General features: G+C 36.2%; 1 long non-coding RNA gene across 1 annotated transcript; it reads right to left on the minus strand.

Moving 5' to 3' along the window:
- Positions 1 to 2,321: 2,321 nt before the first annotated feature.
- On the minus strand, positions 2,322 to 29,520 carry LOC124094107 (uncharacterized). Its single transcript, XR_006852136.2, has 3 exons — positions 29,425 to 29,520; positions 6,445 to 6,537; positions 2,322 to 6,173 (listed from the first exon to the last, which is right to left on the minus strand). It is a non-coding gene; the product is annotated as an uncharacterized LOC124094107 (long non-coding RNA).
- Between the last annotated feature and the right edge of the window lie 42,569 nt (positions 29,521 to 72,089).

The raw sequence follows: 72,089 nt of genomic DNA on the forward strand, positions 1-72,089 counted from the left end.
TTTATTTGAGGGCTCATGATTTCAGAAGTCTTAGTCCATAGAAGGCTGGCTCCATTTCTCTGGGCTTGAGGTGAGGCTGAACATCATGGCAGAGTGTGTGGCAGAGGGAAGCAGCTCACATCAAGGTGATCAAGAAGCACAGACTCCACTTCCATGTACAAATATATAAACCAAGGCCACACCCTAATTCCCCGCCTCCTTTAGCCTCACCCTACCACTTCAGTTACCACTCAGTTAATCCCTATCAGCAGATTAAATCACTGATTGGGTGAAGAGTCTCACAACCCAATCATTTCTCCTTTGAGCCTTCTTGCACTGTCTCACACAAGAGCTTTTGGCGAACACCTCACATCCAAATCATAACAATCATTATTAGTTAATAATGCATCAATATAGGTTGATAAGTTGTAACAACTTTCCAGTAATGCAAGATATTAATAATAAGATAAAATAAGGAAGGTGATGAAGTATCTGGGAACTCTCCTCTCTTCTATTCAATTTTTCTATAAATCCAAAACTACTCTAAAACATTAAGAACATAAAAACTGACAAGCTAACAAACCAGATGAAGGTATTTGCAGCATATGATATTGATAAGGATTAATAGACAGAATATATTAAATATTCTACAGATTAATAGGAAAAAGACAACACCATAGAAAAAATATTTACACAATAAAGACAAAAACAGGGAGTTTAAAGAAGAGGAAATATAAATGGCCTGTTAATATATGAAAGGGGGTTTAGTCTCGTTAATAACAATCATCCAAATGCAAGTTAAGATACAATAAAAAATTGTTACTTACCTACAAAATTGGCAAGATAAAAAGTCACATAACGAAGAGTGATAAAATGAATGTGGAACAACTGAAACTTGTGTGCCCTGCTGGTGACAAAGTGCACTGGTGCCAATGCTTTGGAAAACAGTTTGGCATTACCTGGTAAAGTCAAGCATTCACATATTCATTACCTAGCAAGTCCCTGCCTAGATAAATACCCAGAAATGGCTACCCATTTGCACTAGCAGACATGCACAAGAACGTTCATGGCAGAATTATTTTTAATAATAGAAACACAAGAAGAAACAGAATGTCCAATGACTGATGAGATAAGCATGCTCAAGCAATAGGGCAGAACAGTTAAACTGATAATCAGGTTCCCAAGAACAAAGGTGATATTTATTCACAATATCTGAGATTCAAAGCACAGGTAATGATCCATCTCAATAGAGCCCTGGACAATCCAAGGACAGCCACATGCAGTGGCAGGTAGGCTAGTGTAGGACTGAGCATGAAAATCACATAGCAGAACACTTAACAGTATGATTCCTGTATATAAAAAATGAGAACATGCAAAATTAACCAACATATACTGTGCAAGGCTTGGAAATATACACAGGAAAGCAACGGAATAATCGCTGTAAAATTCAAGATAGAGGTTAGCTCAGAGGGATCAGGATGAGATTCAATGGGGAAGAACACTCAGGGGACTTCTTCAACTCCATGTTGGGCACACACAAGGGTGTCCATGGTATTATTATTCTTTATAACTTACATATATCTCTTAAATGTCCTTTTATATATATTAATAATGAGAAGCAATTTTTTAAAAGCATTCATGAATTACAAAAGAAAACCTGAATCCTGATTTCAGGTTTTATTACCAGGATGACTTTGAGATCTTGCTTTTCTCTGTAAAACGGGGGTGATAACTACCTCAAGATTTTTGAAAGGAGCAAATATACAAAACTAAACCCATATGGGTAGGGTGGGGATTTTCTTCTAGTATCTCCTTAAACACCCGTGTTGGACAGATACTCCATTTTTCACGGACTCTAGAGTGAAAAGTAGCTTTTTTTTCTGATTCATTTTATCAGTCAGAAACTCCCTCCTAAGCCGCTCACTTAAGCATCCTTTCCACAATAAGAAATGCAATCTCCAATATTTGTTCTCTTCTCTCTCCAAATTAGAGCAGCAATGGGAATGCAAAACAAAGAAACTGGTACTTACCGCGTAGATCTCAGGAGGAAAAGTGGGACCCGGAGAGAATGGAAAAAAATTGCATAATTGTGCTCCTTCAAGGCTCCAAATCCATTCCAAATTACATTACATAATAGTATATGCCTAACTTTCATTGAGATGCCAACTCTAGATTGGTTGTAAGTGGTTATAGTTTAAATGGTTTGATGATTTAGTTTATGAGCATTACAAGTTCTTCTAGTCTGAATCTTTCATTTGCAATGAAAGGTGAATTCATTACCATAGATAATAGTGTGCTAGTGTGCCCCCTCCCCCCCCCCCCAAAAAAAAAGACCTAAACATGTCTGGCAACTGGAATGTGTTCTTCAGTTTTGAGTGTAATTTCCATTCTTTCCTTAGTAATGCCAAATGGTTGGACTGGGTTTCTTTGTTTCATTTTGGTTCTGCTTTTTATAAAAGGACTGCTGATAAGAGACAGAAATGAGACAGAGGGAAGGACCCTCAGATACCTTCTTCTACTGTGTGAGACTCAGTTAGGAGCCTGTCTCATAAAAAAACCCCGTTCTGTTAAATGGAGAGAGAAGGAAAAGTGAAAGCATATTCTAAAATCTGCCAGCCAGAGAGTTCATGTTCTCTTACCTCATTAATACCACTGCAGTCGGGGAATATAAGACTAATTATTCCAGTTTCACAAATGATCAGGGACTTAATGACCTAATCGAGATCTCACAGCTAGAATTAAAATGAACATCTGTCCACACATGATAGAAAATAACTAACAAATGTCTATAATCCCTAGAAATTCTGATTTCAGTAGTCTTTAAAACTTGATTGGGAGATTCTAAATATATAACCAAGGTGGAAAAAAAACACTGTCAATTGCAACCCTAACCACAAAGGAAAATGAGAGCTAGTCATTACCATTCTCAACATTTTCACCAAAATATCTGGCCTTCCTACGAAGAATCTCAATTTTAAGCCCCATAATAATTTGTTAACCTGTTTTCTTTTTGACTGTATCTCCAACACCTAAAACAGTGTCTGAAACAAGTTGACACTAAGTATTTAAAGGGGCAAATAAATAAACACTCCTGGGTTTTATTCCACAAGGACACTTCAAGTGCTAGTCTGTGCCAGTACTATCCTAGTTATGGGGATTCAGTACTGATCCAGTCTAAGGATACGGAATGTCCCTTTTACAGCATGTGTTCCACCATAAATATAATGCAGGCTACCTAACACAACTTTTCTAATAGCCACGTTAAAAAGTAAAAAGAGACAGGTGCAATTAACAATATATTTTACTTAACATATTCAGGATACTAGTTTAATATGAATTGATCCAAAATTATTTTTACAAATTCCTTAAGGTATTAATTGATATGTTATAAAATTCACCCAATTCTTAAATAACATTTAATAAGTTATTTTACACTCATCCAAGTCTTCAAGATCTGCTGTATATTTCACATTCACAGAACATCTCCATCTGGACCCGCCACACACCAAGGGCTCCATAGCCTCATATGGCCAGTGGCTACCATGTTGGGCAGTCCTATTGTGGAGGGTGAGACAAGCAATAAACATGTAACTGAAAAGGGTAGGAAAGGAAAGCCTGTGTAAAGAAGTGAAGACAGCAATTGAATGATTTAAAGGATTTAAGAAAAATAAGAAATAAAGTAGGTACTTTAGTAGGTACCTGCACTCACAATGCAGAAAAGAGAAATTGTGTCTTTAGCACATTTCTGGATGTACTTTGTCACACCTATTTAATTGTCAGGGATGCTGAAGAGTCATATCCTAAATTAACAGCACTCTCTTCCCCATGGCCTTCTCCCAGGTTCTCCTCCTGGCATGACCCAACCTGATATTTGGAGTCCTGACAGCTCCTCAAATCCCAGAAATCAGCTGCAAGCCAATGTTGTTTTCTTTGAAGAGAGAAGCAGGAAAATCAGTGTCCTCCAGCTTACTAGCTGAGAGGCCCGAGGTCCAGAGGGAGTATCTGCTGCTTCTCCCAGAAGTTAGGATAAACTATAACACAGAGCATATCCTAAAGTGCATTGAGGACCACTGTGAGAGTTCTTTGATCCTTATCAGCTAAGCAGAAAAGATGGAGAATCTCTACCAGCGTTGAAGCCAAAGGGAAGACGGCTCTCTAGTGGTCATGTTACACATTTCAGTCAAACGAATGGGGGCACTGTGAAACGAATCCCTTATAACTAGGATGGAGGACTGCACCATTGTCTTCAGGACAAATGAAATCAATTTTTTTAAAATCCCTTGGCTAAATTATTACCAAGTTACATATTTAAAATATTTTAATCTGGGATGTAGCTCAGTGTACAATACTCACCCAGAACAAGGTCCTGGGTTCAACCCCTAGCATAGCAAAAAATAATAATAATTAAATATTTGATTAATAATATGATTTTTGTTTATAATATATACTATTAAGTACTGAAAATGGAAATTATGGTTAATGTGCTTAAATATTCAAAATGCTTTTTTAACACGTGGTTGAGGCAACTGATATGCTAAGATTCACAGCCCTTCATTTCCAGTGTTATCATAAGTGAAGGGATTATAATTCATATGATTCACTTTTATCCACCAATTAATGTCATATGTGTCCACTGAAACTTAGAATTTCACATGCAGAGGACAGTTATTGATGTGTTTGTACTTCCTTACTCAATCCTATTAAATTCAAAGGGATAACAAATCCGTTGGGGAATGCCAATTGATGGTGAAACGATGATTATTTAAATCCCACCAGAATATTTAGCAATGTAAAGACCATAGTTACAAGTTTAAATACTAGTTAAAAATGATACTGGGAGCTGGGCATGGTGGCATATGCCTGTAATCCCAGTGGTTTAGGAGGCTGGGGCAGGAGGATCACAAGTTAAAAGCCAGCCTCAGCAATTTATTTAGTGAGGCCCTAAGCAATTTAGTGAGAACTTGTCTCATAAACAAATAAAGGGCTGGGGGTGTGGTTCAGTGGTTGAGCCCTCCTGGGTTCAATCCTTAGTACCAAAAAGGAAAAAAAAAAAAAAAAGATACTATGAACTTGCTGATAGTTATTGTAAAATACAACATAAATGAGTTGATGTGCATGTGGTATTTTTATTTTTTATTCCTGTCATTATAGCTACAGAAAATTTGCTTTCCTTAAAATTAACTTAAATGCATAAAGAACTTTTTAGAACAACATTTAGCAGAGTTGGTACTACTAATCAGAGGCACAGAATAGAGTGGGTACATATATGGATTTGAATTCTGTCCTCCAGACTTAGTGATCTAGTTAACCTTGCTCAGTTTCCCCACCTGGAAAATTAGAATAAAAGCACCTGTCTCTAAGGGTTCATGCAAGAGTCATTTGACCACTCAATAAATGAGTTCAAGCAGATTTTAAGACAAAAGAAGAAGAAAATGAAAAACAGAAAAACTGCAAGTTGCAAAACTCATGAAGATTTTGCTAAACTAAAATTATGACTTATTCATTCTGAGGTTGTAAAACTCTAAAATTTAATAGAATGTTGTATTTATTATATTATCATGTTTTGCTTTAGATTTACTGTGTCAAATATTTTAAGGTAATTTTCATCAAAAGAAATATGTTTTAGATACTAATAATATTTGTACCTACAAATTGCAAAATAAACTCTTGCTATTGCATGTGGTAAAGGCAGAGGCGGGGTGTAGAATGATGGATGGGCTTGGTGGTCCATTCTTGGGAGTTGTAATTCTGAGGCACAGAAAGCTATGACTAAATCAGGAACACTACCTGGAGAAAGTGACCTGGGGTTATAATTTCAAGGAGATGGTCTGTGATCTGTGAGAGGATCTAGGGAAGGCCCCAGTAGGCAGCTGAAGGCTGACTGTCCCAGTTAGTAATGCAGGCTGGATGCTTTGGGCTAAAGTTTGCTGCAAAACATTCTGAACAAAGATCCTAGTCAAAAGGAGCTTTTTAATACCCTGAGGAATTCAGACTGAGTGAGATTAAAAAATACATATAATATAGACGTTGATCTCATAGACCGTAATCACACTCATTACATCATAGGGTCTTACCTTCAGTGCTCTGCCTTCAGTTAGTTGAGGCAGAGTAAAAAGAGATGGTCTCTGTGTTAGGGGAAACACATTTTCTGGAAATGTTCTTGAATACTTGTTCAGAATTATTGCAGGACATTGCTGGTATGGTTGCAGGTATGAGGAAGAGAATAAAAGGTACTGTGGATAAGTCACTAATCCAGAGGCTCCCAAATGCAAGCTGCCTATTAGATGAAATCTTCCCTGTCTGGCTGCTTTTCCCTCCAAGCCCACCCAGACCTCCACCAATCAGCTGGGGCCTTCATATCTTCCCCTTATACTATCCTCAAAGGTGCTTGGGCATAACAACTGCCAGGTCCCAAGATTTCACAATGATATCTCTTGTCACTAGTTGAAATTCATGAATCCTTACCTTCACAGAGGTGAAATTTTGCTTCTTTTTTGCTTTCAAAATTGGGAAGGAAGTCAAACTCGGTTTCCTTGGCTTTTTATCGTCCATCTGAGTCTTCCAGGAAGGAGAGCAGAAAAAATTAATTGGCAGTAGGAGTAAAATATAAGTAATGGTCCACACACTCCATAGAGAAGAAAGAAGGGTGGGCATGAAGGAAAGAAGGGGGCAGACACAAAAGCAAGGGAGGACTGGACTCTCTGCTTTTTCTCTTGCCTCCCTTCTAGTGGTCTGATAGGGTTTGGAGGGCAGAGGGAGAGGCAGGAGCCAGGGAAGGAGGAGGAGTAAAGCACGAGGTTAGCAGTTTAAGACCCCCAGCAAACACCATTTCCCCTAGTTAACTGCAAAAGAAACCCCATTCTATTGCCACAAATACAATATTCCCCCCTACAATATGCATACACTAGTGGGCTACTGGGTTAGATTAATGCCTACAGAAAAAGAAAGGAGGAAGTTTGGTAGAAATTTTTTCTCTGGATCTTATTCATCCATTTTGTACCTTCTTCATGCAGAGCACAATTCTATGACTAATTAACTGACTGCAAGATGGAGAGACTTGCAGATGGGGGCAGGATGAGGAAAGTGCTAGGGGAGTGATATTGGCCAAATTATAGAGTTATATTGTGTGCATGTATAAACATGTGCAACAGATCCCATCATTATGTAAAACTATAAAGCACCAATAAAAATGTCACAGAAAGAAACAGATAGAAAGATTTGTATAATACCATGGAATCTAATTAGAGTAGTGATTCATATAACTGGATGGTGAGCCTTCGAAGTTTCCTGGGACACTTATACATTAGCAAAACATTGTGGAATCTCCACTTTGTGTCCCTTGGAAATCCCTTTACAGTCTCTAACTCTATCAAGAGCTAAGGGAATAAAATACACAAGAAATAGGGGCAGAACAGGGACCAAAGCAAACGTCATCCCGGCTTCTGCACATCACTCACTCCACACTGGTAAGCTCTTGCAGACACTATAATCAACATGGTGGTGTCACCATGTTGAAACTATTCAAAGACTAAAGACAAATCAGGATACTTATTGCAGCATAAATATTTAAAAAATTAGAACTTACTTATCTCTAAATGATGGGAAATTTAAAATATGGCACACATATATTTTATGGGATGTGATGCAATCATTTTTTTTTTAATGAGGTAGATCAAATAAGCCAGCCCCCAAAAACCAAAGCAGAATGTTCTCACTGATAAGTGATGCTAACACACAATAAGGAGGAAGGGAAGTGAAGAATAGACAAAGGGAAATGAATGGAAGGGCAGTGGATGGGAATAGGAAAGACAGTAGAATGAATCAGATTTAACTTTCCTCTGTTCATATATGAACACATGACCAGTGAAACTCCACATCATGTTCAACCACAAGAATGGGAAGTTACACTCCATGTACGTATGATATGTCGAAAAAAATCCTACTGTCATTAAAATTAAAAAACAAATACAAAAGACTTTTTAAAAATAAAAATAGAAGAATCACTTTATAGCTATCTTAAAGTAAACATTAATCAAAATGATATGGTATAGGCTTAAGGAAAAGTAAGACTCAAGGAATATGATAAGTTTATTTGATATTGTTTATTTAATCTATAACCAGTTAGTAATCAATAGCTACTCAATGTCAGGGAAAGGAATCACCCCTAAGGAATAGGGGTGAATATTACTATAGAAATTCTGAATTCATATCTTGCCTTTTATATCTATATATACCTAGGATTGAATATTTTAAAAAATAAGAAAGAAACCTGAAAAAAAATTAAATGGCTATGATTGGATCTCAAAAAAAAGTGGTTGATCTTTATGTATGCTCGTAACATATTGAGCAAAACCAGTAAAAGAACGCATATAATATGATTCTATATTTATTTTTTAAAAGATGTTTGCATACTTTTTTATACAGGTGTAATGAAGGATTTGGAAGAAAGGAACTATAAAAAAAATTACTTCTGAGGAGTAGGACTGGGGAAGGTAAGATCATCAAGTTGTTTTGTTTTTTTAAGATATAGGATCTTGTCAAGTTGCCCAGGCTGGCCTTGAACTTCTAGGCCCAAGTGGTCCTCCCACTTCAGTCTCCCAAGTAGCTGGAACTACAGGCTGGTGTCACCATACCTGGCTAGGGGAACATTTATTTTCACACACACACACACACGAAAAAAAATCTTTGAAAAGTAAACAAAAAAGTGTTAGTCTCTTCTCTACTGATGCAGTTTGACTTCTTCCTTCCCTTCCTTCCTTCTTCCTTCCTTCCTCTCTTTCTGCAAACGTTTGTTGAGTCAATTCCACCAGATACAGTCTGTGCTCTAAAGGAGAATTTGCTCTCCAGGAGAGGAGACCATGGAAGCAGACCATTACAGAGCATGTGATCCACACACTAACAGACATATCTAAAGAGAGCATGGAGCACACTTTGAGATTCTGGCTGACCCTACTGGGAGAGTTGTGTTAACCCTCACACCTGAGAAAAGCAGCCTGTTCTTGAAGGATGAGCAGGATGGGCACAGAGCCAAGGTAAGATGGATGAGACTGCACAGAGAATAAAATGTGGATTTTCTAGAAACTGCAATCACAGGAATCAGATATCACTGGCAGAGGGTCAGAAAAGAGGGTTAGATTGTCATATAGTGTCATACGCATCATATAGTCCAAGTTAAAATCTTGAGGGCTATGTGATTGTGCTAAATCTGAGCTGACAAGATCAGATTTGTGTTTTGGAAACATCTCTCTGGCAATAGCACGGAGCATGATTCTGAGGAGCTCAGTTAGCCATTTGGGGTGCATAGGTGAGAAATAATGAGGGCCTCAGCCAAAGCAGTGATGGAGAAGACAGAGAGCAAGTATGATCTTGGGGATAATTTGGGAGACTGAACAGGTCAATTTTCACCTTCAACTGGACATAGGATTCGCAAAGTCCCAACACTGGAGAAAAACGAATACAATACTTTTTTATTCTAAGGCTCTTCATCAGTCTTCCCTTCATCTACTTCCCAGGGGAATGGAGACTGTGGAAGTAAATGTTCATCTTTCCAAACAACTGAAGCTCTTTTCTCTGTCCAGCTGTGGCAGCTCTGTACATAAAGAGAAGAAATCCCTGAAGACAACGTGGGGACTTGGAGTCTAGCCTTGATGCTGCCATGATTCTGAATGAGCCCTATGTCTTCTCCAGATTTTCACTTTCCTTGTCTATAAAACAAGATGACCAGATGAACCAGATGACCTCCTAAAATTCTAATTCTATAAAAACACTGTCAGATTCTCTCTCTCTCTCTCTCTCTCTCACACACACACACACACACACACACACACACATACACACACACACAATTAGGATGGCCTTAGTCCTAAGCTTAAGCAACTGCATTTTAAAAACTCCAGTTTGAAACCTGCTGTCTCATTAGGCACACCCACAGAGCCCTCCATTATGGTCACAAACAAGTTCCTTCCCCTCACCCTGATAAACAGAGTGAAGCCCCTGGCAGGCTGTCCTCGCCTGATAAAAGGGAAAGGTGAGAAGATCAGGGTGGAGACCATCAGACCAGATATTTCTGACCCCAGGGTAAATTATGTCACTGAGAAATCCGGTGGTAGCTGATAAGGATTGAAAGGGGGATCAAGAGCCCCAAAATTTAGTATAAATGATAGAGCAAATGAACAGGGATTCAGCCAGCAGAAACAAGGATGCACTCGAGCTGGAGAGCCTGATGAGGACCGGACATCCCATCACTCGTCATTGTTTCCTGATCCTCTGTGTGATCCTCACTGCTCTCAAACTCTACCACCTCCTCTGGACCTTGGTGAGAGCCACAACTTCTCCCTTCTCCCCAGTCCTCAACTAGTCGTCCACTCCACACCAGGAAAAGCCTTCCTGGGTTCCGGACCTGGTCACTGCGGTCTGAGTGAGTGTGCATCTGCTGGACATAAAGCCTAAGGCTTAAGACTTTTGAACTTAGCATGCAGAGGGAATGTCTGTCATTAGCCTATCATGATTAAGTGTGTTTTGCGGAGCTTAGAATTAATCTAGAATTGTGTGCTGTGAATCAATCAATCTAGAATCGTTTGCTGTGAATTGATTATGTCTATTGCAGAGCCTAGCATTAAGGATTATCGTTTTCTTGATTAAGAACCTATAGAGTGGGCTGGGGATGTGGCTCAAGTGGTAACGCGCTCGTCTGGCATGCGTGCGGCCCGGGGTTCGATCCTCAGCACCACATACAAAAAACAAAGATGTTATGTCTGCCGAAAACTAAACAATAAATATTAAAAAATTCTCTTTCTTTCTCTCTCTTTTAAAAAAAAAAAAAAAGAACCTATAGAGTGAAACTGTATTGAGTAATTTGTGTGAATAAAGTATTGAAAGGGGCAGAAATGCATGGACATTTTTTATTTCTCCCCTTGTCTGCATACATCACAATTTTGCCCCTTCCTGACACATACTTTTATGACTTATTCCATTATTTCCCTCCCTTTCATGATTCTGTAGTTATCACAGACTATTTTGTGCCTTTCTTTATGTATTCAATCTGACTTCCAAAAATAACACTTGCTCCCTACTCAAAGCTTTGAAAATGCCATTTTTTAATCCTCAAAATATATGGCAAATGATGAAGAAAAAGAATTAAAATATGTCTATATTTGTATCTTGTTGCATGAAGGATTGAAGAAAACAAACTTACTTAGTTCAGAGCTAGAGTTAACAAATGTTCTTTTTTTTGGAACCAGGGATTGAACCCAGGGGCACCTAACCACTGAGCCACATCCCCAGCCCCTATTGTATTTATTTAGAGATAGGGTCTCACTGAGTTGCTTAGGGCCTCACTAAATTGCTGAGGCTAGCTTTGAACTCATGGTCCTCCTGCCTCCCAAACCACTGGGATTATAGGCTTGCGCCATAGCACCCGGCTTGGAGAGAATGTTCCTTTGAGAAATGAATCTAAAAAATGAATCAAAAAAAATTGTTATTTTCTTATAAGTAGATCAGAATTTCCCTATCTCTCCACACCACTCTCTTTCTTCTGGAATTCAACAGTATTTCTTTTTCTCATTTTGTCACCTGATCAATAGCTTTAATGTTACTACTTAATTATCTTAGATGTATATATTTTTTTAATCTCATCTCCATGTGTGCCTCTTGATGAGCTTGTTTTTATTTACTTTAATTCCTTATAAGAACAAGCGCGGTCAGTGGCTTGTCCATTGAAAATTCTTGGTACCAATTTTCTGGAAGAATAGAAATCTGAAATCGTTTAGATAATTCATCAAAAATGTTCAAAGCATAAACTGTGGGCCAGCAACTATGTTAAGCATGGGGAATTAAAGATAAAGAAAACAGAATCCTTGTTTTCAAGGATTTGGGAGTCTGTAGGGCAAGACTGCCCCACAAACAATGGTACCAGCATCATTGCACAGCATCTTCTACATATGTATTATCTGTGTGTAGAGTATTTCAATGTCCTCAAAGAAAATGTCTTCTGAGATTTACCTGTTATGATTTATGATTTCAGTATTTCCATAGCCATTGTTAGTGGCTTAATCTTTATTCCTTGGGACAAAAAAATGTGGCAGTGTGCTTGTGGGAATGTAAATTAATGCAGTCATTGTGGAACACAATAAGAGATGCTTCAAAAAACTAAAAATAAAATTACCATAGGACCCAGCAATGCCACGACTGGGCATATACCCAGAGGAGTTGAAATCTTGGTACCAAAGATACTTTCACCCCCATGTTTGTTGCAGCACCATTCACAATAGCCAAAATATGGGATCAACCCAGATGCCCTTAGCAGATGAATGGATAAAGAAAATATGGTATATTTACATATTGGATTACTAGTCAGACACACACACACACACACACACACACACAAAATGAAAATCCTGTTATTTGTAGTAAAATGGATGCATCTAGATAACACTATTTTGGAGTGAAATAACCCAGACACTGAAAAGATAAATACCACATGTTCTCATTCATTTAAGGAGACCAAAAATTCAGACTTGTAGAAGTATAGAACAGAATAGTGGTCACTAGAGATGGGGAAGGACAACAGGGAGTGGGAACACTGAGGAATTAAGAGGGACTTTTAGGTACTGGGAAGGGTGCTAAAAGGAAGGGGTAAGGGAGGGGGGCTTGAATGGAAGAAGGGCGGCTAGACATAAATAATGCACCATGTATATAGGCATGGAAATATTGCAGTGAATCCTTCAATTTGTACAATATTTTGCCAATAATTATAATTTTAAAAACGTGACTACTCCCAAAAACTGGGGAAAAAATAAAAATAAACTGTGGCAGTGAAGGGGTAGGAGTGACCCTGCCCCTTTGCCTCTCTTTGAAATGGAAACAATGTGTTTAATGTATTTAAGGGACACTCACTTCTGCCCCTCTGCATTGTCCTTGAAATTCTTCATGGTTCAGTGACCCCAGACTCTTAAGAGGTGTAACAGTCTTTAAAAACCATCCTGTCCATTTTCCTGCCTGGGCAGGAATCCTCTGTATGGTTTCCTTGACAATCATGTGTCTGTGCTGGAACATTACTCAGACACAGCCCACTGTTTTTCCAGGAAACTCATCTCACACTTAGCTGTTAATTTACATATGATTGGCTCAATAAAAATCTGTGGGAAGAATAATTGATATTGAGCAAAATATCTTCTACTGATCCTTTGCTATTCTCTGTGAAGTAACAAAGAACAAATCTGCCTTCCTTCCTACTCAAGAGTTCTCAAGTGTTCAAACCTTAAATAGAAAAATATTATTATTATTATTATTATTATTATTATTATTATTATTATTATTATTACTACTACTACTCTCCTGGGCACTCACCCATCTCCTGGCATTGTGGGGGGTTGAGTGGTCATCGTCCAATTCTCTGAGAGCTCAAATAGAACAAAAAGGTGAAAGAAGGACAAATTCTCTCTTTTTGACATGAGACAACCATCTTCTCCTGCCCTCAGACACTGAAGCTCCTGGCCCCCAGACCTTCAAACTACAAGGCTTACACCAACAACCCCCTTCTAACCTCAGGTTAGTTATGGGACTCCTTGGCTTGCATAAATCATATGAGACAATTTTCATTATAAATAACTATGTGTCCTATTGGTTCTTTTGTTCTGGAGAATTCTTACTAATACACACATTATATTTCTATTTTTTCCCTCCATGTTTGGTATTATGTTGCCATATATTTTACTTCTTATATTATAAACCCATAATAAATACTGTTTTTGAATAATTAATTACCATTTGAATTAATTAAAAATAAGTGAAATTATTGATGTAGGACAGATGAGGCTGGATACCAGAGGAATATTCAGGAAGCAAGTTTAATTACACTGTAGCAGTCCAGAGGGGCTAAGGCCTAAAATTCTCTGCACCCCAGGTCTAGAAATTCTTTTAGATTTATACTCTATGGAGTGGTTACGTGACAGTGGGTGGGTATATTACAGTTACTCTTGGTCCTATATTTCAGGTCAGACAGAGGTTTCAAACGTTTTTGCCAAGGAAAAAAGAGATGGGGGGCTGGGGCTATAGCTTAGCAGCAGAGCACTTGCCTGGCATGCATAAGGCACTGGGTTTGATCCTCAGCACCATATAAAAATAAATACAATAAAATAAAGGCATTCTGTCCACCTACAACTACAAAAATATTCAAAAAAAAAGAGATAGTATTTTTTTTTTATAATAAGCTCTCTTTGAGACAGAATCTACATATCTTTTGTCTGCAAACATGGCATTTATAAGAAAGAGGAAGCTTCAAACCACATTGAGCTCTCCACAGAACTCCTGTGAAATCCCACTGATACCCTTAGTAAGATCTTGCTGACAAGAAGCTTAATTATGGTGGGGGTTCCTGGAGAAGCTTGTATGTTACAATTATGGTGAGGGGTACCTGGTTTGCATCAATATGGCTTGCATTTAACTTAAGTTTCACCATTTCATAGTTCCTTCATTTCTTTGTGTGGATCCAAACTGCCATTTCACAATCCTTTGCCTAAGCATCCTTTAACATTTCTTAGAGTGTAGATTTCCTGACAGTAAATTCCCTGAGTTATTTATTGCCTGCAAAGTTCTTTATTTTGCGCTATTTTTGAAGGATACTTTGATGGGTATGAAACTTTGTATTGAGTTTAACGTGCCCCCCCACCCCTTAGTCTTTTGGTAAAGATGTTGTTCCGCTGTTACATGACTTCATAATCTCTGACAAGAAGTCTGCTCTTTTCTTATATCTGTTCCTCTGTAATGTTGTTGGCATAAATTACAGCTAGCACCTGCCATAAAGACTCCTATATCTCTAGTATTTCTGCAGCTTGACTCTGGTGTTTCTAGAATTAGGGAGGTTCATATTTGTTGTTGTTAACCCCACTCAGATTCTCTGACATACATGGATCTATTTGTTTTTTATTAGTTGCTTACTGTATTTTATTAATTTTTGGATAATTTGCAGCAAGTGTCCCTTCAGGTAATTCTTCTGGACAATTCTCTTTTACTTCTAGGTTTCAAATTATATCCATATTAGAGTACTGATACAGCTCCACAGCTCTAAGAGGCTCTATTCTGTCTTCCCTCTTTTTTCTCCCTTATTTTTTTAACTTTTCTCTCACTTCTTTTAATGCTTTATTTCTTTTTATGTTCTGTTGATTTAGCTTTAGTAAGTTGATTCTTTCTTCAGCTAAATCTAAGTTTGTTGATAAATCCAATGCAGTAGTTTCCATTTAACATTTCTGGAGGGGAAGGGAGTGGTGACTGGACCCACAGGTACTTTACCACTGAGCTACCTCCCCAACCCTTTTTGTAGGCAACTAAGTTGCCTAGGGCCTCACTAAATTGCTGAGACTTGCCTCAAACTTGCAATCCTCCTGCCTCAGCCTCCCAAATCACTGGGATTACAGGCGCACACCACCATGCCAGGCTTCATCCAAATTTTAAAAACAATTTTTGGTTTTCATCTCTCTGTTGATATTTTCCATAAGTTCATGGATATTGTTCACTTTTCCCACTACATTCTTTAACTACTAATCATAGTGATTTTAAAGTTCACGTCTGATAGTTCCCATATCTAAGGCATTTCTGAGTCTGCTTCTTATTATTTGTTTTATCTCAAAACAGTAGACTGTTGCTGGGTCCTATGGGCTACAAGGTTTGTGTCCTCCGAGTAACTTTTATGTCACAGAAGATAAGCCTCTGATGAAGCAGACTTTACATCATGTCTAACCATCATGGCCATTCTGTCCAAGTTTGCCCCTAATTTTTCCTATAAATATCCTGCCCAATGGAGTCCTGTAGAAAAGATCTTGTAGGTGCAAGTTGCCCTTGTATCTGAAGTTCCCACTTACTCTAAACTGAGTATAAGCCAACATTCAATCTGTAAGAATTCATTATTTCACTAAAATTTCAACTGATACCATCTTACTCATTTCTATGGTAGTCATATGTTTCTCTTGTGCTCTGCTATCCAGTGAAATACCCAAATGTCTTATATCTCCTCAGGAAGGGTTGTCATTTCTGGAGATTTAAGAAAAATTATTACTTTGAGGATCATCTGGTTTTTCTGTTTTCTTTCAATAAAAGCAATGTTCTCTCCCAACATTTTTACATCCTAATTGTAAGAGAAACACTCTGCCATCACAATAAGAACAAAATTAACATACTAGCCTTTTCTTTTAAGACTTTAAAGTGCAAATTATATTCACAAAGAAGCAAAAAACAGCAAACTGGCATTCTTGATATGTGAACACTGAGTATATTCAGTTTTCATGTGTGCAGACCCCAAATTGAGCAAACTGTTAAAAAAATACAACTGCTAGATTTGCACAGATAAGAGCTTTCACACATAAACTGTACTGCAATGGGCTGAATAAACTAAATTGAAACCCATGACTGTGATCCTCTGCCCTTGCAGAAAGGGTTGATGGGACTGTAACCTATCAACTTCATTAAATTACTGTGACATGTTTCAAAATTGTTTTACTAATAGCTAGAAATGGACAAGTGTACAAGATCAACTGAATAGATTTGTGATGCATATTTTTTCTCCACTGCATAGTCACAAAGCCTGCCCTGCAAATTTTTACAATCCGCAGTTAGCAGAACGATTATTAATGATTCTGTCTTTTCTATTCCCAATGTGCCAGTAACCTTTGCTCTGATTGCTGTGTGCCAGGCATTTAAGAGTATATAGCACATGGGAGAGCTAAATCAGGCAATACAGACTACATTATACATAGAGAACTAAATGTGCACACACAACAGATGTTTGACTTTTTAATCAGATTTACTTGTGCTCACCTCAGAATAAAAGTCATCCAGGCAGAAGAAGTCCTGTGCAAATGCCCTTGTAGAATAACATGATCCTGGCTGAACAGTTCCTCTGCCTTTCCATTTTACTGTGCCCTTTTTATTTTCAAGGGCAACAACTGCCTCAGCCTACCTCAGTTTATGCTACCCTGCAAGAAATCAAGTGCCTTCTGACATTTCCCAGAAGACAGTCACTAATTACATTACATTCTCACTGCCAAAACAAGGGCCTGGGCTTCCTGAACTCCCAACCTGTTCATTTATCTTGTAGAGCCACATTATTATCCTTTGGGAGAAAGGGGAGAAGACTTATCACAGAAATTTAATCAGAATAATTTCATGGACATAAATGTTACTCTTGCAATTTGGAATGTGATTTGTATGTTTCTGTGGGATTAGAGACAGAAAGATCCATTAAACAACACTGGATAAAGAACTGGGGGATTTAGCATCTAATTCTACTTCTGCCCTAATACTGCATGCCATTGTGCAAGCTTCTTAATTAGAGTGGGCTTGTTTTCCCTTCTAAAAACAGATTTGCTCTCCTGGGTTCCCTCAAGTTTTGTTATGTTTCCCCCCACCCCTCTTTCAGTCATTTATTCAACTGAATTTCAGAAACTACCATAGTGGATTCGCTTACTCTTCAAACACTGCTCAAGCTGGTAGAAATAAAAAGCACGAACAGATGAAAACAGTAAAATGAAATTCCTCTCCTCGAGGAGTTAATGGTTTAGTGAGAGACAAAGATAAATAAGTTACAGTACAGTGTAAGATGGTATTACCAGGAACTATTTTCCTATTGTGTTTTGACTACCCAGAGAAAGCCAGCTATTTAATAAAATACTTTTAAAGATAAATGGAACCCTAGATATCTAGACCAATTTCTTTATCTTACAAAGACTGAAACCATGAGACTCAAAATCTTCCAGATCATAACCCCAGTCTTCAACTTCCCCTGGCGCTCTGCTACCATGACCCATTTGTAAATGTTACCTCTGAACTCAATTTGTAAATATGCCAATAAGCAGAGGCTATCTTACCAGGATATAAGGGCAGCCAAGGTAAATAAAACTGTCCCAATATACAAGTAATCATTAATTTCTAATTAATGCTTCTATTCATTCTTCTTCCCTCTATGTCTAAACGTCCCTCCCAATTTTTAACTCTAAGTACCTTACCATTTCCTCTGTGACTGTAAAAAGTAAGAGTTGGTCTACATTTCCAAGTTTCCATTTTTATCAGACATTTTATTAAACTGATGATTTTGTCGGATCCCTGAACTCCTCATACTACTTTGCTGCTGATTTTAATAAGTTTTAGACCCCCTATCTTATTCTAGTTTGCACTTACAATATACATGGCTTTTTATAACATGATTGGTCCTGGGTTAACCACTGTACAGACCCAGATATTTGTGTATTCTCTTAAAACTTCCCAGGCCAGAGAAGCAGTCTACCTAGACCTCTCAGACCAGGATTCAGTGTGGTTCTTGGTAACTCAAATTCCATTTGACATTTGGACAAGAAGTTGTATGTATAAGACTAGGAGAGATACTTAGCCTCTAAGGAGACACAGAAAAACACTGTTGTATTGGGTAAGACCTAAAAAAAATGCAAATTCCAGGACAAGGAAGGATTATCTCTTTTTCCTCAATTTGGGACTGTATCTTGTCTACTCTTATTTTATTTTATACTGGGAAGTGAACCCAGGCATGTTTTACCACTGAGATACATCGCCAGTAGCTTTTATTTTCAGACAAGGTCTTGCTAAGTTGCTAAGGCTAACCTTGAATTTGCAATACTCCTGCCTCAGCCTCCTGAGTCACTGGAAATACAAGCATGCACCACCATGCCTAACTCTACTGTTCTTTGGGGACCTAACACATGCTAGGCATATTTCTCAACTAAAATGGGACATTTATGATTAGGGTTTGTATGGTAGGTATAACAGCATATATCTATGAATGGTAATATTTCACTTACAGGAACTTATTTCATAAATTACATAATCTGAACTGGTGGACTAAAAAAAACAAACAAGTGTAGTTAAGAACAATAAACAGAATACTTAGTCTAGGTTTCCCCTTTGGTTTCAAATCCATAGAAGTGATGAAGAAAATCCATATTTCAAATATCTATACAATGATGCAGGAATATGAATAATAATTTCCAAAAGATCAAAGGATGAAACCACCAGCCAAAAATAAGACAGGAAAACTGTGACCACCAGCAAGCATGGCTATAGAACATAACAGAAGAATGAGGCAAGTCCCACCCAAGAAACAAACATGACACCCAACCAAGAAATAAGATGATGCCTCATCTCCTTCATAAATCAGGACAGAAGATAACAATAAAATACTACTTTTCCCTTCATTGACCAGCAAAAATGTGTGGCTCTATCAAGTCTTAGAAAAACTGCAGGGAATCAGAGAGTTCCAAAGAGCCATATCTAATAAAACCAAACACCTGCATATTATTGATCTAGCAATTACACTTCTTATTGTGAGAGTAACATTCTCACTGTGCACAAGGATTCATGTACAAGAATGTTAACTGCAATGTTAACTACATAAGACAACCAGGATTTATATTTACTTATAAGTGCTGTAAGAAAATGTGAAAATGCACATTGGTTTTAAAAATGCAAGGAAAAGTTGTAAAATATGACCATAAATTAGGTCGCATACAAAAAAGTCAACAAATTGCAAGCAATAGAAATTATGCAGTATGATTAAATTAGAAGTAAACAACAATTAATAAATTAATTGTGGGATACTGATAAGTTGTCTTCAACACTGTCATTATTAAATCTGAATCTGTGTTCTGGCTTCTGACAAGTACCTTTTAAGGTACTTGTGATTAGGCTTAAATTGCCCAACTGTGCCCAGGGAAGCTAGGTCAACAATGATCATAGCTGGAATAGCACATCCCCAGACTCAAGAAACAAAAACATTCACTAATTCGGATCACATGTGTCTTGAAGAGTGGACAACTCTCACAGGGATTAATTCATGTACAGTCAGGTGAGAAGCTAGCATGAAGAAAAGAGAATGCAGACCAAATATCCTGAAAAAAGGATAGAAAAGAAAGGATAGGGAAGAAAAAGGCAAGGAGTTAATTCTAACTTTTTTTTTAACCATCTCTCTCCCAAGAATTCCTTTCTGAGGTAAGAAGGCGGATGTGTGTGGGGGCGGTAATAAAATGAAAAGTGAAAATCATAAATCTTGAAATAAGTCTTATACAGAAAATACATAAGAGCTGTCAAAGCTCAATTTTAAAATCTATTTTTTAAGTGAGCAAAAGCTTTGAACAGATACTTTTCCAAAGAGGACACATAGGTGGCACATAAACATATGAAAGATGCTCAACGCCAGTAATAGTCCTCACACAGAGAAAATCAAAATCACAAGATATCACTGTATAACTATTAGAATAACCAAACTTAAAAATAATGACCATATAAAATACTGATGAGGATGTGTAGAAAATGGTACTCTCATATGCAATGCAATCACTTTGGAAAAGTTTGTCCTCCCTGTGGACCTGCAATGGGGTCCTGACCATCTTCCTGCTCAGTAACCAGTTGTGGCAACAACTTGTGCCAGCGAGTGCAGAGGAAGGTAATGATCACAAGTCCCTCTGGCCCCACAGAGCATGTCTGTCCAGAACTGGACAAGTCCCAGTGCACCTGCCTCTAGCCCAGTTTGGACACTTGACTCTGCAAGGCAGCCCCCCGACCCTCCACAGTCTCTCTTCCAGCCAAACTGCTGCCACTAAGAGAGCTTCTGCTACCACTGCTAAGATCCAGCGCATGAATCTTATAAAGGGATTTTCCTGCAGCCTCCAGGGATAACAGTAGTAAGCACCTCCATCATCTCTTGGAAGCCAAGTGCACATGAACAGATCACCATGTCAAGTACAACTCCTGGTACCCACAGCAAAGAACCAATTAAACAAGTGTAAAAATGTGTAACAACAGACTGTGTGCCTCTGTGAGACCATCCTTTTTGGATATATACGCTTCACTGACTACATCCTCAGGAAGCCAGTCCCAGAGCCCTATGCCATGTACTGTTTTCCTTGTGCTCAAAAAGCATAAGCCCCAGAAAAGCCTCTTTTGGGTGGTACTGCTTTGCCTTTCCTTCATTTCTATCTCAAATTGAGCAAAAGGGCCCAAAAGCTCAGCTGGTAACTCTAAGAGTTCAGAGATGGCAATACTAAAGAGCTGTGTTCTTTGCCTTTTCTTGATTTCTGTCTTTAAAGGAGCAAAGACTCCTAGTCAGACTGGCAATGTATATACATTTCAAAGCTTATCAAATGGTACATTTTAAATAAGCACAGCTTATGTAAATCAATTATGCCTCAATAAAAAGTCTTAAAATTCAATCATTGGAGGTATTCCTGAGTGAAAATTAGAAGATAAATGTACATTTATTTAATTTTTCCATGCTAACATGAAGGCCAAGTAAAAAGGTTACTATTCGCCAGACACCATACTAGATATTATGATACAAAAAACAAACCTGAAAGATTTAGCAATTAGGCACATCTCCAAGAGTACATACATGGTGCCACAATTAAAGGATATGACAAGAACAATAAAAAGAAATGCTAACCAAATTCCTAACAAAAGTCTTCCTCTGTCTCTGTATACAGAATTCCCTCATCTGAAAAGAATTTGTTCTACCAATTTACAGAATATATGTCTTAAAACAGCCTGACCCCTAAACAGCTCCTCTGTAAGAGGCCTAGAAATCCAGCCCAGTGGTCAAATAAGCAGATGGTAATACAGGAAGAAGCCTCAAGATTCTTCAGGAGCTATAACTGCCTGGGGTAAGCCATTTAAGACTCTGATGATCCTCATGTCCTTATTTAAAATATAGATGGGCTGGGATTGTGGCTCAGCAGTAGAGCACTCCCTTAGCACAGGCAGGACCTGGGTTTGATCCTTAGCACCACATAAAAATAAAGGCATTGTGTTGTGTCCATCTACACCTAATAAATAAATAAATAAATATTTTAAAAATAAAATATAGAAGCAATAATTTATCTGGCTATCTGAAAGGGCTGCAATGAGATAGAATATCTAAAATCCCCCTAAAAGTCATAAGTGGAATATAAATACTAGATGGTATTCATATTAAAAAATAAATGTTTGCCTTACAAATTAAAAAATTTTAACTACCTCCCTTTTCTTATTAATTGCATAGGAAAAGAAAGAAGCTACTTATCAACATTATAATCAGTCTGAAATCATACTTTGAAGTATATGAAAAGCTCATAAGTGATTCACTACATTATTATTATTATTTACAATGCACACTAAATATTTGTCAGATTAATGCTTTTAAATAAAATCATTAGCTCCTTATTCAAGACATAATAAAAACATAACTTACAAGCACTTTACAAACACAAAATTTAGCTAGAGCTGCATTATTTTTATAATTAAAATACATCAATAAATATTCTAATGCTAAAACCATTGAAAGTATTTTAACACTTGCTAGAGAGATCTGACTTTCTGAAAAATACTTACTTCAAAGAATTTGAAAAATTCCCAAATAATTTTTAGATATTCAGACTTATAAATCCCTATGACCTCTTCCAATCCAATTAATTCTCAAAAACATCTAATTTTTGTTTCTAATTAGGTAGTTAACCATAAAATTTCAAGTCTTGTCATTAGCATTAATTCTTTTGGTTAAGAATGATATATGTATCACATATTTTTCTCTAACTTTTAGGTGTCAATTATTTGAAAATGACATTGACTATGTAAATCACAAAAGAAAACCCAAAATGCCAAAAACCCTAAACCCAAAATAAATCTGAATTCCAAAGGAAAACAAAGAATTATAAAATACAAAATTGGATGGTTTGCCAAGTAGGTAAAGAAAACATTGTCACCATTCCCCAATTATAAAGCTGAATCATAGGAGATGACTTTTCTTTCAATGGTAGGATTGAAATGAGGGCCTCAGGCATGCTAAGTACAAGCTCTACCACTGAACTACACCCCAGCCCCCAAATCACCACTGTTGTTCATTAATGCTGGTCAAAAATTTGCAATTTTATATGCATGAACAAAATAAAACAGGATAAGGTTAAAAAAGTATAAATTTGTGTAATTCACTTGGCAGTTCCCAGTGTGAATGCTACCAACCTTGAGTTTCTGTTTTTTATAAACAAAAGGCTTTATGATAGCATTATTTCTGGCAACCAAAACTGCACTCATGAAATAAAGTTTTGAAATAATTAAATGTTTTTTTAAACTAAATATTCCTAATTCTCTAAGCCATCATAAGGAGGAAGACAAATACCAAACCATAAAATACCTCAAGTGTACAAACTATGTACTTCTTCTCAAACATCCAACTTTACGTTCTTCTGAACAAATTCCACTGAATAACAGTGAGATCACCATCAAAAAGCAGTATTCAAGGGGGCTAACCATAGAAAATCAGTTAAAATATCAAAATCATAAAGCTAATGGTAATGAATTAGTTAAATAATGAAATAGGAGAACATTTCACATAAACATTTTATATATGTTGTATCATATCTCACTACAACTTTAGTCTGCTATTGCCCCCATTTTACAGATAAAGAAACAAGACTCAAATAGGTTACATAGCTTACTGAAATTAATGTAACTAGTAAATTAAAGAACTTATATTCAAAATCAGCTCCATCAAACATCAAAGTCTTATGCTGTTTCTGCAGCAAAGATCTTCTTGGAATAAGGGTAAGGTATATAATATGTCATTAAGAAAGTAAGTCACAGCCAGGTGTGGTGGCACACACCTGTAATCCTAATGGCTCAGGAAGCTGAGGCAGGAGGATCATGAATTCAAAGCCAGCCTCATCAACTTATTCTAAATAATATATGAAAAAGGACTGGGGATGTAGTTCAATGATTACATGACTCTGGGTTCAATTCCCAGTACCAAAAAAAGAAAAAAGAAAGTAAGTCACACAGTTACTAAAACATGTATTTGTTTAAATTTCTAAGCATTCTACTCAGCTACAAAACCTTCGTTGAATAATAAAATTTCAGGAAAACCAACCAGAGACACTAGATGTGTTTTTGTCTAACTATCCCAGACAGTTGGGACTGGAATTCAAGAGTCCCTCAACTCTATTGCTACCCATGATAAATATATACAAATACTTAGGAAATACTAAGCAGAACTCAATAGGCATTATAAGGGGCATAGAATGTAATACAAAACATGGCAATATCTAAGGCATGGACAGCAAGCATCCAAAACAATTTTAACTCATCTGAAGCTAAATGATGACTGTAATATATTTAACAATTTGTTTGCCATCTTACAATTTAAGAGAACATTTTAACATTGTTTTAGTAATCCTCTTTAAGTTAAAACCAAAAGCTATTTAATGAAATTTAAACCAATGCATACCTTTGAAGGGTTATACACAATTTTCTCAGTTATATTACCATAAAGAAGAAAATGCTAAGTGAAACTTTTCCTCCAGATGATGCCCACTTTTAACTTTAAAGGAAATACCAATTTAAAACCACAGTGATAAAAATGTTGCAGTGCTTTTAGGACTTTCAGATTCATATCAAAAGTCAAGAGGGGGCTGGGGTTACAGCTCAGTGGTAGAGAGCTTGCCTCCTATAAGTGAGGCACTGTGTTCAATCCTCATCATCACATAAAAATAAACAAAATAAAGATAGATATTGTGTCCATCTTTTTAAAAAAGTGGGAAGGGGTCTGCTGGAGAGCAACAATAAGTGCAACTGACCCTCCCCAAAGGAACCTCCTTTCTGACTTGACTTTTTGTTAATGACAGACAAGCCCTGAGCTGGTGGAAGTGAACAACTACCCAGGTATTTGACTGACCACTGTCAAGTCCTTGTCCTATGCACAACTGCAGCTGATGCTGCCCTGGTACACAAACAGGCAGCAGCCCTAGATTGGGTACAGATGGGGCCATACTGGGGTAGAGATGGGGCCCCCAAGCCCAGGTGAACTAGTTATCAATGGCCCCACTCCTGGATTCTCATCAGAAGGAGTTACTGGGACTTAGCACCAAAGCTTCTGCAAATGCAACAGGGCTTGTCCATCAAATGACTGCTACCTTGGAGGCATGACTAGCCATGGAAGCACAATCTAACCACCAATTATGCAATTGCCAGAGAAGCTGGCACAGCTCTCCTGGTTACCAGGGAAACCATCATGCCCCACTGGTTTGTGTTCCAATGACAGCTACAGTAGCCCAGCCTCTGTACTCTCACTGCCCTGGAAGAAGGACAGATGGTTGGCTTGGTAAGGTAGAGATTGGGGGCTGCTGATTCATCTAGCTGGGTTATAATGAATGCTGCCACTGCTCCTGAGGTCCCATCAGACTTTCAGCCCTGCCACTACCACATAAGCCAAGGGGCTGTCAATCAAGCAGCTACTTCTTCAGTGGTCCAACCCAGCTGTCATCAGGATGGCTGCAGGCTCAGCTGTCCTGAAGTGGCTCCAGGAGATGTGACTTCAGCTACAGCAGCTTTAGACAACCTACAGTCAGTCACCCAGGAAGGAGGTCTCCAACCTGTAGCCACTTTGGATGCCTTCCACCCACCTTCAGCTGCCCCCATTCTGGCAGAAAAGGAGCACCTCCCCAGCCCACAACAGCCAGAACAGGTGAGCCATAATACACCTATGCAGGCTGGCCTGACTAAGCAGAAAGCCTGAGTTTAGTCAACAGGAGACTGTGCATGTGTATTAACCTATCCCTGTTTGGCTAAAAAGCAAACTTCCTCATCAGGCCAGTCTGAAACCTGTGTCCTGTTTATAGACCTCCTATGCTGGAATATAGTTTCCAATAAAGACTTGTTGGGATGGTTCTACTACGGTGCATGATTTCTATTTGGGGTAAAAAATAGATGAGCTGCTTGCATTAAAAGCTGATAACAAGATCTACTAGCCCTATAGAATGCCTAACAGCCAGAGAGCTGCTTAAAACTCTAGAGAGCAATGGAGAGCTGTGGAGGAGGTGAGAAAAAGCAGCTAGAAGCCGCTAGCTCTGATCACTAGATATGCTCCTGAAAGCTGCCAGGGGCAGCTGGCTGGGACAGCTATTAACACCTTGAGGATAAGATTACACTAAGGGTAAAGGGATGCTGGCACTCAGAGCTGGTAACACTAAGATGCACTTTACCTTTTCATGATTTCTATCCAAACCAAGCAAAAGAACCCCTGACTGATTGGTAACTGTAGCATTCAGCATCAATTCCCAACTCCTTCTGTGCGCCTCCTTATATGAGACTTAAAGTCTAAATCATCATTTCCTAGACTTCCTTGCTAAGTGAATTGTGAATTTGATTTGTTATTTGTCTTTCCTTAACAGAATGCCATTTCTTTCTCTTGCTTTATTATATTAACAGTACTATATTGAATAGTTACTGTCGTTACTATTACAAGTGACCACCCTTGCTTTGCACCTAATGTTAGGTGAAAGCATTAGTCTTTTACCAATAATTACAATATTAGCTACAGTTTTACATAGATCTCTTGATATATCAAGTTGACAAAGCTCCTATTTCTAAGTTTGTGAGAGTTTGCCTTCTATTCCTATCTTTCTAAGCTTTTATCATGAATTGATAGTGAGTATTGTTATATGCCTTTTTCTGTGCATTTATGAAGATGACCATATGGTTTTTTAAAATTCTGTTGTTCATTCTGTTAATATTTTGAACTACAATTTTCAAATACTGAACCAATCTTTCACTTATAAAATAAATGGCACTTACCCACGATGGATTATCCTTTTCATATTAATGAAATTGAGCATTCAGAATGTTTTCATTCATTTCCAGAAGTTTGTAGTATATAACTAATGAGACTAAGCATTAGGATGTTTTCTTTCATTATTGGGAATTTGGCAATGAACAAGATGGCCTTTAGGAAACTACCCAGCCTCTAGCTTACACAATGTGTAACATGTAAATAATTGGTGACAGAAATAGCCTGAGGAAAAACTGATCTCTGTTTTTGAGATCTGAAGAACTTAAAAACATTTCATGACTAGGCAAGAAGGATCAGATAGCAAGTATCTGGCCCACCCTCTATGGGAAGATACCTATAAAGCACCTGCAAAAAGCACTCTAAATCAGCTTCTATACAGATGGGCTTTGTGACAAGTCTTATATCTTCTCCTTTAGCTGACTTTCGAAATAAATTCGCCTTCCTTGCCTTAACACTTTGTCTCTTGACTTAACTACCCTGCTGTTAGGTGAGCAGCTAGACTTAGTTTAGTAACATTAATTGTATTCAATTTACTAGTATTTTATTAAATAACATCTTTTTTTGTATCAGGGTAATACTGATCTTCTAAAATAACGTCATGTTCTCTCCCTTCCATTTTTTGAAGAGTTTGTGCTTAACTAGTATCAGAGGTGGGCAGAATTTACCAGTTAAGCCATGTAAGCTTAGAGCTTTCTTTGTAGGAGTGTTTTAAAGTACAAGTTCAACTTCCTTAATAGAGACTTATCCATGTTTTCTTGACAGCAATTTGAAAGTCTGTATCTTTTTTTTTCTCCCAATAATTTTTAGTTGTACATGGACCTTTATTTTATTTATTTATATGTGGTGCTGAGAATCGAACTCAGTGCCTCACACATGCTAGGCAAGAGCTCTACCACTGAGGCACCACCCCAGTCCCGGAATTGTGTGTCTTTGATGGAATCTGCCCATTTATCTAAGTTATCAAATGTATTACAAGATAATATCCCTTTATTGTCCTTTTAATATCTATAGAATCTGTAGTGATGTGTCACTTTCTTTTCTGGTAATAGGAATTTCTGTTTTCTGTTTCTTTGTTCCTTATTAGTCTGATTAGAGGCTTATCAATTTTACTCTGTATCAAATAACCAGTTTGGTTTCATATCTTTTTTTTAAAAAACTCCTCCTTTTTAAAATATAATTTTTAGTTATAGATGAACACAATATCTTGATTTTATTTATTTTTATGTGGTGCCGAGGATCGAACCCAGCGTCTCGCATGTGCGAGGCGAGCACTCTACCACTAAACCACAATCTCATCCCCTTATTTATTTATTTTCATGTGGTGCTGAGGATCGAATCCAGTGCCTCACACTGGAAAGTGCTCTACCACTGAGCTATAACACCAGCCCCTCATTGAATGTTTTTAAATCCACATTTTTTGTTGCTGTTTTCCATTTCATTGACTTTACTCTCTGTCAGTTCCTTCCTCTTCTTTTTCTGGGTCTAACTTGTTCTTTAGTTTCTAGTTTCTTAAGGTAAAAGCTTAGATAACTGCTTCAAACCTTTTGTTTTCTAATATGAGCATTTAACACTATAAATTTCACCTAAGAGTAGTCCTTTAGGTGTATCTATCAGATTGATATGCTGTGTTTTCATTTTTATTTTTTTTATTCCTTTATGACTTATTCTTTGGCCTATGAGTTTTCAGAATATGATGATTATTTAGAAATACTTGGGGATTTCCCAATTATCTGAATCAGATTTCTAGCTTAATTCTACTGTAGTCAGAGAACACAGATATATTCCTTAAAAAAATTACCTCTAAAAAGAAAGAATAGAAATCAAACTCAATTTTCCTATGTTAAATAACTATAATGACATGCCCAAATTAGAGTCATTCAGCTTCTTGTGTGGCATCCTTTCTACTATCATGTTTTTTCTCAATACTGTCTCAAAACAAGACTTGTTATTCGCTCCCTTCACTTCAAAAAGAAAAGAAAAAAATTTAATGTATTCCACATGTAGCATCTCATTTGATTTCTACAACTCTATATGTAGGCAAGACAAATGATATTATTTTGCATATGGAGAAGTTGGAGCTGAAGGGAATGACTTGCCCTACTATTCTCAAATGTCTCATTACTCCTCAATTCTCAAAGATGGAGCAATATAGCTGAGTGTGGATGTGCACACCTGTAATCCAGTGACTTGGGAGATAAGGGTGAAGAATCCCAAGTCCAAAGCCAGGGTCAGCAATTTATCAAGGCCTTAATCAACTTGATGAGACCTCATCTCAAAATAAAGAATAAGAAAAGGCTTGGGATGTTGCTCAGTGGTTAAGCACCCTGGGTTCAATTCCTGGTACAATAAATAAATACAATAAATACAATAATATAGATCAATGAAATCCACAAATAATTAAAATATCTCATTTTAGCTATAGTTGGAATTACCACAACCTCAGTTCAGAGTGAATTATAGTAATATTGACTAGTTTGTTTTTAAACCTCGACTTCTTAAACAGATTCATTATTAGCAAGATTCAGACAACAAAGAATTGGCTAAACTGCAAAAAATAAAAAGCAAACTAACAAAGAACATAGGGAAGTAAATAAGAGCCATAAAAAATTAACATGAAATAAATATATAATAATATAATAAATAAATATATCAAGTTATATGTTTTCTCTTTTAATGTCCTAATTATCACTTAGGATAAAGAGTTCTAAAATATAATCTGTTATTATATTAAAATATGTTAAAATTGAATAGTAAATATTCAAAAACATTATTTTATGCTATCCTATTTCCAACTAAATTTCTAAACTATAATGTTATAGAAATGAAATGGCTTTAAAGGTAAAGACACGCATTCTTACCATGTAATTGTTGACTTACAAGTTGCAGAGATTCCCTCAGTTAGCAGCATCACTTTGGCTGAGATATCAGTAGTAACAGCAACCAAAATTAAAACTAAAGGAAAAAAAAATAAAAACAAAATTAAATGCCAATAGCCAAAAGCTTTCAAGTCTTCCAAAAAGTCTTAAGTTTAAATTTCATATTTCAATAATTTTAACGAGAGTCTTAATCCCAGAACCCATTCTTTTCTAATTGGTTTAAGCAAGAAGCTGATATGGTATATGAATTCCCATACAATTTCAACTCCCTATCCTGGAATAAACTCTGAAATTAACTTTAGGGACTCATAGTTAATAAGAGCTAAAGGTATATTATAGGTACGTTCAACTGAACCACTCAATTTGTTTATTCAACCAAAACATGCATTTTAAGGTTTGTTACTGCCTACAGAATCCATTAAATATTGATCACTGATGGAAGACTTGCACCTGGTGAGAGTCTTTGTAGTAATTTTTCCCACAATAAGATTTAAACTTAATGAACATCTTGGGGATCATATCATAAATATTTAATAGTAACCTAAGGATAAAGTAGTAGTAAAGATTTTATACCTGCTGAATGAACCCAATAAAATATTTCCAGGATACTGTATATTAGCAACCAGGCTAAGCAGCAATCTGGCAAAAAGTGTTTAACTATGTGCTGTAGTATTATATAATGAACAGTAAAATGTGGTTTTCTACTCAGAGTTATAGTTTACTTGGAATGAATACAAATAAGAAAAATGTAGTGAATAGGCATTAATTCATTCAGCAAAACTTTATCAAGCATCTTGTATAAGTCAGCCCCTTTAAACACTGAACACAAAAAACTGAAAAGAAAATAACTGACAGGGGGCTGAGATTGTGGCTCAGCGGTAGAGTGCTTGCCTAGCATGTGCAAGGCACGGGCTTCGATCCTCAGCACCACATAAAAATAAATAAATAAAATAAAAATATTTTTTTAAAAAATAAAAAAACCTGACAGATACATGCAAGCAATTTTAATGTTATAAGGTAAATGCGAAAAAGTTATAACATGACAGCCTAAGAATAATGTATTGTAATATGTCAAATAATTTCAGAGAATCTAAGGATAGGGAGGATTGAAGTTTGGGAAAGGCAGGCCAGGCAAGAAAAAGTAGAAACTGCCATTTCCATGGGCGGGGGGGAAGAGCCTAATACACTCCTGAGTCTACTAAATAATTATAAGAATTATTTATAGTTCAACAGATTTTGAGAACATACTTCAGACTGCCACTATCCTTTCAAAAGTATCTTGATAATTCAGAATGACCATTTATTCAGTTTTATTCTGTTTTACATGTATCCTACTTTGCTTATTTAAAATCAAAAGCATCACAGCTTTCTTTCTCATCCTTAGGAGCAGCTGTACAGCATGCTCTTGATTACACAGAGTAAAAGAAAAAAGTGAGCTTTTCCCTAAGTAATCTGCATTAAATCATCACCTTATTTATAAATACAGAATAATACTCAGTCTTAGATTACTCAGGCCTCATTTGTCTTCCATCAATCAGATGATCTGATTTGAAGATTCTGAAAGTAACCAGCGCTATAAGCCCTATTAAAACCTATTTTAGAGATGGTTTTATCTAGCTAATGTGGTTACAACTAGCTAATATTTTCTAAGAGTGAGGAAAGTGTCCAACACCGGGTCTGTTTTCTGGATGTTTAGGAATTCTTCCATTTGTGTGAAAGTCTACAGAATTATTACTTTTGTTATTAGCCATTATTTGGTAAATGCTGTAGTCAGGATCAATCATAATACTAATATTTCACATACATTTAACTTAAGTCTTGAGAGGCAAGTTCTTCCATTAAAAATGAAGAACTTGAGGAACAGAAGGTGATTTTACCCAGTATCACACAGCCGGGGGAAAAAGAAGTGTCAGGACAAGTTTGTCCAACTAGAGTAACTGTTTTTAACTATACTGGGCTGTCTCCTTTTGGATAAATAAAGATGCTCCCCTCCCCTTTCTTATCCAGCTGCTAACATACCTAAGTCAAGCACCACAAAGGTCTTGAAGAATTTAACTTCCCTTTTTAAGTGTGTAGCCTCATTGACAAGTGATAAGCATCAGTCCTTTGAAGTTATAGATCAAGGCTATAAAGTATGAAACACAACATCTCTACTAAGAGGTGCAATACTGCCAGCTCAGAGGTGCATGTTTTGATGAAACACCATCATTCCAATTCTGTTCACATTTGTGGTTTAATCTCTATATTGTACTGGCAGTGCCCCCCTATGGAACAAGAACACACCTGCCCTGTAATTTCCAAATTGGTCTTGTGTTTGTGATGCTCTATCAGACAATAATGCCCACCTCCCTTCTAGCTATTTGTTGATTAGAAGAATGAATGAAGGAACAAACTTATCTTTATGGAAAGCCTCCCTCAAAAATCCCACCAAAGATGTACTTATATTTTCTGCACAATGCTATCAACTAACCCTAACCTTAAATCATAATTTAGGGAACAACTATAGACCAAAGCCAAGCCAGGATAATTAACTACCTGCTTAAAAGTTGTTTTTTTTTTTTTTTTCTAAAAATAAGGTGGAAGGAGGACCAGACAGTTTGTAGTAATAACATGAGTTCAGGAAATTTCAATTGCATTACAGACTATTCACCTCCAAAACATAGAAATTACTTTCTGGTTATGTTTCACTGCACAGTGACACAAAAGGCAACTGAATTTTTCTCATTAAATATTTAATTTTGTTCTAGAAGGCATTTTACAAGGTCAAGGATGATAAGGTTTTCCCTAGTAATAAGCCCATAGTCCTACTTATTCACTATTTTAGAGTCAATATGAAATAAAGAATCTTTTTTTGTGAAAACGTTTAACCTGAGAATTGGTTGTGTCAAAATGACTGTTAATCTGCAGATATTCTTCTAATCTGATTGTATTTGGATTTGTTTACTATTTTGGTCCTTGCCATCTCTCTTACACCTTTGAATTTTCCAGAAATCAGAAGCTAGCACATACAGAGTTTACACAGGCTCTCTACAGAAAGACTATTCCGTACTTCATTCCCTAGCACCACCTCTTTAACCAGGCTCAAATTCTACATTCTCTTCAAACCCTAACTATTCACACATTAAATTCTATTTACTTACAAGACTCTCAAACTGTATAGAACATGTAGCCACTATGAGCTTCAGAGAAACATATTTCATTAAAATGTTAAATACAAAATTTTGGTATAAAGCATATGAGTAGCACAAATAACAGCAATTCCCCCACCCCACCCCTCTTTGATTATCTTAGATTCACCAATCAAAAAAGGCCCAGTTTAATTGAGCTGGCATGATAAAATAAAGTTCCTTCGGTTTTAACTCTATAGGGAAAGTAACTGAACAATCAACCCATTCTTCCATTCTTATTTCTATAGTCATCAACCCTCATTTGTCCATAAGACTGGCTGTACAATGAAATGTTGCCTGAATCTAGAATCACAAATAAAATCCAGTTAGATCTTTTAATATGTTATAATTCTGCCCTTTGAAACCAGCTTCCTACTATGCTGCAGAATATAGCCATGATTCTCTCAAAGATGAAGATACCACACAGACCTGAGTGTGTGAAGTGTGAGGTCAGGGACAGGCATGCAGAGACTGATTCCATCTGCAATAAACAAGAAAGATCTAAAATTTGCATGTGGAACAGTGACACCAAGAAACTGATTTCTGTCTTTTCATATGCATAGATTATGCAAAGTTAATGTAAAGATAAATGCTCATCACCATGTAAATACAGTGCTATCAAATGACAGATGCAGAGCTTGCTCTTAAAATAGTGCTTGTATTGTCCATCCATCCCAAGGAAATGCACAGGCCCATATATTTGACTGAAGCAATGTCACATAGTGAAAGAGACTGAGAACCATACACCCCATGTACTGAGGCTCCCCTCCACAATAGCCCATCTACTTCTGCTTGAACACTGTGGAGGCAGAGGAAGTTCATGATCTGTAGCCACAGTCATTAAACGTCACTATCTGAAATAAGGCTTCTTTGTACTCAGTAAAAGCCTACATCCTTATAACTTAAAACCAGCACTTCCTGGTCTCCCAGAGTCTGTGGAGCCCTACAAATTTACCAGTTTCCTGGGATCTGAGGCAGGACTGAAGGTGCCCAGTGCTCTCCAGCTGGTCCCATAAGATGCTGCTCAGAGCCACACTTACCACACAGGCCTGCAGGAAAAGCCCTCACCCTTCTCAGTCTCTCTCTGCCCTGACCCATCTCTCCTTCAGTGAATGTCTGACTAATTTTATTTTCATCTCTTCACACTGCCACCACATGTGACACACCCTGTCCTGTAGCACTATGGGGCAAAAATACTCAATTCCTGGGAACAAGATATAGGGGCATTACTTCCACTTGCCAGTTACCTTTCTAAGATAGGTTCCCCCTACTTTTCATCAGAACACCCTACCCTCAGCCTGCCCAGTGCTGGCATTTTCTGTATCCACTGCTAGGCCTTAGCCTCTTTCCCACTAGTGAAACTCAATGGTAACTGCTGCTGCAAGATACTGCTCAAGCTAGCCTGGCAGCAACCACTTCCCTTGTTCTCTGTGCCCACAACAGAATGCTACAGAATCTTGAGCCAGATTCCAAGTTATGCTGGCTTCTCTGCTTACACAGCAGGAGACTCAAGGCAGCTGATTTAAACCCATGTTTCCCTAACTACAAAGATGAGACTGGGAGAAGTATTATTAGGAGCTAATAATGTACTGGAAGAGTTGATCTTGGCAATATGATGACACTACCCCACCTGCCCCTGGGGCTCAGCCCACCAGATCATGTGATATGCCAGAGTGGAAAACTACCATGTCCTCCCAGGCCTTTAAACAGACAGGAGTTTACAGTAATTTCCTGATCAGTGTGGCCCAGAACAAAACAAATAAGCACAGGAAAAATGTAGAACCAAGATGATTTCACAAGTTCAGGTTCTGTTCTAGTCTTAAATTTGCTCACTTATTGATTACTACAACAAAAAGAACCAAACTGCTGAAAATGCAACTTGTCACTATAACAGTTCTTAGTATTTTTCTCTTATTCTCCTTCTTTCTTGGTACATAGATAATATTAAAGAAAAAAAAAAAACTTTTATCAAATAAATGAATTTTCCCAAATGCCTAGGTAATAAAATAAATCATGATGTGTGTTCCTTGCCTACTTCAACCAGAGAAAGCTAGACATGCCTTGTTCGCAATGATTTCATGCTTGCTGTCTGACCACCACTTTTAAATGCTGCACAGGCAATATGCATAATATGCATGAGAATTTGAGTCAACAGGACAGTTGTTTCCATTTAACTACACAGTTAATGAGCTTCTTTGCAATAGGTATAAAAAGATAAAATAATAACAACTTGTTTATGATAAAATAAGGTTTCCAGCTTGAGGAAAGACTGCTGACAATAATTTGTCATTTTTAGAATCAAGTAAAAAAAAAAAAAAAAAGCTTTTAAGCAACATTCCAGAACATCCACAATCATTAAATACAAATGTGAATTAGTACCACTTGGCATCAATAAGCCATTTTCTTTGGAATACTCAGAGGCAGCCTAAACACTGCAGAAAAGAAAGGGACAGGCAGGGTACTAGGAGGAGACAGAGAACTGGATGTTTTACAAGGTGGACAGAAAGTGATGAACAGGGCTCATGAACAGGAAAAGCAAGGAGAGACCAGAAGGTCCTTGAACCTCTGTCCAGAATTGTGTAGAAAACATACAACAAGCTTACCAGCTAGAAGATTCCAAAATTTCAATTTTTTTTAAAACTCCCCATTTTTAAAAGTGAGACCCACTGTCCTTGGCTGATCTTCTGTTACTCTTCACCCGACAAAGACTACAAACCAGAGGCTATCAGGGACGCCCTTAAAGGTAACAGATTAAATATTGAAGCAGATCCAACCCAAGTTAAAAGATTTCCTTGCCTAAACTATTTTTCTCTGCTTTAATTACTAAATCCTATAACTGGAATTCATCCCCGATTCAAAGAGATGCTAAAAATAGTGTGTTTTAGAATATAGAATGAGACACATCATGTAATTTTGTTACTAAATGGACTCCTAGTGTTTCACTGCTCAGTAACGTACTCTTCAAATACATTTCCTCTTTTTTATTAATCAAAAACTGTAAAACACTTCAGAGACACATTAAACATTAATTATCAATATGAATTATATTTATTAGTTTATAAGTGAAATTTCAGCCATATACTAACCTGACTTAAAAGAGTCTCCTGACTTGTTCCCTTGTCTCTAAATAAAATACAAACAGGGCTGGGGATGTGGCTCAGTGGTTAAGCATCCCTGGGTGCAATTGTCAATAAAAAGAAATTGAAGAACCCAAGCCATGGCCTACTTAGCTTTGGCTCCATCCAGAAAATCTCATTCATGTACCCTTATAAATAAGCTAAAAAGAGGATTTCTTATTCTGATTTGTTATTTTCTTTCTGCTTTTTACAAAAAGAGAATTTCTTATCTGGGTCAAATCTGCCTTACATCTTACTGGCTAGGTTTCTGCCCGTCTTCCACATGTACTACATACCATCCCTGGATTCTGACTGCATGTTGCTTCAGGAGGGTAGCTCATGTTTTTATTCACTTATTTTGACTACCTTGATTCCTAAATAATCTCCTGGCTTCTATTCTGGTGCCAGAACCTCACCTTTATCTGCCAGACCAAACTTGACTCTCAAACCTGACTTTCTAACCTGTCCTCACATGTACAACAGTTCATCACCTACTCAGGGGAGCCTTCTACAACTGGTCAAAAGAGGAAGCGTGCTGTTTATTGCATGCAAAACTTCCACTGCTGTTTTAGGAGAAGGATAAATGTAACAACAGTTCTGATGATAGTTACTCTCACCTCTCTTTGACCCTTATTTTCTTCAAGCTCAAACTCTGAAATGGGGACAGATGCCCTGGCCTACTACAATACCACGGCGCAGTGAGCTAACTTTTGGATACCCATGCATTAGAGCAAGACCCAAACAGGATTTGTATTTAATTTCATTAAATATGCTGACTCTGAAATTTGGACAAAAGAAAATAAAGAAAAGTACTATATAAATTCACAAAAATACTTAGGAAATGTGTACAATACCAGAAGGAAATAGTAAGACATAAATGCTGCATTGCAGACGTGGCTTTTTTCATTATTACCATAACAATTTTTACATATCCCTGAATCAATCTATATTTCACAGCAAGCTGTAACACTAAACCTGACATAAAGATTTCATGTTCAATCCAACAGGTAACTTCAGGTGTTTTTTTTTTCTTATTCCCTGAGGATCAAGTATAGTAACAGCCACTATACCAAATGGGTCCATAAACTTCCACCCAGAGGGGACTTTCTTGTGTTCAAATAGACTGACAAACAGAGCAATAACATCTGACAACATGTCTACATTCAATTCTCCTGAGCCTCTAGTCAAATTCTAACTCACACTTTATCTAAAGTAATGAAAGCTAAATGACTTACCACCACATTACAAGAATACTACAGTTCACAAAACAAGATAAAAACAAGGAAAAAAAATCACCTCCTAAAAAGGAACATTAAACTTTAGTTGCCTAGAAAGTAACTCAAAAATATCGCTAGCATTAAATCTCATCTCCAATTAGCTGAGTGGCAGTAATCATTTAATTAGTGGCATCCAATATGATCTTGGAGGAAACATTTTCTGTGAACCAGAGACTGCATGGAAAAAGGGGAAAGATCAGAGGTACAAGACTTAGAGATCTGAGTTCCTTCCTGGATCCCCCACCAAAATCTCTGGGCCTTGGGACAGTTACTACTGTCTGAGCCGCAATCTCCACACCTATAAAAATAAAGCCAATAACATCTCCCCCAGAGTGAGAAGATTGGGAATGATGAGCTATCATGGTAAGGAACACAGCAAGGTGGCAGAGGCATTTAGTCAATATTACTCTTCTACAGACAGCAAAACATGAAACCTGTGAATAGACAGGGAGGGAGGTCAAAAAGCACAACTACCATACCTAGCAGCATTACCAGGACCAAGTACTCATACCATCCCATATGTGCACAGATGGCATGCCCCTTCTCCCTCTCTGAGGTTACACAGGTAGGAATGGTCTATCTCCAAATAACAGTAATGGATGCTCAGACAAGAGATTGATGTAGTAGATATCCCAGCATCTTTTTTATTTTTAAAATAAAGACAACAATGGCCAATTTACCTACCAAAAGGGCAAAGAAAAGTGAATATTACAGATAGTAGATTTTTGATGTTTCAGGTCCTCAGGTTTATTTCTTAAAAGCTTGATTTACTTTTGCAAAATAGTCTGTGAATAGCTTGAATTCTGTATAAGATACCAACCAAATCTGTCAACCCTGAAGGACAAAGACACCAAGATCCTGATTCTGTCACCCATTATCATTCCCTTTACTTAACAGCATTCTTCTTACAAAATCTTGAGGAGCCGTCTCTCCCAAAGGAAGACCTCATCTCTGTAGAACCTTCCAGCAATGATTAAATGACTATAGCACTCCACTTATATAGTGCACTGAAGAAATTACAATGGCAACTAACCTACACAGAGACAGACAACAGGCTTGAACTCAAAAAGCACCCCAGCAAGTCACACACACTATTTCATCATCTCCTTTCACAATGCTGGATGAATAAATTCCATGGAAATTTCCTAAAATAAATACTGTATAATTCAGATACCAAAGATATATAATTATGTCACTGTGTATTACAAATACAGATTTTAGTACCATTTTATTAATCTCAATGTTTAAATTTAATGACATCAAATCTTTTTATAATATAAAAGTGATTAGCAATTTTAAAGATACATTTGACAGCATCTGAATGAGTTACTGCACATAAAAATACAAAAACGTCATTATAGAAACCAACAAAATTGTGAGATTTCAACATATCACAGCACTCTCTCCTGCATAACTTTTAAACTTCAGCATTCTCAACCTAAGAGAACTATAAGCTGGCCATCTCTACCCTGTCACAAAAAAGGCAATCCCTCCACTATATATACCAGCCTTCCAACAAGGAAGGGAAGGAGGAAAGAAAGAAGTAGGGAGGTGGGCAGAAGACCTGGGCAGGAGTCACCACTGATTCTCTGTGGCATTACTTCTTCCTGAAGGTAATAAGTGATACAGAGCAGAAACTCCTGTCCCTCTTTGCTGATGACCCAGCATAAGGAGAAAACAGGAACCGAAACATCTGATCTCCAATATCTACCAACTGACAAAGGAAGAGAACCCACCTCCTATGAGCAGTGTAAGTCTTCTTATTTAAAACATCTTTGTAGCTGGGATTTGTAGCATGAATTTGCTAAGATGAAAAGCTAAGGAGGACTGTATCTACCCCAACATAGGGCACTTGAAAGGGAACAAATGAGGAATATGGTCACTACTACTGGCTGAGACTGTGGTACTGCTCCTGGCACTCTGTTTCCATGCTCTACGTACATATGTCTCTAAATCCTCATAACAACCCTATGAGTATTCCCATTTTATAGATGAAGAAACTAGGGAAGAGTCAAGAGCCTTGGCCAAGGACAGGAGGAAAAATTGAAGTTGATATTCAAAACAAAACAAAAATATGTTTCCAGATAATATACTTTCAACCACTAGCCAGTCCTTCTTTTATTTGAAATGAAATAATATCACTGTAAAAACAACTCTTAAAATGTAAAGTGATTATCAGGTACCCATTCTATTACACTATTAAAAGGTAAATCTCAAAATTTCTCTACAGAAATTCTACCCAAGCCACTAGAGCCATGGGAAGTGTATTGTGTATTTCTCTATACATTATATCACATAATCTTCAGATCCCAAAGAAGATGGCACAGGTGGGTATTAAAACATTCAACTAACAAATGAGTATCTTCCAGAGTCAGTAAATGAATACCAACACAAAGCTTCTAAGTGGCAAAGGCTCAGTTCATTCATAAATGACACTTTTGGAAATATTTTGTCCTCTTTCTCCAAATGAATCAAGTTTCATGGGGTGACTATAAACTCCATTTTATATAAGATTACACAGGAATAGTTTAAAGCTCAGAACACAAAGAAACTTAAATGAAGTAAATATCAGACATCAACAATATCTTCCGAGTAAAGCAGTAATCCACAGCTGTTTCAATCCTGGCAGAGTAACAAGGAATCTGTCAATGGCAGGGATAAAAAGATACAAGCTTATCTGTTAACAAAATTTTAACCTTCATATGTGAGCTAAAATGATGGATTAAAATCACCAGGAGCCCCTAACACACAGCCAAGTCTGCATCCATCTGCCAAGTATTTCCTGGAAATACATATGGATAGTGCATAAGGATATGGGGCAGGAAAACTGAGAGATCATGTCTCTCTGGCACTGGTGAACACCTCTGGCTGCAGAGTAGGAGGCTGAAATCTGGAGGAAGTCAGGAGAACTGAGAGAAATTCCTCTCCAAAAAGAGATCTCCTGAGCAGGAGAAAGCCACAGACTAGAAAGTAAAGAACTCAACAGTGTCCAAAAACACAAGTAGTCAAGCTATAAAACAAAGAGATCTCCTACTCTTCAGAAAGATGACAGCTTGGCTCTTAAACATAGGAGATCACCAATGTCCTATTGGGGCTCAGATTCAAAGCTCCATTAAAATCAAAGTCCTGATCCCAATCTTAAAGTAGTAGAATGCCAGTGGTGACCAGTATCTAATATTACTACAAAGCTCTGCCCTAGCTCAGAACTCCACATTAACAGGGTGACAAAGAAAAGATAGGTCCTTTTTGGGAAGTAGATATTCCTCAGACTTTATTATTCTTTAGTATACAATATCCAACACATCATAAAACATAATAAATCACAATAAGAACATGATCCATAAGAAAACAATCAACAGAGATAGACTCATACCTGACCTTGATATTGCAATTAAAAAATAGATGAAACTATGATAAGTGTACTAAAGAATCTAGTGAAAAGATGAGCAGATAAATAAGAACAAGTAAAGGATTACAAGAGAATTAAATAGGAAGTAAAAAGCACATAGAAAAACTATAAATGAAAAATTTTAACTTTGAAAATAAAAGAACACATTCAATGAGCTTACCAGAAAACTAGATACAGAGGTTCTATGATTTTTAAAAAATGGGGGGAAAATCCAGAAGCCAACAAGAAAAAGAGTGTGGCAGAAGTATTACTCAAAGAAGTAATGTCTATAAATTTTCCAAATGTGCTAAAAGACATTAACTCACAGATCCAAGAAAATCAGTCAACCCCAAGGAAGAAAAACACAAAAGAAAACCATATCTAGACATATCACAGTCAACCTGCTAAAAACTAAAGACAAAGAAAAATTTCAAAGCAATCTGAAGAAAAAAAGACATACTACTTATAGTATGCAAGAAGAGCAACATTAAAGAAGCCTACCTTTTGTCAAAAAAAAATCAAAGTCAGAATACAGTTGTCTGGTATGGTTATATTTTGAGGGAAAAGAAAAACAACTGTTGCATAGGACTCTTTATCCAGCAAAATGTATATACAAAGAATTCCCACAACTAAGCACAAAAATGAAAACAAAAAATGCAATTATGAAACACACAAAAGACAAGATACATTTCACCAAACAAGAGAGATAAATGGTAAAATAAGCAGATTAAAAGGTAGTCAGTATCATCAGAGCCATTAGGAAAATGCAAATAAAATCCATGATGAAATATCATTACTCTGTTAGAACAATTAAAATAAAAATTAAGACAATACCCAATTCTGGTAAGGATAAAATGAAAATAAATCACTCCTAACACTGCTGCTTAGAAATAAAAAATGGTATGGCTATTGTGGAAAATGGCTCATCAGGTTCTTATAAAATTAAGAATACACTTGCCATACAACCCGGTGATCATACTCACAGGTATTTATCCTAGAGAAATGGAAACATAGTCATCTAAAAACCTGTACACAATGTTCATAGCAGCTCTATTTATAATACCAAAATACTGGAAACAATGCAAATATTATTTGGGTGGATAAACTGCTATATCCACACATGTCTCAGCAATAAAAAGAATAAACTACTGATACATACACCAACCTGGAAAGAATTCTACCAGCATTTGCTTAACATAAGTAATATTAAAAGGTTACATACTGTATGAAAAATGACATGACTAACAAATGGAGAACAGGGAACAGGGATAGAGAACAAGATGGAGAAGAATACAAAGAAATGGCATGAAGGAGATCTTTGTGGCAATGAAACAGCACTTGTGGCAATCATTCAAATATACACATGATAAAATCGCACAGAGCTTTATACAAACATACATACATGGATGCAGCTTAAAATATAGGAAATACTAAATAAGATCCTTAAGATGTTAACAATAATGTACTTATAGATATCAACGTCCTAGTTTTTACTGCACTATAAGCCATAAAAGATGCCACCATTGGAGAAGCTGACAAAAGGTACCTGGAATTCTAGGGGTTTTTTTTATGTTTTGTTTTTTCAATATCCTATGAGACAATAACTATTCTAAAATACAATGTTTACTTTTTAATATTTTTTTTAATTTTTACTTTTTAAAGGAATAATAAAGACATTTAATAATAAGCCAAAGCTGAACAGATCCATATTACAAAAGATGCTGGAGTTCTTCAAACTGAATGGAAACAGTACCTGAGAGAAGCAAGAAGTAAGTAAGAAGATCAGACTCAAAGTGCAGCATGTTTCTACTGAGATATTCATTAGTTCAATTAATATTTGTGAGAGATACATATTATGTGTATGTGTGTGTATATATATATATATATATATATATATATATATATTCATTCTACAATAACTAGTATTGTAAGCACCATGGAATCAAAGATAAATAACACTAAATCATACAATCTAACATAAATCTATGTAATTATTACCAAAAAATAATAATAAAGACACTGTCATCTAAATACTTATACTGGTGGTTGTACAGGAATGAAAATTGTCATTGTGAATCTGAAAATGAATGTTAATTCAAGCATTATGGACAGTATTCAATGCAAAGGGTGACCAGAGCTTAGACACAAAGTATAAAGAAAGACAACAAATAAATAAAATGCCAAAGATTCAAGATACCCAGGACTGTGGAGGAAAAAATCCATAGGAAATGACAAAAGCAAATAGGAGTAGGGAGTAAAAAGTCAAGACACAAAGCCTCTGTTAAGTAAGAATTACAGATGTCACACTACAAGGAAGTGGAGGTTTTGAAGAAAAAATTCAGTTAGTAAAGTAAAAGGAGTACTATGAAGTTTTAGGGAGATAACTCACAGTATGAATGATGCCCTGGAGAAAAGTGACACAGAAAGCAGGACAAAGCAATAATTAAATAGTCCAGGAAAAAGATGGTCAGAAAGTTAAACCAAGGCAGCATCAAGGAACATAGAAATAAAAGGGCATAAAACTAGTTAAGGGAAAAAGTTAAGGGAAAAGAGGAAGATCTGAGAACTAAAAACTAGTTAAGGTAAAAGAGGAAGATATGAGAACTATTCCCAAAATTCCACCTGGGTGCAGAAAAGATTTTACCTTCACTTATCTCAAAAGGAAATAAAGCAGTAGGAAGCAGATTTTGATGGAGAGATAACAACTACATTTTTTGGCAATGATGAACTTGACATGCAGAAATAACCCCCAGATATCTAGCAAATGCAGAGTTAGAGCCTTAAGCAGAAATCACAACTCATAGGCCTAGGCTGTAATCAAAGGTCTAGAAAAGACTAGCAATAGATGGATTGCCAAAGGCAGAGAATACAAAATGAAAGGAAAACATCATTAGGGATCCAATTCTAGGAGAACAGGGCTCTTTTAAAATTTATACTTTAAAAAATCCAAATTGTTACACTTTTGTTTTCAATATATGTTAAGACTATATATTATTTAAATAATTACAACTAATAATTCTAATAACATATCCTAAAGTAATAAAGTTTTATATATAAAGATGCTCCCTTCAGTGCTATTATAATAAAACACAGAATTAAATATGACAAACAAAAAATTGACTTAAAGCAAATTACGCTAGCTTTATAAAGTAAGTTGTTACATAACCACTTAAGTAGTATTTTAAATGACTTTTTATTTATGTGAAAAAATTCTTATGCTATTAAATGGAAAAGCATACAAAGCAGTGTTTACAGTACTTATTCATGCAAGAATATTTAACAAATACCTACTATGTATTAGTACCTAGGTACTGGGGATAAAATACAGTCAAAACCAAACACTAGTTTTTATGGAGGATAGGATTCTACTGAAAAGTGACTAAAAAATAGTAAACACATAAATCCGTAAGAAAATCTTATATGAAGAAAATACTGAGGCACGCATAACAGGATATAATAAGAGAACATTATCAATTATATAAAAATACCTAAAGTTGGCTTCAAAGAAATAAAATATATGATTAGCAGTAAAAAAAAATAAAAAACTAAAAACAAAGAAACTTCATGTGGCTTAGTAAACAGTCTATAAAATAAAGGTGAAGTTGTGAAACAAAAAGTATTTGGGCCCTTTATAATTTTTCCTCAGCATGGTCATGAGGCAGAACTTTCATAACCTGTAGTCTTTGTCATTCCCAACTAATCATTACCATTCAGTAGGCAAAAGCAACATGTTTAGGGAGACCCATGATTCCACAGAGCTGGTATGGACCAAAATCAACTCCTCAGTAACACTACATACAGGTAAAAAATTCACAAGATAAAGGATCCTTCCATAACAAGCTGATTGTTTTTTAGAGAGGTTGGGGGGGTTGTTGCATTTCCATTTTTGTTATAGTACACATACACACACATATATTCTCTCTCTCTCTCTCTCTCTCTTAAATTTGTTCATTCATTTGTTGAACCTACCAATATACTGCACGGTAGGGACTCCCTTCAAACCACAAATCACCTAGAAATAGTACTCAATATGCTACAGAAATTTAAAGATCAATTCCTAAAATGCAAAATGTTAGAGTGTTTAAATGTTTGTGAAAAGACTATACTGAAGGAAAGCACACACAAAAAAAAAAAAAAAAAAAAAAAACTGCTGTGTAACACTACAGAAACTCCCTTTAAAAATAACCCAATGATAGTTAATACACACAGGCAAAAACAAAACAAAAAATTATCTTTTAGAAAAAATTTCCTGAGGGCTGGAGTTGTGGCTCAGTGGTAGTGTGCCTGCCTAGCACATGCAAAGTGCTGGGTTCAATCTTCAGCACCACAAAATAAAGGTATATGTCCAACTACAACTAACTAAATAAATAAATAAATAAGTAAAATCCTGAACATATAATTCTCAAGAAACTGATAAGAATATCCTGTTAGAGGTATAAAAATTAACAAACATTGTATTACATACTGAATTATGTCTCTCACCCGTAAAACTAATTCATATATTGAAGCTCCAACCCCTAATAATAATTGTGGTTAGACAAAGGGCCTTTATTAAGGCTAAAATGGTCAAAGCCAATAAGATTGGTGCCCTTATAAGAAGAAGAAGAGATACCAGAGTTTACTCTCTGCACTTTCTCAGAGGAAGGGCCATGTGAGGTCAACATATTCATATGCAAGTGAGGAGAAGATTCCTTGCCAGGAACCAAACCCTGCCAGAGCCATGACTTTAGGCTTCTCCCACTCTTTGAAATGGCAAAAATAAACAATTGCTGTTTAGGCCTCACAGCCTACAGTATCTTGTCATAGCAATGTCTCCTATTTAAGCCACATAGTCTCTGGTATTTTGTCATAGCAGTTACAAGAAGGAAAAAAAAACCTACTGGAATTCACTCAAACACACACACACACCCCTAATATAATATTCTGGAATCTTTCTTGAAAATAAAATGTTCCAAATTAATGTAAATTATCTTCTTAAAAAGTCAACTGTGGGGCTGGAGTTGGGGCTCAGTGGTAGAGTGCTTGCCTAGCATGTGTGAGGCAGTGGGTTTGATTTTCAGAACCACATATAAACATTTTTTTTTTAAAAATTGAAAAAATAAAGATAGATCCATTGACAACTAAAATTTATTTAAAAAGTCAACTGTCAGAATGTTATTGTTAGCAATTAATCAGTTAAATAAAACAGTTTGCAGAGGTTGATAACATCATAAACTTCATTAAAACTGCAGCCAGGTATGGTGACACATGACTATAATTCCAGTAGCTCAGGAGGGTGAGGCAGAAGGATTACAAGTTCAAAGCCAGCCTCAGCAACTTGGTGAGATCCTAAGCAACTTAACAAGACTCTGTCTCAAAATTTAAAAAATACAATAAAAAAGGGCTGGGAATATGACTCAGCAATTAAGTGCCCCTGAATTCTGTTCCTGGTACCAAAAAAACCCAAAAACAAAAACAAAAACAAAACCAACCAACCAAACAAACAAACAAAAAAACAACAACAACAAAAAAACCCCTGCAGTACAGCACACCTTATTGGTACAGAGAATAAACAAAGCCCAGAAAAATTCAACTTATTCTGATATAGAAAGCATGAGAAAAACAACTCCCCATTTCCTCTGATATCCTTTTGAATTACTAACTAATATGTTCTCCAGTAAATAAGATGTCCATTCTGAAGTGACAGCTGAGTGTACTAAGATTAACACACAACAGTAAGCCAACTGAGATGGAAGGAAGTACCTCAAGAATTTAAGCCACCAACACCAGATGTTCCAAACATTCTCACAATTTGGGCCCTAGACCTTTCTCTTCTCTCGACACTCTTTTCTTCCTGATTTCATCCAGCCTCAAGTTTTCAAATGCCATATTTTCAATGACAACCCTCAAATTCAAATATTTAGCCCAGAATACTACCTTGAATTTTGAAGTTATACACTGACAGCCAACTCAACAACTTCATGCAGATACCTGACATACAACCCAAATTTAACATGCCCAGCTTGCAACTCCTGACTTGCAATCTGGTGTTCAAAGGCTTTTCTATCTCAGTTCATGGCAACTACATATCTCAACTGCTCATGTCAAAAACCTGGAATATTTATATATTCTCTCCCTCACTCTCCTTACATCAGATGCACCAGCAAATTCTATTGGCACTTTACTTTCTAAAGAGATCAAAATTAAACCACTTCCTTCTATTGCTTCCATCCTAATCCAAGCTCATCACCTGTTCTCCAACTGGTCAACAACTGTTTACTCTCCAACATCATGTTTTCCTACTCTACATGGAAGCCAAAACCCTTCTAATGACCTAAAGAGAGCCACTAGGTCTACCTCCTTCCCTCCTCTACCTCTTATTCTCTCTCTCTCTCTCTCCTTCCCACTTCCTTTATTCTATTTTAGCCCTCTTCTCTGTTCTTTACAAGAAAAGAAACCACCAGGTCCTTTGCTTCTCCTACCATCTGTCCTGTAATGTTCTTCTTCACCCACCCCACCTCGACACAGTTTGTGCTACACACCTCCTTTAAATCTCTGCTCAAACATTACATCTTCTGACCCTTAATAAAATTGTAACCCCAAACTTCCTGACTCTCTTCAATGATGCCTCCTTCTTCAGTAGCACAGACCATTTTCTGATCTGTGTGCATTATAATTTACTAACTTATCTCCTTTACTGCCTATTCTCCCATGAGAATTTCAGCTCTGTGAGGGCAGGGCATGGCAGGAATTTTTAAATATTTTATTCATTTATGTCCAGTGCCCTGAAGTGGGCATGGCATACAGTAGGTGTTCAATGACTAGTTGATAATAGAATGGAAAATTTATGTGACATTTTATTCTAATAGATTATATAGAAAAAACTAGAGAATTATAAGATTATCCAGCTTTGGATATACACCTGACCTTCTATATCTGCAGGTTCCACTTCTGCAGGTTCAACCAACCATGGGTCAAAAACATTCAGAAAATAAAATTGTATCTGTAGTGAACATTTAGAGACTTTTTTTCTTATAACAACTATATACAAGGCATTCAACATTGTATTAGGTTATTATAAGTACCTAGAGATGACTTAAAGTATATGGACAGATGTGCATAGTTTATAACCTAAGGGGCTTGAGCATCCAAGAGGGTCCTGGAATTAATCCCCCTCTAACACTGGTATGTGATGTTTTATTTAGGCCTCTTCTTTGTACACCCTTTCTTGATAATCTTACCTAATAATATCAACTAGATCTGTCTTCACTTAAATCTCACCCAAATTACTTTCTGTGAGTAGGGTATCCTCTGATTTAAGACCACATTTAAAGATGACATCTATGAGGAAAAAACATTTAAAGGAATTTAAAGAAAAAGAGAAAAAAAGAGAACAATCAGCAATTTTCTACCTTTTTTGGTTTTTTTCCCCTTTTTAATAAAATAGGTCAAAATTCAAAAACATTACAGAAGCAAAAGTAAATGCCATATTACATCTTTACACGGAAATTAAGATATGGCAATCTCACTAGTACTGAAACAACTAAAAACAATGTCACAAATTTTCCTGAGTGTGATTAAACAAGAAAAAGAACTATGTTAACAGAAGGTCAAGGAAAAGAAATTAACAGGATAGAAATAAAAGCATAGACACTTCAAACCAAAAGAACATCCTGAAAATGCCTTGCAAACAGAGGACTGACAAAGCATAATGATGAGAAATACTGTTAGAATGCTACTCAGATATGGGTCTTCAGTTTCAGCTTCCCCAAAGGAATGAGTTCCAAAGGGGAAGTTACACAAACAAAAGCTAAAGCATGTTCATATTTTCCACACATTCCCATACACCTGATCTTAGAGGAGGTGAACCTTCATCTACCCTTACATATGTCAAGGAACAGAGGGATAGCCAGTCAAGAAATAAATGCAAAAGAAATGTGAAAATGACTTAGAGAGCACTGCCTTGGTTTTAATCCAATGTAAGAAGCAGGACAATTATGGTCACTAATATTAAAATCTACAGATAGGCTGGGCATGGTGGTGGAGTCCTGAAATCCTAGTGGCTCCTAGGGCTGAAGCAAGATGATGGAAAGTTCAAAGGGAGCCTCAGCAATTTAGAGAGGTTCTAAGCAACTCAGTGAGACCCTATCTCTCAATAAAATAATAAAAAAAAGGCTGGTAATGTAGTTGAGCGCCCCTGGATTCAACCTCTAGTACCAAAAAATCTACAGCTATATTTAACCAAACCGAGAATATTTATGTGTTCAAGATAATCCAAGCATGATATAGGACATTCCCTCCAAGGAAGAAGGTGTGGTATTTCCCAACCTACACTATTATTTTTAATTTAATTTTAAGATTTTTGCATGTGTGTGTGTGTGTGTGTGTGTGTGTGTGTATATATATATATATATATATATATATATATATATATATATATATCTTCAAACTCAGTTGGGATTAGGAGAAATAAAGAAAAGATTTTAAAACTAGATAAAGGCAAAGTTTTCCTAAAAGTTATTATCAGGGTATCCTATTTTATTTTTAATATTTGACTATGCCAAAACAGCAAGACCCCTTATACAAATACATTTATCAATCATGCCACAGCACACTGAAATCTCTAGTAATAAGGTCCTCTCTTGTAGGACCTTATTGCTTGCATATATAAATCACTTTCTACACTACATAACTGTTCATCCCTGCTGGGCTCAATCCATAGCAAAGATTTGATATCTACCAATAACAAGAGGTCCCACCTATCAGGGATCACTTTCCTTATTACTTTTGAGGCAGGAACTTGCTCCCTCTACCCCACCTTAGCCAATCCTGAAATTAACTACTTCTATCACTAAACTTTAGGCTTTATAGGAAGTTAAAACCTTTTCCAAACTAGCAAGTCTCACAAAATAAGATTCCCTATGTAATCCACCAAATTGGCTCAATAAAAACAGGAAGGAACCAAGGAATGATCCATCTACTAATTATTTGAAAAGTACACATAAAAAAAAGTTCAACCTCACGCAGCATATAGAAATGCAAATTAGAGCCCAAATGCAATGCCTTTTTATTTATTAGATTAACAAAATAAAAACATGAAGCCAGGTGTGGTGGCACAGGCCCGTAATCCCAGCAGCTTGGTAGGCAGAGGCAGGAGGATCACAAGTTCAAAGCCAGCCTCAGCAATTTAGTGAGACGCTAAGCAACTCAGTGAGACCCTGTCTCTAATAAAATACAAAATAGGGCTGGCGATGTGGCTCAATGGTCTAGTGCCCCTGAATTCAATTCCCAGTACCAAAAATAAAAAAATAAATAAAAAAATTAAAATGTGAAAAATCCCACTGTTGGCCAGGATTTGAGGACACAAATACTCTCACACTCTATTGGTGGAAGTGCAGACTGTCAATTACGCATTTTAAATATGCAAAGGGGCCACAAGACCAAATGAGGCTCTAGAGGAAAGAACATTTCCCAAAAGATAATCAGTGTTGACAACCGAATACAGGAGGTCTACTTGGGACTACTATGTAACTTTAGAAACCCAGGACTGTTTATCCCACTGTGTAGTTCTGATTTTCTCTGGTCACACATGCTCTGGGGCAGTGAAAATGTACACTAAGTGCTAAGCTTTAAGAAGCCCCACAACCTTGGGTAGCCCATTTCTACTTTGTACAAAATAAACATCATCTGAGGATTCAGTAAACTGATTTCCACTTCAATTTTTTTTAAATTTTTTCTCCAGAACTGTTTTCTATTTATATTCTTGTTTTCCCTAAACTCCCTTCTTTCCTCTAATTTCAATAATGACAATTTATATCAACTTATCTGATTATCATACTTATTTTCACATAAGAACATTACTAACAGTTCCTCAGTTCCTTAACAGACTGACTATTGTAACCAGACTCAACAATTTTAACATGGTACCCTCCCTCTACTTAAGAATATTATTGTGATGAAATTATATGATTGCTATTAGGCTTTCCTTAGAATTTTTCTGTTTTGTTTTAGTTCCTGTGCCAATCAGTGAATCCCCAAAACAATTTTCCTAAAGGACAAAAAAAATTTCTGTCTCTTCATTTTAAAAACTCAATTTAATGTTGACTGTCATTCACCAACAGCTGAAGGTCAATTTTCTCTCATCATTTGTTCCATCATTTCCAAGTCTGCTACAGAATTATATAAACTATAGATTTTATTTGCCCTTCAAATTGTAGAGTTTGACTTTCGAGAATTATCACAGCCTTGATTGTCTTCTATAAATCAACCATTCTGTAAAGCAGCTCTTGCCTAACAATGAACACTCAGAAAGGGAAGAAGATATATAGATACTTATTTCAATCAAAATAGCCAACTATGAAAACACAAAGAATTCAAGCTTTCAAAGCACTTTATTCTACTGAAGATGCAATCATGGGCTGGGGATGTGGATCAAGCAGTAATGTACTTGCCTGGCATGCGCTGAAAACTGAAAAAAATAAATATTTAAAAATTCTCTCTCTCTCTCTCTCTCTCTCTCTCTCTCTCTCTCCTCTCTCTTTAAAAAAAGATGCAATCATGTTACATGCTTCAAAAATAAAATACTCTCTCATCCTGTTTTTGGAGAACTCTGAAAATCTAGACAATATGCTTCCTTTCAAAACACCAACTGGTCTCAGAGGAAAAGAAAGAAAGAGACAAACGATCTTGCCAAGAACAATTACTGTAGTCTCTCTTGGTAGAGTAGCCCTTTCAGTGGCTACAAAGATTTAAATTCAATCCATGATTGGACTGATGATATATCACCTTTTATTTATTCACAAGTGAATTTTAAAACAAAAATGAGTTCAGGGAACTCTGTTTCCAATTTTTGCAAGTATAAGTACCCCTCTACAGTGCTAAAATATTGTGAGGATTTTTACAATAGCTCTACCTAGTGACTACTAAAAATACAGACAAAAAAGTTGCATATATACAGTAATTCTTTTTAAAGCACCTGCAAACACCTGTACAAATAATAAAACATGAGTCTAATGTTTTATTACAGAGCCAATGTCAGAACAAAATCTAAAACTAGGTCTCCAGATTTGTAATATACACAGGGCTCTAAGACTTCATCACCAGAGGAAAGACTTCATAAGTATCTCTGACACTTTTCTTATGAACCAGAAAATCTGACTTTAAAATTCTTAAAGAAAAACAAAGAAAAATCTGAAAAGGAAGAATAAAGAGTAAAGAGCATCCCCTATCAGATATTAAAACATTACAAAGCTATCATAACTAAAATACCATGTGTATTAACATGATCTGTATAAATAAATCTATATTGGAACACATAAGAAAATGTAGAAATCAATTTATACACACATAAGAATTCAGGATAAAAATGCATGTAGCATTTTAAACAAGTGCAACTGGATAACCATTAGGAGAGAAAAAAAAATTAAGTTCTTACCTCATCCTTTAAGCCAAAAGAAGTTCCATATACACCAAGAATCCATGAAATGAAACCACTAAAGACTTACAAAGAAAAAAATTTTAAAACAATTGAGTAATGAAAAAGGTCTTTCAAAATAAGATTGAGGGCTGGGGTTGTGGCTCAGGGGTAGAAAGCTTGCCTAGCATGCATGAAGCACTGGGTTCAAATCTCAGCACCACATATAAATAAGTAAATAAAATAAAGGTCCATCAACAACTAGTAAAAATATTTTAAAAAATAAGATTGCAAAACAATAGAGGCCAACATTAAACTATTTGAAAAAAATGACTATCACTTCATTATAAAAAGTTCATAAACAAAATCAAGACTATGTATTGAATGAGGCCCCATCAGTGCCTCATAATTCTATCCAGGTTCTATAGTATTCAAATTCAGCAATCTCAAATCACTTGGAGGGAAGCTTTAAAACATAAAATCAAGCAATGTAATTGAATGATAACACCTTTAAGCATTTCTTGCCTTAGGTTATGAATTAAATTTCACTCAGCACCATTCTTAACAGCACCCCACTCACATGACTTTTTAACCAATATACTCTTTAATCCAAATCCTATGGTCTGTGTTCACTACATTGTGCTCCCTATATTGTACTAGAAATTAGAGTCACACTTTTCACTTTATAAACGGGCATTATAGAGAAGTATTCTTGGTAAATGTTTCCCAGGAATTTTAGAAAGCCTCGTTTGCTAGAGTTATCAAAATCTTAAAGCCCTGTGATTTTTCATTGATGTTTTAGCAGAAACCACTAGCCACCAAGAAAAAGCAAGAGGAAAGGGGCCACCATTGTGTTAATCTACTAGTCCCATGCTACTAAATAACTAATCCATGATGAGAGAAAAAGAGGCATCAGGAAGGAATGTTTTTATTAAGATCCAGTGCACTGAACCCAAACACTTCCACAGTAAGCCTGCAGCACTTTTCAGAGTGGATCATGTCCCAGGGGAACCCTTTGCTTCTGTAGTGCAAATCATACTAAGCTACTTATAAGTTAATTATCTCAGTATTTTGTTATTTTGACTAACACATTGATAATTTCAAACCAACTTTCAATTAAATAAGGAATTTTTAATGGAAGAGCACCACCTGTAGCAGTAAAAAAGTACTGGCTCTAGTTTCACACCCATCGTGCCAACTCTAAAACTACTCTGCATCTGCAAGCACTGCTATTTTGAGTGAAAGCAGAATAACAACATGAACACTGTAAGAGAAAGAGCCCTACACTAGAATCGGCAATTCTCAGACTAGTTTTACTGTTCACTTGTCATGTGACCATGAGAACCTTTCCATTTCTCACCCATTAAGGAATATAAAAACATTCTTTCTCATCTTTACTAACTCCCTTTGAAATTTGCTCCCAGGTGAACTGGAACATCTGATAAAGTTACCTTACAGCATGCTGTAAATATCATCAATGTGATCACATAATTCAAGACACTTAACACCATAAACATTCTACAAAAACACATTCCTATAAAACTAATATACATTATCCAAGCTAACTCTGTCCAAGCCACTTTGCCATAGCTATTATTCTCTTTTCACTAAGACAGACCCAGGCTTCAAATTACTACCTTAGTATTAAGTTCCTTCTACCCCCATTTTTAGCATTAACAGAGCACCTGTCATTGTTTTTCTTACTAATAATGCTTCAAGGTATCAATCATACCAGAAGATACATAGTAACTGAAAAAAACAAAAAGGTTTCTAGGTTGTTTTTGTCCCTTCTTTTCTAAGGTGTGGTCTCAACACACACACACACACACACACACACTCACACAGAGACTGAAGATTTCTTAGGGATTTTCTTGCTATTCCTATTGTACTTTATCAGTTGCTAGGCAATTTTCTCCATACAGTAGTTGGTCCTTTATTTATTATTTACATTCTCTTACTTAATTGTACTCTTAAAATAAGCCTGTGGGGTAGGCATTCTTTTTTAGATGAGGAAATCAAGGCTCACAAAAGTTAAGAAGGATCCCTTAAATCACACAACTAATAAACAGCAAAGCCAAGTGAGAACCCCAATCAGTCTGGCCCCAAAACCCCTGCTCCTGATGAGGCTGTCCCATCAGATCTAGAGTCTAAACCTACACAAGGATATAGGTCTAGTCAGGAACCATATACATATGATTGCATTTACATACAATTTGCTATGTTGAGAAAGCAAGAAAACATTTATTGAAAAGAGTGAAAAAGAAAAGAGAAAACAGAAGCATCAAACAATCTCAAAATGAGATTCATGCAAAAAAAATCCCTTTTAGTCTACACGTGGCTTAAGATATACCATAAATTTGGTTCCAGAACTTCTACACAGGAAGCTGATACAGAATTCAGCATCTACAAACCACAAATGTATCAACTGCTCAAAGTGAGGGCCTGTATTCCTGAATCTAAGAGCAGAAAGTAATCTTAGCAACCAGAGATAAGTCCATATTGGCTCACTATATTTCCCTCTGTACACAATATTTAAAATGATGTCTTCTCTTCTGATGATACCAAAGCAATTTATAGCAAATAACTCTCAAGGAAAGAATCTTTATTAGATGCTACATTTTTTAAGTCAAAAATTCTGAATTGGGTGTCAACATACTTTATATATAAACAGATATGAAAAATTTTGATATAGGTATAATAAGAATTGTAATGCAAAACAAAACACATGTATAAAGCCATGAATTGGCATGAACATACTCTATATACAAAGATACAAAAAACTGTACTCTATATGTATAATAAGAACTGTAATGCATTCTGCTGTCATGTATTTAAAAAAATATAATCAATAAACTAAAAAAGAAAAAAGAATTCTGATTATCTTCACTGATAATATTTATACTTGGAAACCCTTCCCTGGAAAAGAAGTGGTTTATTTTTAAAAAGGATCAATAGCTGATCCTTTTTAAAAATAAAATTTTAAAGAAAATGCTTACCAGTTAAAAGGGAGTGGTTCTGGATCAAACATGGGTATGTTTTCCCATAAATTTCTTTAAGGAGGAGGAAAAGGCAACAGATCAAAATGCATTGGTCAACTCAAATATTGCTGGATTTCAATCTCTTTAAATATTTTAAATGATTAAACTTTTAACTCAGAAATTCTGTGAACATAAATTTAAATGAAATTTGGTAAATCTTTTGATTTATTTGAGTACTTTCATGAGATTGTTCATATTAATCAAATTCTACTCAGTTTAGGAAAAGAAATTCCATTCCACCTATTCAGATATTCTACCCACTGAGATTCCTCAATTTATCAATAATCAATAACAGCAAGACATCTTTAAAACTAGAAATCCCAGAGCCAGTTGCAGTGGTACACAGCTATAATTCCAGCAACATGGATAGTGAGGCAGGAGAATCACAAGTTTGAGGCTATCCTTAGCAACTTAGTGAGACCTTGCCTCAAAATAAAAAATAAAAAGGGTTAGGGGTTTGGCTCAGTGGTACAATGCCCCTAGATTCACTCCACGATACTCCAAAATATAAATAAGTAAAAATAGAAATTCCAAAATTACTAGAAATAAATTGAGGTTAATACTGGAATTAGGCACCTACCAAAATCAATCAATAAGCAACAACACAGAAATATGAAATCTAACACTTCAGAAGTAATAACTGAATGCTAATCAGGCCTGAAAGAAAATATGAACTTAATGCTTGGTTAGTTTTGTACAAAGCCCATGGAAAGTATCATGAATTAGATTCAGATGTTTATTTCAAGTTTTTTTTAATGAATATCTTAAGAGAAACAGAAAACTACATGTGTTTTTAAGTTGTCTTATACTACAGCATTTCTGAGAAAAGGAAAAGCATTTCTGAGAAAAGAAAACTACAAAAACCAACTGTTGGACATACTTGTATTTTAATTTTTAAAAATATATACTAGAAAGCCAAAACTGCACAGTAAGAACTGCTAATTACTAGAAATAAAGATGCTTCCAGTTTTCAACATAAAATTTCATAAACAGTCACAACCTGCAAATCATCTATTTTTTATTATGTTTCAGTTTCATTTTTTTCCCCTGGGCTCTACAATCTACAACCCGTGCAGACAGCTAAATTATAGGTCCCTGGAGTGAAATTCCTAAGGCATCAAAATAAAACACAGAAGACACAATTACCTTGAAATTACCTTGAAATCAAGCCCCAGGATGGCTCCTCTGCCCTTGGCCTCAAGCTCCCCAAATGGGAGAGTGAGAGATCTCACTAGAGGCTGGTGAGAGAGAATGAGCATGTTTTAGAGTGGATATTTATTGGGGGGACTCTAGATTCTTTAGAAATTTCCATCCAATGAAAGTCAAGGGGGGCAGGGACACAAGGAGAGGTGAGGTAACTGGATCCCTGGGGATATAGGAAGGCATGCCCATGCATGAAGACACATTTGCATTTTCTCTAACCTAATGACCTGGGCTACCATCTTCAGTTACTTAAGCAACCAGATCACAAGGTGACCTACAGTGCCACATGGATCAAGAGGGAAAGCAAAAGCTGGTCACATGCTTTGTTGGCCTCCCACAGGGCTCATTCATTTGTTTCCCTTGCATAATCCATGCTCACACTAACTACCAGGAATGTTACCTTCTGGTGAAAAAGGGTAATTGCAAGGGTCTATACCATGTCTACATAATGCTGAACTCATGTTCTTCCCCACAACACCAAAAAATGAAGTTCAACTAAAAAATAAATAAACTAGACAAAGTTACAATGTATGTGAGATTTTGCAAAACACCAAAAAGGAGAGGGAAACCAAAAAAAAAAAAAAAAAAAAGGTCTTCTTAGTAGAAGAATGCTATTACTTTCAATCTTATTTCCTATGCTGGCACTTCAATTTAACATTTGTCTGAATAAGATTACCCACTTATACAGGCCATGGAATATTAAAATGTTTAAATGTATTTGTCTACTATCCCAAAATTAATTAATGGTAAACAAAAAAATAATTACCATAATTAATTAATTTGCTCAACACCCTCTTTTCCCTTTTCTTGCTGGAATATTTTACTTTTTTATTCAATCTAGTTTCTCTCTTTTTGCTGTTTTTACAGGAATTATATTTTTTTTCCAAAACTTTAAGGTCAAATCCTACTTAGATGGTTTGAGATAAACTGACAAACCAACCTTTGGCTAGACAAAGAGAGAAGAAAGGCACAAATTGGCAAAATGGGGTGGGGGGGCGGGGTGGAGACACTGATCACTATACTACCAATAATAAAAATATTTACAAGGGTTGTAAGAAATTATAATGAATTAAATTATGCCACCAAACTAGAAAATGAAAAAGAAAAATTTCTGGAAATTATAAATTTTAAAAACTGACTAGAAAAGAAAGAAAAAGGTGAATAAATCTGTAACAAGAGATTGAATTATAGTAATTATAGTCATTAAAAACCGTCCTACAAAGAAAAGTTTCGGTTCAAATGGCTTCACAGATGAGTATTTAAAAAAATAAACATCCTTCACAAACTTTCCAGAAAATAAAAGATAAAACATTTCCTAATTCATTCCAGGAAGCCAGTTTTACCAAGGCCAAAGTTATAAGTAGCACAAGAAAACTACAATTTAGTTTCCCTCATGAATACTAATGTAAAAATACTCAACAAAATATTAACCAACAAAATCTAGCAACATAGAGAAAGAATATACACCATAAAACAAGTAGAATTCATTTTAGGAATACAAGGTTGGTTTAACCTCCAAAAAGTCAATTAATACAATATATAATATCAATAAAGAATGAAACCACATGACCATCTCAATAAATGCAGAAAAAATATTTCTTAAAATTCAATATTCATTCATGATTATTATTGTTCATTAAAGAAGTTAAATAATGTTGAGAACACTATGGTACATAATATCAGGTAAGACACTTGAGGAAATAATAAAGGCAAAATGCATGAATGAAAAAGGTTATCCTTAGATTGTTACTCCTAGGTACAAGAGAGTTTAGGGGTGCTCACAATAGGTCCAGGGACAGCTGGATGCTGACCCAACAGGTGGAGCATGTGTAGCAGCACCCTTTACACATTCCTCTGGAGTTCTACATTGGGTAGTTTAAAAAACACAGGCACAAAGGGGAATTTATGCCCTGACTCTGGTTTGCCTGTTAGGTTTTATCACAGTCAGGCCTTAGGGTGTGTTGGGTTTTGGCTCATCCTCATTGAGCACAAGAAAGCTGTATTACAAGCAATGTACTAAGAGGGGAAGTTTAAATGAAAGGAAGTTTAAAGTAGAAGAAATATGACAGGACTTGAGTGAGCAACAAACATAGACTCACATAAAGCCTAAAATGGATACTGAAGCAGCAACCATATTAAGCTTATGACAGTAGTGTAAATTGCTAGAGTCTGGGGTGATGGATATGGCAACTGCCCTGATCATTACTCATTGTACATATCTACTGAAATGTCACACTAAACCCCATAAATACATACAATTACTATATGTCAAACAATTGATATTTGTCAATTATAAACCGAAAATATATTTTGTAAAAGCTTATAGAGCAAGAATAGTGGAAAACTTATTAACCTGATATAGGGCATAAAAAAATATCCTACTACTAGTATCACACCTAATGGTGAAAGGATGAATGCCTTCCCACTAAAATCAATAACAAACAAGAATATCTAATCTTACCACTTGCAACTCAAGGCAAACACATAATGAATGAACTTTTAAGTATTAAAAACTATATTTCATAATGAAAAATAAATTATTAATATCTATGAACCCAGTGATATAACTACAGTGGATTCAAGGGAAATAAACAGAAAAATATTAGAAATGAAAGACTTATGCATTACTCAGTACAAAACAGATCAAGAGAAAAAAGTAAGTAAAAATTAAATGATGTACATAAAGGACTCATAGGGATAAAACAAAAATGTAAATAATCTAAACAATATAACCAATAAGGTAGTTGGGGGGGTATATACTCATCACTACACTCTGATAAAAATATAAACTCAGTATTTTGAAAATTCACACAAAAATTATCACTATAGTGCACAAAATCATTAATATGGTCTTAAAATAAAAGTATCACTAACAGTATCATTCCATCAAATATAAATTAAAAAAGAAAAAAAAGGAATTACAAATATTAAACACTAAAAAAGATACAAATAATTCATTAAAAGTAGAGTGGCTGAACTGTGGTAAAAATGACACAATGGAGTATTGCATAGCAAAAAGAATGCAAATAGCCAAAAGATTGTAAAAAATGCTCATCATCACTAACCACCAGGGAAATGCATATTCAAATCATATTAAGACTAACAGCCCATGTGTTAAAAGGGCTATTATCAATTGAAAAAAAAAACAAGGATAACGAACACTAGCAAAGGTATAGATAACAGAGAACCTATATGCACTGATGAAAACTTAATGCAACATCATGAAAATGTAGTATGTAGGGGGATCCTCAGAAAACTAAGTGGAGAATTATATATGGATCCAGCAGCCTCACTTCTGGTTACATATCCAAGGGAAATGAAATTAGTATACAGAAGAGATGTCTGAGTTCCATGTTGATTACGACATCATTCACAACAGCTAAGATATGGAAGCAGCCTAGGCAAACATCATCAAAAGAACAGATAAAGAAAATGTGATATACACAATGGAATACTATTCCCATAAAAAGGGGAAAATCCTGGCTGGGCACATTGGTGCAAGCCTGTAACCTTAGCAAGTTACAAGCCTGTAACTTGGGAGGCTGAGACAGGAAGATCACAAATTCAAAGCCAGTCTCAGCAACTTAGTGAGGCTCTAGGCAACTTAGCAAGACCATGTCTCAAATACAATATAAAAGGGCTGGGGATGTGGCTCAGTGGTTAAGTGCCCCTGGGTTTAATTTCTGGTACAAAAAAAAGAGGTGGGGGAATCCTGTTGGTGCTGTTTGGATATGATGTGTCCCAAAAGACTCCTATTAATACATGAATATTAAAGATGAAATGATTAGACTCAGAGTTGTAACCTAGTTAAAGGCACTGTTTGGTAACTAGAGGCAAGTGGGGTGTGGCTAGACTAGGTGGTTCACTAGAGGCATGTCCTTAAAAGGGTTCATCTTTCCTGCTGTTCCTTCCCTTTTCTCTCTCTCCTCAGGACCAGAGCTGGAGTTGGCAGACCATGGAATGAATATCTGGAATCATAAGCCAAAATAAATTTTTCCTCCTCTAAATTCTTCTTATCAGTCAGATATTTTGTTCACAATGACAAAAGTGACTAAATCTATCATCTGTGACAACATGAATGAACCTGGGGGACAAAACAGGGCAGTCTCTAGGAAGAGGAATTTGTCAGTTCTAACAAAATTACCTATGCTTTTATCCTTCAATACAGAAATATAACTTTGAGGACTTTACAGTCAAGTTTAAACCCGCAATACAAAAATATACATGTACAAGTTTATTCAGTAAAATACAATTTGTAATTGCACAATATTGGAAACTACCTAAATGCCCAAACATAGAAAAATGAGTGAACAAACTTCATCATGTCCCATTATGTGGAAATATACTAGGCAATTGTAAATTGAAAAGCTTTAAGATCTATACAAAGGAATTTTAAGGGTTTATTGTGACGTGCAAAATGCAAAATGCAGCAGAATACATATACTATTATGTTACCTTCTGGTATTGAAAGAAAAAGAAATAACATACCTGTAATACTCCCCACAAAAGACACCAGCAAACAATATGGTTGGTTACATACAAGGGGGAGAAAGGGGAAAGCCAAAGAAAGAGTTCCTCTGAAACTATAACATTGTTGTGCATTTTTTACTTTGGGGAACATGTTAAATTATGTTAAAATTTGATTATGTTAAAAACTCAAAGGACTGGAACAGAACCCTTAAATACAACCGGTTTATTGTAAGTGGATAACTAAAACACATTCAAGGGAGGAATTTATACATTTAACTTAAAAATAAGTTTGGAAGAATTACCCATTTAATCTAAAATTAAAATCTATCAGTATAAATTTTCATATACCTTCTTAAAAACCTTTTACTACCTAAAAGATCTTTTGTGACTTTCCCTTTTTCCACGCTGGTATTAGTTATTTGGCCCTTCTGCCCCTCCCCAAGAGGCTGCCTGGCCTGGAGCCAAGAAGCAATGGGCAGCCTGGACCAGGGAGTCCAGCTGGCCGCAGCCCGCACTCACTGGTCCATGGTCTACCGCCAGCACCCGAGCTGCGCTTGGAGCTACATCATCCTGCCGCTCCTAGGCCGCCTCGCGCCACCTCCTGCAACACACCACAGGCAGCGGCGCGAGCAAAGCTGCCTTTGGCCGCGCCACGGCGGGGGGCTGGAGCCGGAGGCGGGCTCAGCGCTGGCCCCACCAACCACAGACTACTCACAGGGCCGTTTCATGAGGATTGGCGAGCGTCTGGGCCATTGGGGAGCCAGTAGAAGTACGGAGCGTCGGTGCCTGCGGATGGGGGGTTGCGGAGGAGGTGGCTCAGTCCTCAGCTTGGGAATGAGTCTTTGGCCATATCTTCTTCCTTGTGGAGAGGTGAGGATAGTTTGGGGTTCACCGCAAGTGCCCTTATGTTTCCTCTGGTTGCCAGGTATCTAGTATAGTCCCTTGAGTTTCCACGATACCCTAATCTTAGCTGAATTTTGAGGGCTCCTGGAAACAGGTCTATCTATAGGTTGTCAGACATCCTGCCCTGTTGAGGTTTCAATTAACCCTGAAAGGATTATAGCCCTCTTGCCAGTTGTCTTTATACCCTGCCCAAACCTGTTAGCCTTCTGCCTTCAAAATCTTCACCTCTTTGCCTCTGCAGACTCTTCTTCCTTTTATATTCGTCCCATTTCTAATTTCTGTCCGCCTTGCATGAGAAAAGCCTCAGTACGTATTAAAACATATTCCTGAACCTACCAACCTAAGTAAGCCCTGGCATAGGGAAACATAGCCAGGTGGTGCCAGATGACTGAGGCAAAAATAGACTTAAGAAAAAGGAGGAAAGAGGAAAGGCAAGGAAGAAAGAAAAACAAGTATGCTTTTCTAGGTCTGGAAGAAAATGAGTTTTAAAATATCTTACAGAAATGTTTCATGTATTTTATATGCACGTGTCTTTTAAATTATTTACAAATAACATCACAATATGAAAAAGCACTCTTAGGAAAAGAATTTCAAATCCCAAGAAAGAATCCAAGAAAACCTGATTCATCTTATCTTGCTCTTGTCTTCACCAGAGGTATGAGAGGTATGATAAAGGTCCACATCTGTTCCAGCTAGTAAAAGTAAAAGCTGGGGGCAATATGTAGCAATTGATGATTATAGCAAAATTCAAAGTATCAGAAGGACAGTAGAAAAAATCAAACACCTCCCCATGCCAATCTATTAATCTACAGCAGTTTCAAAGGAAAGATTTTTAAAGGTCTATTTTAAGATGACATATACTCAGTTTGTATATCATACCTACATGAAATGTACTGACAATTAATAAGGTAAGTAGGATTTTAATGAATGAGTACAATATCCTAGTACTTGAAATATTGATTCATGATAAATTGCAGTAGAATTCAAAGGTGCATTGACATTCAAATAAAAATGACTTTACTTCCTTTCCTCTTCATTTACCCAGGGGAATAGCTGCCATGTCTGTATTTAGGTCATTGATTGAAAAATATGAAGCCATGGGATACCCAGAGTGTGTTTTCAGAGTTGCTAGTTACATTTCCCTGGTCTCTCCTTTCCTCAGTAACCCTCCCTTACATGAATTGCTGCTAGGATTAGTTGGCACCCTATTAACCTTTAGTTACATGGTCCTGTTTTTTTTTTTTCCTACAGATCCTCTCCAATTAGATCATCAGTTCCCTGAAAGTAAGGTCCGTATTTTATACTCCTCTTTCCTACCCTCAAAATGGCTTGTTCAATACTAGACATGTAGTACATAGAATTCTACCCTTACTATTGTGTCCATAATAAAAGATTGTTTCAAATATAGTGATCCTGTGAACCAGTCTTTTACATAAAAATTGCTTAGAGTATTCTTGTTAGGGGCCTAGTGCCTACCACTGAAGGGTGTCTCCTCCTTAGAGCTTGAAAAGGTGTAACTGAATCAGAGTGTGTTAGTTGTCTGTCCAGAAAACTGACTAAAGTGCTTATCAGGGGCACATCTTTTCCCCAAACAAGAAGACTGGAGAGAGTCCCAGGCCTTCTATGGCATCTTCATGGTTTTTCACGTCTCAGGCTCCTTTTAGCCATTGGCTGTACTGTCCTTGTCATGGGGCTTTTGCCTTCAACCTCTGATGATGGCTACTCCTCTTCTAGGCATTTTGTCACATGCAGGGAAAATGGTGTGGACAGTATTGGGAGACAGGCAAAAAGCAAAAGATCAAAAATATTCATGCCAATTAAGTCTGCCCATTTAACAGTCTTTCCAGGAAGCCCTCTCTTTGCCTCTGATTATCAAGACCCATGTCACATGACCATCCCTGTCTTCAAAGGAATCAGAAATACTATTTTAAACAGGGTTTTGTTTGTAAAGGAATGGAGGAATGCAGATACTAGGTTTGGAAATAGTAGCACCTGCCATAGTTACTGGATAAGTGAATTTGTGATTGAGCTCTATTTAATTTATTCATGAGGAAGAACTACTTTTTTAAAAGGACACTGAATTTTCAATGAGAAAACTAACCATCTGGGCTGGGATTGTGGCTCAGCAGTAGAGCGCTTACCTAGCACTGGCAGGACTCAGGTTTAATCCTCAGCACCATATAAAAATAAAGGCATTGTGTTGTGTCCATTTACACCTAAAAAATAAAAAAAAAAAATTAAAAAAAACTAACCATCTGATTTTAAAATGAACAAAAGATCTGAACAGACAATTCAAAAATTAGGTATGATGATATACAGACGACAAATAAGCATATGCTCAACAACACATATCATTTGGCAATTGCAAACTGGAACAATAAAATATCATAACATACCTACTAGGGACTAAAAAAAAAAAAAAACAAATAAGCCAAATGCAGGCAGTGATGCAGAGCAATAGGAACACTCATTCATTGCCACTGGGGAAGATGCAATCACTTTGGAAAACAGTTTGACAGTTTCATATAAAGCCAGGTATAGTTTTACCATAGGACCCAGCAATCACATTTCTAAATATTGGCCCAATTGAGTTGAAAATATTTTTCCCTTTTTATTCATTTTTTTTTCTTTTCAGGTATACGCAAATGTACAGTGTATTTTCATATGTTATAGATACATGGATTATAACTTACTCTAGGATCTCATTGTACATGATATGGAGTTTCACTGGTCACGTATTCATATAAGAACAAAGGACAGTGATGTCCAATTCATTCTAACATCTTCCCTATTCCCATCGCCCCCACCTATTCCTATCCCCCCTTCCTTCCATTCTTTCCCCTTGTCTAATCCAATGAATTTAAATTCTTCACCCACCCCATTGTGTGTTAGCATCCATATATGAGAAAGAATAGTAGGCCTTTGCTAGACATTAATTCTCTATGTTCAATGCATGTGGTAAAGATTTCTTCCATTCTGTAGGCTCTCATCACGTTCTTTATTGTTTCCTTTGCTTTGAAGAAGCTTTTCAGTTTGAGTCCATCCCATTTATTGATTCTTGATTTTTCTTCTTGTGCTTTAGGTGTCTTGTTGAGGAAGGAAGTCCCTAAGCTGACATGATGTAGTATTAGGCCTACATTTTTTACTGTCAGTCAAAGGGTCTCTGGTCTAATGCCTAGGAACCACTTGGAGTTGAATTTTGTGCAGGGTGAGATAGGGGTTTAATTTTATTTTGCTTCATGTGGATATACAATTTTACAAGCACCTCTTGTTAAACAGGCTATCTTTTTCCCAATGTATGTTTATGTTCCCTTAGTCTACTATGAGATAACTATATTTATGTGGGTTTGTCTCTGTGTCTTCTATCTGGTTCCATTGTCTGTTTTTGTACCAATAGCATGATGTTTTTTGTTGCTATAACTAAGTAAATACAATTTAAGGTCTGGTATTGTGATGCATACTGCTACGCTTTTCTTGTAAAATATCGCTTAATATCTTCTGGGCCTCATATATTTCCAAATTAATTTCATGACGGCTTTTTTCTATTTCTATGAAGAACATCATTGGAATTTTAAAAGGACTTGCATTAAATCTGTGTAGCACTTTTGATAGTATGACCATTATGACAATATTAATTCTGCCTATCCAAGAACATGGGAGGCCTTTTCATTTTCTAAGGCCTTCTTTAATTTCTTACTTTAGTGTTCTGTAGTTTTCATAATTTTGTAATTATTTCTTGTCTTATACTGATTTTGGTGTTGATTTTTTCTTCTTGTAGAGGTCTTTCACCCCTTGGTTAGTTTGATTCCCAAGTATTTTATTTTATTTGAGGTTATTGTGCATGGGATATTTTTCCTAATTTCTCTTTCAGCTGATTCATCATTGGTGTATAGGAACACATTGATTTATGGGTGTTAATTTTTTACCCTGCTACTTTGCTAAATTCATTTATGAATTCTAGAAGTTTTCTGGTGAAGTTTTTTGGGTCTTCTAAATATAGAACCATATCATCAGCATATAGGGATAATTTGAGCTCTTCTCTTCCTATTGTTATCCTTTTATTTTCTTTCTTTGGTCTAATTGCTCGGGCAAGAGTTTCAAGGACTGTGTTGAATAGAGGTGGTGAAAGAGGGCATGCCTGTTTTGTTTCAGTTTTTAGAGGACATGCTTTCAATTATTCTCCATTTAGAATGATGTTGGCCTTGTGTTTAGCATATATAGCTTTTACAATGTTGAGGTATATTCATACTTTCCCATGTTTTTCTAGTGTTTTGAACATGAATGGATGCTGAATTTTGTCAAGTTTTTCTACATCTATTGAGATAATCATGTGATTCTTTTGTGTAAGTCTAGTGATGTGATGAATGAAATTTATCATTTCAATATATTGAACCAGCCTTTCATCCTTGGATGAACCACTCTTGATCACACTTAATATGTTTTTGTATGTGATTTGCCAGTATTTTATTAAGAATTGTTGGATCTATGTTCATTAGGGAAGTTTTCTTTTGGTGTGAAGTTTTCTTTCCTTGTTATGTCTGTGTCCAGCTTTGCTATCAGGTTCATAGAATGAGTTTGTAAGAATTTGCTCCTTTTCTATTTCATGGAATAATTTGAGGAGGATGGTTGTTAGTTCTTTGAACTAACTCAGCTGAGAATCTATCTGATCCCAGAATTTTGTTGTTGTTGTTGGTGGTAGGCTTTTGTTTCACTTTTCTATGTCCTCTTGACTCAATTTGGGTAGGTCATATGTCTAGAAATTCTCCATGTCTTCAAGATTTTCTATTTTTATTGGAGTATAAATTTCCAAAATAGTTTTGGATTAGTTTTTTGTATTTCAGTACTGTTCATGATAATATTTAAACCACAAATTTCTGTAATCTGAGTTTTCCTCTTTGTCAACTTGGCTAGGTTTTATCAGTTTTATTTATTTTTTTCCAAAGAACCAACTTTTTGTTTCACTGATTTGTTAAATTGCTTTTTGTTTATTTCAATTTCATTAATTTTGGCACTTATTTTAATTATTTCCTGTCTTCTGCTTTTTGGTGTTGATTTGTTCTTCTTTTTCTAGTGCTTTGAGATATAATGTTAGGTTATTTATTTGGTGACTTTCTATTCTTTTAACAAATGAGTTAAATGCAATGATCTTTCCTCTTAGAACTACCTTCATAATGTCCCAGAGATTTTGATAATTTGTATTGCTAATCTTACTTACTTCTAATTATTTATTTCATCCCTGATTTCTCTGGTATCCATTGGTCATTCAATAGCATTATTATTTACACTCCAGGTTTTAGAGTAGCTTCTATTTTTTATTTTATCATTGGTTTCTAATTTCAATCCCTTATGATCTGATAGAATGTATGTTATTATCCCTTTTTTATTTCCTGAGTGCTTTTTGGGCTAAGATATGGTCTATTTTAGACAAGGATCCATGTGCTACTGAGAAGAAAATATATTCAGGGGCTGGGATTGTGGCTCAATTGTAGAACGCTCACCTAGCACACATGAGGCACTGGGTACAATTTTCAGCACCATATAAAAATAAAGTAAAAGTTGTTTTGTCCATCTACAAGTAAAAAACAAATATTTTTTAAAAAAGAAAGTATATTCAGTCATTGATGGATGAAATATTCTATATATGTCTGTTATGTCTAAATTATTATTTATATTTTTTAGTTGTATAGCTTCTTTATTTAGTTTTGGTTTGGTGGATCTAACTAATGATGAGAAAGACATGTTAAAGTCACCCAGTATTATTTTGTTATAGTAGTCTTTTTGGCTATTAGGAAAAAAAGAGAAAGAGAATGAAGGGAAACAGAGAAGTTAGAGAAAAATATATACAGGAAAAATTTTAATAAATAAAAATAAAAGAATATAAGACAAAGCTGACATATACTAATCAAATATCCTCCTCCTGAAAATACTGATCCATGAAAAATAACTGGCTTTAAAAATGCTACAAATTAGGAAAAAAACAAATATGAACACATATAAGTGTCCACGAAGCATTCAGGTCACAAAAGAAAAGAAAAGAAAAAGATATTAAAATTAAAATAAAAAGATCTCAAAAAGTTAAAGAATTATTTCCATTGGAGTTCAAAAGATTCTCAGCTTGTTATGTGAGGTGGGCTGGAGTGTGATACTTGTTCCACCCTCAGGGTAGAGTTGCTGAATGTGAGAGGAAAGCCTGTAGGAGGGGCTCCTGGAGTTGGGGTTTAAGTTTAGGTAGAATCTAGGTTCTTTGTTGAATGGTGATTAGTCTGAAGATTTACAATCAGCACACTTTTAGGGCCTTCAGAAAGTTCATGCTAGAAAACCACACCCCAGGGGTCTCCCCTGGGTTCTATTTGAGCCATGGTGGAACCATTTCTTAGTTGCCTCCATCACCCATGGACCCCACATTTCCTGGTCTCTTGGTTCTTTCTCAAAACTCAATCTCTCCTGCCTCTTTATCTTTTGAATCCCAGCCAGGCATGTCTGTCCCAGTGTATCCTATAAGCCAGTGGCTGAATTAGAGACAGTGGAGAAGAGTCAGGTGGGTTTCCCCAACCAGTATTCCCCTGTGTAAAACCTTCTCCATGTTTGATTTTATCCTGGTCACTTAGGTACACTCTATGTCATGCTGGGTGGGTTTTCTAGGCCTGTGTTTTGGGCCAAACTCAGGTTTGCCAGAAATTGTTTTCCCAGCTCCTAGGAAGCTGGTAGAGATGCAGCTTCTTTCCCACCCAACAATATTGTGCATCATGGCTTTCAGTTGACTTAGGCAGTGTCTTTGATCCCTAGTCTTTCTGTACCCAGACATACCTCAGGACTCCAAAAAATGTGTGTTCCTTTAATTTTCTGATCCCTCCACTTTGCCTGTGAAGAGACTGTTCTGGATGTTGCCTCCGATTGTGGCAGTGACCACGATTGACAATATCTTCCTTATTTTATTTTATTCAAACACCTAAGTCCCTGATCTGCTTTGAATGTCCATTATTAAATCCCAGAAAAGCCCCCCTTTTTTCCACACACTTTGTGCAGAAGCTTCCTGTCTGCTTTCTTGGTTTCATTTCACGGAGCAGCCAGGAATGCAATCTTCTCTATTCTGCCATCTTAGGAAAACCAAGAAAGTTGAAAACATTTTTCTACTCATAAACTTACATCTGAATGTTTATTCATTAACACTAATGACTGGAAGAAACTAATATGTTCTTCATTAGGTGAATGGATAAACAAACTGGAACATCCATACAATAGAATATCATTTAGTGATTGAAAAACCATGAGCTATCAGGCCACAAAAAGACATGAAGGAAACTTAAATACATTCTCTTAAAAGAAGCCTATTTGAAAGGCTACATATTTTATGATACCAAATTTTGACATTCTGGAAAAAGCAAAAATATGAAGATGATAAAGAGATCTTTAGTTACTGGGGGAAGGGGAAGAGAAGGAAGGAGGGATGGAAAAATGGATCACAAGATTTAAGGCATGAAAATACTCTCTGTGATGCTGTAAGGGTGAAAACATGTCATACATTTATAACAGCTCATAGAATGGACAAAACAGAGAATGAACTCCAATGTAAACTCTGGGTTTTAGTTAATAAAAATGCATCTACATTGGTTCATTAATTGTAAAAAATGAAGTACACTAATGCAAGATGTTTATAATAGGAAAAACCAAGAGGGAGGAATGATACATTGAACTCTGTACTACCAGCTCTGTTATATTATAAAACTACTAAAAAATAAAATTCCTTAATCATTTACAACAAACAAGCCAATAGGAACCATATTAACATAATTAAGAGAAATTTTTTTCTGTTTTTAATGAGAGGTCATCATTGCTTTATTTGTGATTTATGGATTTCTATTGTGCTCACAAATTCTTGTGAGCTAATGGTAAATCTTCTTTAAAATTTCTTCATCACTTATACTTTTTAAGGAAGTTTCTATAAAGTTTTTTATGTTTAAAATGTTTGAACATGAAGAAAAATTGAAAGAATTGGTACAGTGAATATCCATATGCTTTTTATCTGGGTTTACCATTGTATACATTCTACGACAATCATTGCTGCACTGGCTTCCTCCCTCTCTCTGTTTCTCTCTCTCTCTCTCTCTCTCTCTCTCTCTCTCTCTCACACACACACACACACACACACACACACACACACACACATATACACACACACATACACACACCTCACATCTCACACCTCACTTTCACCTTCCCTTCCTCCCAGTCTCAGTGTTTCTCTTCTCCTTCTTTCCACATTTTTAACAGAACCACTTGAAGGTATATTGCAAACACCAAAATACTCAAGCCTGAATACTTCCACATGTATTTCCAAGAGCAAAAGTTTCTTGATTAGTATTTAAGAATATCCATGTAGGACCTATAAATTGAAACCATGGAGGCCAGCTACCTGCAATTACTTAAAACCTTGCTACAACTCCCTCTTTTATTATTGTTTTTCCTGCAAATACTTGAATAACCTGATAGATAATGCCCTTATCCCCTTGAGTTATAGTAGCAAAACTAAATTTGGGAACAGTGCAGGTAGAGCCAGGGTATCACAATACGGAGAAATTCTGATGATATGAGAGACCATTAGCACTCCAAGAAATCATGCATATGCAGCACTTGCTGCAGCCATACTTTGGACCACGAGTGAGTAGGATGCAGCTGTCAAACACTATTATGATAACTGCACAGCTTTAAAGTAAAATCCTAACAAGATCTTCACCATGACATTTCTAAAACCTCTTGAAGTGTGCCATATTTGTTTTGTTCCTTGCCTGGTCAAAATCTTGTATAAATCTCCAAAGTTAAAATTTAGGCAGCTCTGGTGTCTTGACTTGGAATCTGATAGTGATGACAATAACTTTTTCAAGACACTTTATAAATTAAATGTTTACTCAGTGATTTGCTTAAGTCCTCTTTTGTCATTATGTAGTCTTTAGTAGTCATTCCTTTTACTTAATAGCATGACATCTTATATAAAATTTACAAACTGTTTTGCATTAGGAACTGAGTTTAATCACACTTTGGGGAAACTAAAGAACAAAGCATGATTACTAATTAAAAGAATAGAATTAGAATATGTAAGAAATCAAATTATAAAGTATAATAATTGTCATCATCTTTGACATGTTCATTTGTACTTATTCCAGAATGAAATGAAATAATGTCTACAACTACCTTAGCTCTCAGGAAATATCTTAACTCTATACATAAATCTTTATAAACACACTCCACTTACTCTAGCTTTTTTTTGTCTTCACATTAGAGTAATATAAATATGCCCTTATCCATACCCATATCTCATGAGAATAAAATCTTCCCCAGAAACGTACAGAATTATATCTTAAATTGTAATTTTAAACTGTCTCATGAAAGCTGGGCAGTATATTGATATCAACCCTATTGGGTGAGGAAAATTATGGCAACTGAACAGCTATGAGTGAAAAGCTAACAGTGAAAATAACAAACATTTATTGAGAATTCACTATGTGAAAAAGTGTATAGTCTGCTGGTCATATTTATTCTTCATTACCGTTATGGTTTTGATATGAATTATCACCCAAAGATTCATGTGTTGAAGTCTTGGTTCCCATGCAGCAATATTCAGAGATGGGGCTCTGACCTTGTCAGTGAATTAATCCATTGATGGGTTAATAATGCAGTGACATTAGTGAGAGGTGTCAGAAACTGTAAGTAGGGATCCTACTTGGAGGAAGTATTTTATCCCTGGGGCCTTACCTCATTTTCTCCCTCTGTGTCTAGGCAGCCATGAGGTGAGTAGCTTCCGTCTGCCATGCCCTTCTCCATGATTTTCTACCTTGGACCCAGGTGAGCATGAACTGAACCTCTTCAACTGTAAGCAAAAATAAATACTTCCTCTTTTAAGTAGTTTATGTCAGGCATTTCATTTATAGCAATAAAAAGCCAACTAACACAGTAGCATCCACTGGACATGTGTTCTTATGCCCAATTTACAGATAAACTCAGAGAAACTGTTATTTTACCAATGATACCCAGAGAAGATATTTTAATAGCCAACCTGTCTTTTTTTTTACAGTGACCCAGGAGGACAACCATAAAAATCACTATTCTTGTTTAAACAACAGAATGAAATATGCACAATATTCTGACAAGCACATGGTCAATTCTTGTCTCCTTTTATCCCACTCTCCTTCCTCATTGCCATTACCTAACCAAGGTTACTGTCATCACTTTCTGTGTTTTGATAGTATTTCTATCAAATTAACAAGCTTTCATCCTCTTTCATTTCAAGTTCATACCGCGTGATGGGTGATTTTTAAAATATAGATCTGCTTGCATCTGTCCCATGTTCATAAGTCTTCACAGGAAGTTCCCACTGTCTACAAAATAAGTGAAGTCTTTAATAATAATCTGTTATACACAGTTTTCCCAGTTACCCTATACCACTAACTATCTCCCCATATGCCTTGTACATCTTCTATCTGAATATTGATTTCCCTTCCTTCCTCAACTGGGAAACTCAACATTCACCACAGAGCTCAAATTCCACTATTCCCTGGAACCTTCCTGGGCACAGTTACTCATGCCCACCTCTGTTACTTCTCCTGAGCTATTTCTAATGTTTTTATTGTCACTATTACTCCATTGTCCCCTACCAGGCTGTGAATTCCTTAAAGAAACTATTTCATATCAATCTTGA

This window comes from Marmota monax, unplaced genomic scaffold (assembly GCF_021218885.2).
Source record: "Marmota monax isolate L192 unplaced genomic scaffold, Marmota_monax_Labrador192_F-V1.1 WCK01_AAM20220418_F8-fsc00255, whole genome shotgun sequence".
In the NCBI taxonomy this organism is placed as follows: domain Eukaryota; kingdom Metazoa; phylum Chordata; class Mammalia; order Rodentia; family Sciuridae; genus Marmota; species Marmota monax.